Here is a 72,089-nt window from a genome sequence, read left to right on the forward strand (position 1 = left end):
AGGTAATGTAAGTGAAGAACTTCAGGATATAGTCATTGCTGCTCTATGGCAAAGCATAATGACAATTTGTGCAAAACCAACCTGTTAATATGCACTGAGTTAATTCTGGCAAGTCTTCATTTGTTGCATGCACCTTCTTTTCTAGCTAACTTTATTTTACTTAAGGCAATTCGCTTTTCTTTTGCATGGCACCTTCCTTTATATCCCAAAGCACCATACAGAGTTCATTAACATTTACAGTCAAATACAGGTGGGAGACTTAAAAATGGAAAAAGAAAATGGAGGAAACAGAGTCCCTGTTTAGGAGGAAGTCAAAGGAGGAGAGACCAGTCCAGGAGAGGAAGTAGATGTCAGATTGAGGAGATGGCAACAAACCAAATATGGTTCAGATTAGAGGGGAGAAGGAGATGAAGGGAGAGATGTTTGAAGGAGATGAAGGGCATAATAGAGACAATGGAGAATTTGAAGTAGGCCTTGGATGTGATTGCGACGCCATATCTTGAGTGAACAGTACCTTCACACAGATACATGAGGTATCATGGGACCGAGGGGTAATTTCCACAAGCAGAAAGACTTCAAATGTGCTATCTGGTCCCATCATGTCAGGATGTTACTGCAGTGTTTCTCAAACTGGGGTTGCCACTTGTGTAGGGAAAGTCGCTGGTGGGCTGGGCTGGTTTGTTTACTGCCTCGTCCGCAGGTCTGACCGATTGCGGCTCCCACTGGCCACGAATTGCTGCTGCAGGCCAATGGGAGCTGCTGGAAGTGGCGGCCAGTAAGTTCCTTGGCCCGTGCCGCTTCCAGCAGCTCCCATTGGCCTGGAGCAGCGAACCGCAGCCAGTGGGAGCTGCAGTCGGCCGGACCCGCGGACGGGGCAGGTAAACAAACCAGCCCATCCCATCAGGGGCTTTCCCTATGCAAGCGGCGACCCTAGTTTGAAAAACACTGTGTTACTGGCTTATGATGCCACCGAAGGAACAAATGCTGAAAATTATATTGGATTCATGCTGACATGTATTGGTTTGTTTAATTCTTATTATATGACTAGCTTGGATTGTTGAATTTAGGAAGACAGTCTTTTGCACTGTAAATTTCCACACATGCTTCAGTGTTTGCAGGACTAGGGCCTAAATCATGACACTCATAATGGTAAAACAACAATGATATTGCTGTACATTTTTTTTAGTTTACAAACATCCATATGTTGATTTACAAGCTTCTGCTTTACAGAAAGGTCTAATTAAATCCATTTCAAAAGATTAATTTTTCTTTTCTAATTCTTGAAATAACTACTTTTCATCCACACTTACAGCAATGTGCTTTCCCCTTGTTTCAACTTGCAGATGGGAAGATATACGATGCATATGTTATCTATCCCAAAAATCGCACTAATGAAGCTAATTTTGTGGAATATTTTGTTCACCAGATTTTGCCAGATGTTCTAGAAAATAAACACGGATATAAACTATGTATTTATGGGCGAGACATGTTGCCTGGGGAAGGTAAGGATCAAAAGCTATTTTGCAGTGATTGACTTGTGGTTTGGGGGCAGTTTGTGATCCTAGCTATTAGCCCATGCTGGGGATAAGGAATCTCTTTATGCTCTTGTGCGGGTTACTCACATTGTGGGCAGCAGTGTGTGAGAGTAGCCTCTGTGGAGCTGCTACTCTCCCTCTGCACAGGTGGGTGAGGAGCACATGGGCAAAGCCAGAGGATGTGGCTTTTGCTGGCTAGTGTGCCAGGGACAGTAATCTGCAGATTAGAGGCACAAATTATTTACCATCTTTCTGAAGAAATAGGGAACCATGAATTAGATTTTGACTCCTTTAGGTGTATCTACATTGGAGCTAGAGGTATAATTCCAGTTTGGGCAGACATATTCATACTAGTTCTGATTGAGCTATCGTGCTAAAAATAGCAGTGTAGCCATGGCTGAACAGGTGGCAGGATGAGCTGCCTGGAGTGCATATCTGGGATCTCGGATGGGATTGTACTTGTGTTGGCTAACCTGTCCTGTGCTCATGCCACAACAGCTACACTTCTATTTTTAGCACTCTAGCTCAATCAAAGCTTGTGTGGGTTTGTCAACCAAACCAGAAATTATACTACCAGCGGTAGTGTAGACGTACTCAAAGGCGCAATCTGGTTCACGGTCTGCTTGTGGGACAGTGCCTCAGAAGCAGGACTTGTGGCAAAGCCACAGCTAAATCCAATGTGAGCAGCTTTTCAAGAAACAGAAAAGGGAAAAATCACAGACTAACAGTTTAGGATTCAATCCTGCTGCTCTTTCTCATAATTGTATGCACACTGATGTTTCCTGAAAGATAACTTGCATAATTGAGAATTATATCAGAAGTTCTCAAACTGATTCCCATGGAGAACTGGCTGGGTAGCAGGATTTGGCTATAAATCACTAATCAAATACTCATTGGCCATGTAATAAATGACTGATGTAATCACTAGTCTTTGGAAAACTTTGAGGTAAGACTCTAGTTGATTTCAGTCGCTTCCTCATTGGCACCTTCTATCACTGGAATACAGTTGCATAAGAAAAGTCAAATGCCATGACTAGATTTAAAAGAAGGATTGGATAATTGTTGGCGGTAATCATAGATAGATATGATTGATAAAATAAGGGCAATAAAATCTCATTCTATAAGGCATTTTCTGTAGGGATGGAGAAGAAATTATTTATCCAAATACAGTATACTTTTGCATAATTGGTCAAATGCATAGGGAGTGCCACAGAGTGTCTGGCCCCTTTTAAAAGGCTGTATGGAAAGATGAACTCCAAGAAGAGGCCAGAAAAAGAACAGAAATGGGAGGGGGGGAAAGAGTACACCTCTCCTGTGGTTGGAGAATATTATTTCCAGTTGACTGTTGGGAAGGAGACTGAGGACTGCATCCCAGAAAAGGTAACTGAATGGCTGAAGAACCAGGTGTGGAGAAGAAGGAGATGACAAAGGTCTGCTTTAAAGATGATGGATTGAGTTATCTCTAATGCTAATAAATAAACCATCAGTGGGATTATTTAGCAGAAAAAGGGTTTCTGTGCAGTAATTGAAGAGAACTTGAAGAGAAGTATAGTTGTGACTGGACCAATAAATAGGGCCATTTTTGGCCAGCTGAGGGCACACTTGAATGACCCCCGCTGATGATAGGGGAATATTGTCTTCCTGTGAAATGTCAAATATTGATCTCTGATAACAGCAGGATCCTGGACTTTGTGAATCAATGGTCAAATCTGGTTTGACAAATGCTATGTTCCAAAATGAAATTTCAGCTCTCAGATCTACAGTAGTTTAGCTGTGATTTTGTTAATAAAAACACTGCTATTGCATGTCTCCTTAGGATTTGCATATGTTTGCAGACTAGACAGCATGTTTCTTGCACTCATATGGATTTGTCTGTGTTCATTTTGTCAACCCAATTCTGATAATAGTCATAAAAACCCACACCATGTTCTTGAACTCTGTACACAACTTCTACTGAAATTACACACTGTGGCAAACTCAGGACAATTAGCTACCAGGAGAGGGGTAGTAATTGGTCCCGGAAGGCTTAGCCCTGGAGGAATAAGGTTCAGCTGGGACAGGGGTTAGCAGGGAACTAATTAGGTTCAGCTGGCCCCAGTTGCTGGAGACCTTTTTAAAACCTCCCTGGCAGGGAAGCAAGGGTGGGGGGGGAGCACGCACGCACGCACGCACGCACGCACGCACGCACGCACGCACGCACGCACGCACGCACGCAGAGTAGAGTAGAGTAGAGTAGAGTAGAGTAGAGTAGAGTAGAGTAGAGTAGAGTAGAGTAGAGTAGCTGCCAGCAAGTAGGGGCAGCTGAACTCTGAGACTCTTCTTGCAAGGCAGATTGCATCCTCCCCAGAAGTAGAGGAAACTAGAGCAAGGGGCTGGCTGAGAAAGGATCAGCCAGACCCTGTGAGATTGGGAAGGGGGTTTTTTCTTTTACTTTGCCCAAGCCTGTGTCTCCGAGGCTAATAAGGACTGAGCTAACAAAAGGAGAGGCAGGTACTTTGCCACAACACACAGATTAGGAGGAAAATATGGCTCTGTGTGTGTGTGTACTGGATCATTTACCAATTTTTTTTCCTTTCTTCATAAAACTGGATCATATTGTTCCATCTATTTTTAAAGAGAATTTTCCATAGATTGTGGAGAGTTGTGAATAGAAACAACTGGTATGATATGGATCACATATCCAATGCCGCAACATCCTTGTATCATTCCCAGAATCCCAGGAGTGAGTAGCAAAGGAGCGAGAGCCTATTAATCTGACTGTACCATACGTCTGCATTCCTGAGAAGAAATATGTGAGAAGCTGATTATGCAGTTCAGAGCTGTATATAGCCAGCCAGTTCTCCATGGGAATCAGTTTGAGAACTTCTGATATAATTCTCAATTATCCATTGGATTTTACCTTAGGTTTTCAAAACTATGTAAAGCACCAAAATTAGAAATGCCCTCTAAATAGTGGGCACCAGTAGTTAAGAATCCTCAGTGTACAAAGGTTTCAAAAAGAGAGCATTTGCAATAAACCCTTGATTACTGTATGCTTTTCAGCTTCTATTCATAATGAGAGACTAATTCAGATTAAAGTGAGACAGAGGTTATTTTCAATGAAAATATATATAGAGAGAGGAGTCTGTAAATGTCTCACAATCTTGTGATTTTTTTTTGCACATTATTAGATGCAGCCAATGCATTAGAAATCAGAATACAGAAGAGCAGGAGACTGATAATCATTCTAACGCCACAGCTAATTCAGTGTGAGGAATTTGGTTATGAACATCAGATTGCCTTATACAATGCCCTCATTCAGAACAACATAAAGGTGATCCTCCTTGAAATGGAGACAATTGGGAACTATGAGGGCTTGCAAGAATCCCTCAGGTACATCATCAAGCAGCAAGGTACCATAAAATGGAAAGAGAAGTACAAAGAATGCCCACATGCATCCAATTCTAAATTCTGGAAACTTGTGAGGTATCATATGCCACTGAGACACAAGCCTTTGCAACTCAACTATGCAGTGTAAATAGGTAGTTTTCTTAAATACTGTTACTTTGTCTGTTTGAATTGTCTGCTCCGGTTTGCTTTCTGTAAATATCAGGATATAGATCCTTCTTACTCTACATAAAATTTAAAAGAATGGCAACAAACTAAAATCCTCTTCCTTACTCCATCATTTTTGTGAAGTAATCATATTGTCTAACTGGTGGTCCCTCTAGTCTTCGTCCCCTAAATTCTTCTTCTTGTCTTATCATCTCACTATATCATATCTAATACTGGTTCTAATTCTGGGTTCTACTATCTTTGTGGTGCTACATTGACATGTATCTGATAGCAGGATCAGAGGGGGGAGGGATAGCTCAGTGCAGGGCCGGCGCTACCATTTAGGTGACCTAGGCAATGGCCTAGGGCGCCAGAATTTTTTGGGGAGCGCTATTTTGCTGGGGGGGTGGCACGCGGGTCCGGTGGAGCTGCCGCAGTCATTTTGGCGGACGGTGCGCTGGTCTAAAGGCTCCGGCGGACCTACCGCAGTCATGCCGGCGGCAGGTCCACCAGAGCCTGTAGACCAGCGGACCGTCCGCCGAAATGACTGCGGCAGCTCCACCGGAGCCTTTCCCGCAGCGGACCGTCCACCGGCTTGACTGCGGTAGGTCCACCGGACCCACGGGGGGCGGCGAAATGGCTGTCTGCCTATGGCATCAGAAACTCTGGCTCAGTGGTTTGAGCACTGGCCTACTAAACCTAGAGTTGTGAGGTCAATCCTTGAGGGGCCATTTAGGGATGTGGGGCAAAATCTGTCTGGGGATTTGTCCTGCTTTGAGCAGGGGGTTGGACTAGATGACCTCCTGAGGTCCCTTCCAACCCTGACATTCTATGATTCTAAGCTCTTCAGCTCAGGAACTGGGACTCTTCTGGTTTTGGGAGGCTCCTATAACATAATGAGATGTCATTATAAATAAAATTATAACAACATACTAGTAATAATTAAGAAATGCTTTAGATGCTGCTGCTTATGTATTTTTGGATGCCTGGAATAAAAAATTTGAAATGTGAATAATAATACATTCTTTATATAGGTAGTGAATTTATTATCTCTGTAATGTCAAAAAAAGAAATGAAAAAATCACTCCAGTGTACTTTCATTGCACTGTAAACATTTTCTTAAAATTAAAATTTTAAAGCTAAATTTACAGAAAGATGATTTTAATTAAAATTGCTACATATTCAAAATAATCTACAAAATTCATTGCGAATAGTTAAATATTGTGGCTGTGCTTGATATTGGATTCTGAAGTAAAATAGGATATTTTGTATGCTTGATTGTTTCAGGTATCTTTTTCTCTTAATTCATGAGAGTTTGCAAGAATAATTCCAGATTCTGGTCCAGTAAGATCTTGTAAAACTCAGAGAAGAATCTGTGGGTTTGCTTAATTGAAAATCAAGCAGTGACTTCTATCAGCTCTTGCAAGAAGATAGGGGCCTCTTATGTGTGTCTTTGCATGTGAACATGGGAAAGAACAAGCTATGCAGAAAATAAAGAGAGAAATTCTTACAAGCTATTGAAAAAGCATGTGTGTTATAAGGTTCCTCATAGAAGAGCCTGAAAGTCCAGATTTTTTTTTTCTGTATTGATCAGAAGGGTTTCCTTGTGTGAACAGATTTTCTTGAATGGTCAGAATGTTGCAAAGACAGCACACTTGTTTCTATCTATAAATAATAGTTTACTTGCTTTTTCAAGGAGAGAGAGTTGAAAATTCACCATGGGTTTTCAGGTTTTTTTGTTTTGTTTGTTTGTTTGACAAATTGTCTAAATTTTCAGCTATTTTGGTGAAATTTATTGGTGGAATATTTTTCCCCTGGCCAGCTATATTTGACAATATGTTTGACATTAATTTGTCTTAGCTGAAAATGTACAAATTCAGCCTGGTTGTAGATCAGATTTCCTCTGAGTTTGTGACTGTTTGATTGGATTCCTGGCAAATTTACCCTTCCCTTTACTTTAATATCTATTTCCAAATAGAGAATCCAGCCCTAGATATCTGTCATATATGTATCCCAAAGTATGTGTTTCATTAGAATATTCAGAAAGCTGTGTTGGAATAGAATAGAAACATTCAACTCTGAGAACTGATCAGTTTTTCTGTTTGTAATGAAGAGGAGTCAGATCACCCTCTAGTGGGTGAATGGAATTATTAAATAGAGGTCAGTGTTAGATTGCAGTCAGTTTAAAACACTTTTAATATAATTAAATACAGCAGCCCAGTTTCTCAGCTTGTGTAAACTGGAATGGTATATTGAAGTCAATGGAGCTACACTGATTTACATGTCCTGAGGATCTGAGAGAGCAGACAGGGCTTTTGAGGTACTTGGTCCACTAGTAAAGAATAAAATACCCCTTGCAAAAGAAAAGTTGTTTGCCTCCAAGGCGTGGAAGTTATACGGATATGATGCAACTAGTTGTGCCTTCTCATCTTTTGATACAATACATCTCACAGTGGTGTGCTCCACCTGAAGCAGCAACAGAAGGTAGAGATGGAGAAATGAGGAGTGACCCTGTTGAGGTCAATGGTAAAATTCCCATTCATTTCAAAGGAGCCAGAGTTTCACTGGGGATACCTGCTAACATGAACCGAGGTGGTTTCGTAACCTGCGTACAACTTACGCTGCGTATCCCTTACATGTATTTAATGTGTATAAACCCTTTGTTCAAACATGTTAAACACCTGAGGCCTGATTTACCATTGCAGTACTCCAGCTCTATACAGTTGTAACTCCACTGAGCCAGATTCACTGGTATGATTGCGATGCTTGCATTGCCGAGCGGCACAAAGCAGTCAGAGCATATCAATGGCTCTGGCCACTGATTTCACTTGAATTATGTCAGTAAAACTGCAGTAATGCAATGGTAAATCAGGCACATTTTCCGATGTGTATTTTTCTATATACCACATATTTGTCATGATGTAAAAACTATAAATTTGGTACCATAAAATTACAGCTTACTTTAATTCACATCACTGTGGACTCTGTTGTGCAGTAATTGACCATCATAGGAACTGTTTTCTATGCTGAAGGTAAGTGTAACAGGGGTAAATATCATTTGTCTGGTAATAGCATCTCTAATTCTCAGCCTTGGAAAAATTTTCATTTTGAAGATAATGTAGTCATCTGACCAGAGACTTTTTATAGCAGAGTTAATATAGAAAGGGAAGTATGTCCCTCATCCATTCATATGTTGAAAAAGTTAAACTCTTGTTATAGGCTCATTCAAACAAAATGTTACCAACCCGCATAATATTTGCTGGCTTTCTTAAAGCCTAGACCTTGGGGAATCATTTTCTTATGTGATAATCTCAGTATTTATTTATTAATTTTTAAAAAGTAAGTTTCTAGCCCATCTGGTTATGGAGAAAAGCTCAAAAAAGATGAATCTTAAAGGGTCAGAAAGCAGAAGGCAAATAAAAACACCCCATAATTTATTTGTTTAAAATCTCATGATTATTAAGCCACTGTCATGAGTTGGGGGCCTGGTTTTAGAACACCCGGGGCTGGCAATATTGCAACGGACCTTTAACATGAGTTAATGCCTACTTGAGAAATGACTGGATGCAGAGATGGGAGGATAGACTAATCGAATATCACAAGCTAAAGGCAAAGTACTGTTTTTTCCTGTGGTCATGAGTCTAAGCTGTGTTGCTATTTAAGACGGAAGTTGTTTTGCAACTAAGTTCTCATGTTCCAGCTTTAAAAGTTAGCCCTTCTGCTTAGACAGAAAGAATCTTGAATAGAAAAAAAAAGATTGTGTGAAAACTCATTTAAAGCAAATAACATTCACAGGACATTTAATCAGGTGACCATGGCTGTCTCAGTGTGTGGCACATTTTTCAATCATGTTGCAGTCCTGAAGTGTGGATATTTGCTTTTCTGTTATAAGGCAGTTATGTTCTCTGTGTACGCAGAACATTGGACTTGATTCTCCTCTGACACCAGTGTAAATGAGAACTCACTGTGAGATCAAAATCAGGACTATTAATACAGCCAAGGGTAAGATCTGTGATAAGCTGTGTGGGGTGTGACAAGCCATTACTGCTATGCATAAGAAGTAGGAGAGCCAGACTGAGGTTCTGGATGGCATCACAGACCCAGTCACGCTACTAACCACCTTGTACCTATTGTCGTGTGTTGTTCCTGATGGTACACCCATCCGTGCATAGATTCAGCATCAAGCACATGCTCCTGCTTTGACCCATTCTTCCCCCAACACAGTCCACCAGTGAACCAGCCTGTCACCACTGCTCAGCGTCTCCCGCAGACTAAGGATTTGTTTATAGGTAGAGTTAGAGCACAGCAAGCTGGGTTGTAAATCTACAGCACTCGAGCAGGCTGTGTAGTAACTGTCCCTGTGGACCCAGATACTGCACACTAAAAATTCTCTAGTGCGTGTTGAGCTACTCTAATTTGAAACAGCAGTATGCAAATCACGCTAGGGAGCTTTTAGTGCTCAGCAGCAAGGTCTACATGGGCAGTTAGTGTGTGGCACCTTGGAGCGCTGTAGATTTACACCCCAGGATGCCGTGTGCTAACTTGCTGTATGGACATGCTCTAAGCCAATCCTGGCCTACCATGTACCATAGCCTGGTAACCCACCAAGAACCTATATCTATGCCTTTCCTCAGCCCCCATGTACCTCTGTTTCTCAGGCCATGTCAATGCATCTGATCCCTTCTCTTTTACCAGTCCTTACCCACCATCCTAGCACCCTCATGTGTCTATTCCCTCCCCCCGGAACACAATCACCGTTGTAAACAGCTCTGTAACCCTGATCTCCATCCCAGCAGCCTACTCAGGGTCAATTGAACCAATCTAGCTCTGGCAGTCCTGCTCCTATATGGTAATGACCCAGTTGTAAATGCAAGGTCAGAGCAGGGTTGGGTGACCCCGTCCCAGCCCATCTTTCCAAGCAGGCCCCGCACTGTGGCACAGGGCTCCAAACATGCTGCAATTGCTGTCACCAGCAACAATAATAAGCAGTGGTTTGCAGAGAACATCCCTAATACACTCCCTTTCTGCCCACATTATAGATAGAGGATGTGGCTTTCCTCTCTACACAACATTAAGTCTACGACAAAACCACATAGGCACAGTTGTGTTCCAAATAAATGTTTTTAACACATATATACATTGTTGCTCCATACCATAAGCACTTAGTAGCTTCTGCAACAGAAGACAGGGAAGCCCACTACATAACTCCCCAACTATTTAAAGGGGTACTTCCCAGTTCCTCTACATTGCAGGTATTCTGCGTTGCACTACTATATTATGCAAGATGCAGCATGCCAGGAATATTCCATTGACTCATCTGGGCCTATACTGCAGTGTGCCACCAGACAGATGGAGACACCTCCACTGAATCCTTAGGATGCTGAAGGATCTCTCACTATTACTGGCCGAGTGGTTTAGTGGGCATGATGACAATGGGTTTCGGTTTCAGTCCGAGGGTTGATAATGGCATCATGAACCATGTTGTCTGGGCTATTGTCCACAGGTGCCAAATTTCAGCTTTCCCTGGAGGTGCTTCACCCGTGCTCCACCCTAGGCCCTACCCCTACTCTACCCAAGGCCCCACCCTTGCTCTGTCTCTTCCTGCCTCCCCCTTTCCTCCCCACCCCCCTTGCCTCCAGCCTGCCACCGAACAGCTAATTGGCGGTGGACAGTAGGCGCTGAGGGGGAAGAGGGAGGAGCTGATTGATGGAGCCCACTGAACAGCTGATTGGTGGGTGGCTGGTGGGTGCTGAGCACCCACTGTTTTTTTCCGTGGGTGCTCCAGCCCCAGAGCTCACATGGAGTTGGCACCCATGATATTGTCTCTCTCCTGGGAAGGAAACGTGAAGCAAGGGGAAAGAACCCATACCATTATGCATGTCTTGCATTGTAGTATTGGCAGTGGGCTGGAATGGCTGTGGCAGGCATTGTTTAAGCTGGGGTGAGGGATGCCCATACAAGCTGTGCTTGGTCACGGAAGGAAGGGGTGGGGATGCACTGTGTGTGGGGGGAGGGGGGCGAGGGTGTGTGTGTGTGAATTTCCTATTTAGCAGGCACCCTGCTGGGAACTCCTCTTTGATGAAGTGCCTTGAGAGTCCTGCCATTGCCCAGATGTGCGAGTCATGACAGGATCCAAGATGAAATCCATGAACAGGAGTTGTGCATTGCAGGCAGCCATCATGTGAGAGGGTATGTTGTATATCTATTAATGTAAGGTATGCATCTATACTCAGCTTACTTGTGGTGAGATAAGTGCCATCCTCAACTCTGAGTACAGATGGGAAATGCAGTAACAAACACCCACATATTGATCAGTTTGTCTACGCATTGAAAAACCAGCGTAGTCAAGGGTGTAGTTCAGCAGAACCTCAGGAATTGGTGCACTATGTAGGAGGCAGTGGACTGGGTTATTCCTGTGGTCTGGCCTATGAGTCTCTGGAGTGGTCCAGTAGCCAGAATACCCAAGGCAGGTGTGACCCTGATGGGCTCTAGGAGTGCCTGGCATCACTGTATGATGGTGTAGAGATTATCACTGGGCAATTTACAGAGGTCATGGATGAACTTGGGTCAGCCTATATCTCTGTATGCAGACTTGCTCAGGTAGCCCAAGGAAGCTGCTGGGAGGCTGGTAGATGTGAGGGTGTGGGTATCTTCGTGCCCTCTCCAGCTCAGCACTGGTCTCCATTTGCACTGTCTCCTTCATCTCTATTAGGAATGGTACTATGGAGCTGTTCCAAATGATTTTCTGCTCTCTGGCCTCCCCACCTCAACCCAGCAGCTCAGTCCCCTTCTTACTCCCTCTTCCATCCACTGGTGACCCTCCTCACTAGTTCTGACCCAGCCATTTCCCCACTTCCTGAGGATGCCCGTGCAGCTTCCTGGCCCTACCTGGCTAGGTTCCACCTGCCCCACCTTATCTGACTACCTGAACTTTCTTTACACTCTTCTCTTCCCCTGCTGTGTCCCATTACCACCCCGCCCACCCCGATCACCTAACCCAATCCTCATCCCTGAACAACTAAACTCTGTCAAACTCAAAAATGTCTCCTCCCACACATCTGTTTCTCTGGCTCCCGCCAATAACTCTCACATTCACCCTGAAGTTCCTTCCCACCTTGTGTCTTTTGAATGAGCATATTGCTGTCATTCACTTATTAGTGGCCCACATGTGACTCTTCTGATGCAGGCCATGGCAGGTGACAGGTGTCAGGTTTAATCCCTCTATGCCCATAGTGAAAAGTCCAAATAGGCACTCAGGGGATTTTCTTTCAGGAAGGGGACTGAAAGCTGGCAGGTGCATCTGTGCACATGTTCTGATGGTTCAGGCTGGGACTGCATCTAGGTATGAGCCCCAGATCCTATGGCTGTGGCCCTTTGCCATGGGGTACTGGTTGTCTTTTGAAATGTCAATAGGTGGGAAAATAGGTGCTATGGGGACTTTGGTGTGGCTCTGAAAATGTCAGTAGTGCTTAAGCAGTTGACTTGGGCACCTATCTGCATCTTCAGGTGCCTAAATACCTTTACACATCTGGCTCTGTGCCTACATGGTAACATTTTACCAGTTAAACCAATATAGTTATACGGGTATGGTTATACTAGTCTAACCCTCTGTGGGGAAATTCTTATTCTGATATATGGGTAGCTTTTTTTTTATTTAGCTTAAACTGCTTCCCAAATGCTGTAAGCTAAAACTGGCCATCTTATACTGGAATGTGTCCATACTGGGAGTTATGCTGGTATAATTATATTGGTTTAATTTCATATCTTAGCTTATACTAGTATAACTTTCCTGTGTAGACAAGCCCTGAGTAAGTCACTTACACTGATGCCATGTCTACACTACAAAATTATGTCAACCTCAGTTACATTGGCATACAGCCGCTACAGTTATTACATCACTTGTACATTTGAACACTTTGCACCTTGTGTCAGCAATGCATGTCCTCACTAGGTGTTCTTATATCAATGCAGAGAGCAGTGCACTGTGGGCAGGTATTCCACTGTGAAACTTACCGCCATCCAGTTGGTGTTTTGGAAAGTTTTTGCAATGCCTGATGGGGGGCTGAAACAAGTTGTGCAGGGGTAATTGAAAGCATGCTATCAATTTCCCATAATGCAGTGTTCTCCATCCCATAATTTCATCTGCATACCATAGTATATTACACCTTCGTTTCAAAATCTGCACAAACCTGCATGTCCCTTCCCACTGCTTGCCATTTCTGACAGAATCAAGGAGACTGCATAGCTCTGCACTATTGTCAGGAACATTGCAGGCACAGGGTGCATGATCCTTCAGTATTTGCAGAGCCACAAGAGGAGCCATGGGGAACACGATGATTCCTTGGAGGCTAGGTTGCTGTGGCACATAGAAAGAAACAATTTCAAGGTTGTTAGTGGCACTCATGAAGCAGCTGGAGATTGAGTGCCGGTTTTGGGCCCAAGAAACAAGCACTGACTGATGGGATTGCATTGTCATGCAGGTGTGGGATAATGAGCAGAGGCTGCAGAACTTTTGGCTGTGCAAGGCCACATTCCTGCCAAACTTGCCCCAGCAAAGGGACACCAAAATGAGGGCCGCATTAACAATTGAGAAGCGAGTGGCAATTGCACAATGGAAACTCACAATGCCAGATTGCTACCGATCAGTCAGGAATCAATTTGAAGTCAGGAAATCCACTGCAAGGGACATTGTCATGCAAGTGTACAGGACCATTAATCACCTTCTGTTATGCGGAACTGTGACTCTAGGCTATGTGCAGGACATGGTGGATGATTATGCAGCAATGGGGTTCCTGTCGAGGGATGATAGATGGCACACATATCCCTATTTTAGCACCAGACCACCTCATCACAGAAAGGGTTACTTTTCTATGGTAATGCAGGCACTGGTGGATCACCAGGGACACTTTACCAACATCAATGTGGGCTGATCAGGGAAAGTATATGGTGTGTGCATCTTTAAGAACATAGGACTATAAAGAAGCTGCAAGCAGGGACTTTTTTTCACAACCGTCAGATTACCATTGGGAATGTTGAAATGCCAATAGTGATCCTGGAGACCCTTGTTTCCATGCTTTATGAAGCCATATATTGGCCACCTCAACAGCACCAAGGAATACTTCAATTATACAGGCTCAGCAGGTGCAGGATGACAGTTGAATGTGCCTTTGGTCATATGAAAGGTCACTGGCATTGTTTTCTTACAAGGTTGGGCCTCAGTGAGAAAAATATCCCAATGATTATAGCTGCATGCTGTGTCCTGGATAATATATGTGAAGCAAAGGATGAAAAGTTTCTGCTGGGGTGGAGGACAGAGGTGGAACAGCTGTCTGCTGAATTTGAACAGCCAGATATAGGGCTGTTAGAAGAGCTCAATGCGGAGCTACCTGGCTCAGGCAGGCTTTGAAAGACCATTTTAATAGTGAGCCAGAGTAGTGTGTGTTGCTGTTGTGTGCTGTACCTGACCTTGCTCTTTTGCAACCTGGTATGAATCTTGCAGTGGCTGCTCTGTATGTAGGAATATAACATTGTCACTGCACCTATTAATATTGTCTCTGAATGATGTAATGGGTTCTGTGTCAAAATGAAGTAATAGGATATTGGTGGGTGTCAGACCAGCTCAGCACCAGATAGCATATAAAGATTAAATAATATTATTTAATAATAAAGATCTATTTTTGGAAAAAATTAAATGTTATTCTGTAACATGAACCAGGCAATTAAAAAAAAACATTTTAAACTTGATAAATTAAGGGAACAGAACTTATGAAGGGGAAAGAAAAACTCCATTTCAGGTACACATACATCAACAATGGCTTTCACAGGTCACGATATGTGAAGCTGTGATTGTCTTTAAAATCCCTCTGGGTGGAGTGGTAAGCATGGTGCTCTGACCGCTGAGGTTACATGGAATGTAGACGGGGGTATAGGAAGGTCCTAATATTGAGATTTCTACAGGCTGAAGGAGGCAAACACAGGATTGTTGAACCTGCAGAACCACCAAAATCTGCAGCATCTCTGTTCTCTGTCTGAAAAGTGCAAGCATGTCCTGCTACACATCCCTCTCCTTTTTCTGCTCCTTTCTCCTCCGCACTTTATCCTTCTCCAGGCTGTCTCCAAGGGTGATCCTCCAAGCTCTGGTCTCGTTCTCTGATGCAGGACTGGCTTGTAGGATCTCCTGGAACATGTCATCCCAAGTCCTCTTCTTTTTCCCTCTGTATCTGGATGCCATGCTTCAAGAAAGAGGAACAAATTGGAGCGTCCCAGAAGAGAACAGCAAAAATGATAAAAGGTTTAGAAAATATGACCTATGAGGAAAGAATAAAAAAATCTGGGCATGTTTAGTCTTGAGAAAAGAAGCCTGAAGGGGGCCCTGATAACAGTCTTCACATATATTCAGGGCTGTTATAAAGAGGATGATGATCAATAGTTCTCCATGTCCACTGAAGTAATGGGATTAATTTGCAGCAAGGGTTTAGGAAAAACTTTCTAAAACACTAAGGATAGTTAAGCATTGGAATAGGCTTCCATGGGAGGTTGTGAAACCTGTCCGTGGAGGGTTTTAAGAATGTTAGCAAAACACGTATCAGGGATGGTGTGAATTTACTTGGTCCAGCCTCAGCACTGGGGTCGGGTCTTGAGAGGGTTGCCCAGTGTCCAGTTTTTGACAGGTAAGTCCGGTTTTAAGGGGACCCATACAGTCTCTGGTCAGAAGTATTGACTGGACACCAAAAGTCCAGTTACTGCATATCTGTCATGCCCCTGCTCCCACAAGCCCAAGACCCCTTTAGCCCCCAAGCGCTGGCCCCAGGACCAGGGAGGGGCAGAGATGGAGACACCTCAGCCACTAGTCCCCTCCCAGAGGGGCTGAGGAGGACACTTCTGCACAGGCTGCTCCCCGGGGCCTGGTCAGACATACCTCCAGGAACCTCCCACGGCTACAGGAAGCTCCCTGAGAACTCTTTGCCTTGAGCTGCTGCTGGCCCGAGCAGGAGAGCCATGGTCCCTCTTCAGCATCCCTCTTCTCTTTAGGGTGAGTTGAGCCTTTGAGTGGGGGTGCTGGGCTCTGAGATTTTGGAAAGTTGGCAGCCAGAGGCCTGGATGAGCCCTCAGCGTCGCTTCCAGCCCTCCAGCTCCAGGAGTCTGAGGTCAGGGAGGCAGGTCAGTGGCACTGGCGCTGGTCTCCGTTAGAATAGCTGCTGGGGCTGATACCTAAGCCTGCACTGCCATGGCCAGTCAAGTCAGGGGGCAGCCAGCTTGCCAGGGAGCGCCTGACTGGCCCGTACTCGGAGTGGAGTCCGTGCCTCAGTTTCCCAGCTGGACGTGGGGCAATGACAGCGCTCTCCCGCGCAGCCCGTCATGTTACTCGGGGAGCGTCTGTAAAGCAAGTGGGGCCGGGCCCCCGTCCGCTGAGAGCAGCCGCAGGGGCCAGGGCTCCGCGCAGCAGAGGGCTGCTGGTCCCGGCTGCCCGCGGACTGCAGCTCCCGCCTTAGGGGCAGCCCGGCGCGGCGCAGGCGCAATGCCCTGGGCAGGCAGCAGCGCTCCGGCGGGGACCCTGCCCGGTAACGCCGGGAGCGAGACAGCGGAGCTTGGCGGGCGGCTGCTTCCTAGCTAGCAGCCCCGGAGGGAGACTGCTCCTCTGCCGGCACCTGCTGACCGGCCCCGGGGCGCGCTCCCTGCCCGGGCGCCTCTGCGGTTCCCGGGGCGCTCGGCGCTTCCCCTCGCTGCCCAGGGCGCTTCTCCTCTCGCCCGCCGCGCCCCGGACCGCAAGTGCAGCGCGTCCCTGGCAGGCCGGGTTTCTGCCCCGCTCCGAGGCGCTGCCGCCCCAGGAGCCGTAAGAGAGCTGGTCCCTGGGCTGGGTGAAGCACGTGGCTGCTGACTGGACTCCTCTGAGCCTACAATGAGGCTCTGTCGCTAGGGAATCCCCCCCGGCAGGTCCCAGGCCGGGCTGGCCCAAACCACCCCAACCTCTCCAGCGAGACGGTAGCCAGAGCTAGCCCGTCTCCCAGCCCCCCGCCCCCGCCAGGAAGGCGGAACCCTGCGGGGCCCCGCCAAGGGGAGGATGTGCAGGAGGGGGATCGTTCGCTGTGGAGCGGAGAGGCCCGGTGCGAGCTCACACATGCGGAGACGTATTCGCTCGTAAAATCAGCTGTGTGGGGGCCTCCTCACTGATCTGAGACAATATGTTACTCACGGTGAGCAAGGTATTCGCTGTATGTGAGCCTGGGGAATCCCCTCCCCCCATCTCACTGGGAGTTTCCTAACTGCTCATTCAGTAATTTAGCAGGCGCAGATTATTCATTTTTTTCTCCTTTTAAATATTTGTCTGCCACTTACATGATCGCTTACCTACATACATACTGTGATGCACTACTGAGCCAGCTGATAGCTCTGAGACCTCATTGTGACTGTCTTTGCTGATCCTTGGCACCAAAGGAATGTCACAGAATCAAACTGGCTTACAGAAGGGCTAGTTCAGGGGTGGGCAAACTTTTTGGCCTGAGGGCCACATCTGGGTATGGAAATCATATGGTGGACCATGAATACTCACGAAATTGGGGGTTGTGGTGTGGGCTGCGGCTGGGGGTGTGGGTTTTGAGGTGGGGCCAGAAATGAGAAATTCAGGGTGTGGGAGGGGGCTCTGGGCTGGGGCAGGAGGTTGGGATATGGGGGTGGTGGTGCGGGCTCTGGGGTGGGGCTGGGAATGACGGGTTGGGGTGCAGGAGGGTGCTCCGGGCTGGGACTGAGGGGTTCAGAGGGTGGGAGGGGCATCAGGGCTGAGGCAAGGGGTTGGGGCGTTGGAGGGGATCAGGAGTGGAGGCTCTGAGCAGCGCTTACCTCAAGCAGCTCCCAGAAGGAGCAGCATGTCCCCCCTCCAGCTCCTACAGAGGCAGAGCCAGGCGGCTCTGCGCACTGCCCCGTCCACAGGAACTTGGACTGTTGCTTCTGGGAGCCACGCGGAATGGGCAGGGCCAGCTCTAGCCATTTCACTGCCCCAAGCATGGTGGCACGCCGCGGGGGGTGCTCTGCCGCTCGCCGGTCCTGCAGCTCCCGTGGACCTCCTGCGGCATCTGGAGGGCTGGATGCGACCCTGGGGCTGTAGTTTGCCCACTCCTGAACTAGTTTAATCAGGCCAGCTAATACCATGCAACAAGGAATATAACATACCGCAGGACGCCAGTATGTTATATTCTCCTTAAAAGCATTGTAACGGCAGCAAGAATGGTTGCTTATTAAGAAATTTGGATTGCAGGTCCCTTATTCACCAATTCAGAAATGCTAACATTCTTGACTGCATATCATCCATTGGGCATTGAATTGGTGTTGATAAAGAGATTTAAACTCCCTTGCCTCTTCTAGTGTTCCCTGCAAGTCAGCAGTTCACACAGAACCGCTGAGCATTCTTCCCTCTTCAGTCTTTCAAGTCTCAATTCAGCAAAATACTCATGAATATGCATAATTTTAAGCATATGTTTAAATGCTTTGCTGGATTGAGGCTTAATATAAAGTAATGATAATTGTTTTTTCCTAGTTTCCTCTGGAAACCTGTCATTCCCTATTATTAACATGTCACTTAGCCTGGTGAGTTTTCCTGTATTCTTCAGATATCGGACCTGATGTTTTATTGATAGGAATAGTTCCCTTGGTTTGTTCTAGTACCATTTTTAAAAATAGTTTTTCATTCCTTTCTGAACATCACAACTTCTTTCTCTTTTTTGAAAGAATCTCTTTTTATAAGACAAATTTCAGTGGAAACAATTCCCTCCCACATTTTTCCTGATCGTGACACGAAGATGGTTTCAGATAATGTGGCTCAGGTGCTACAGTTTGCTAGCATGAGTGGGAGAAACCCAAGAGAAGCATTTAGATCTAGCAAGCTGAGATTAAGAGTGTGTGTCTTGCCTATGAGTAGCAACTACTAGTCACAAATCCAGATATTATGAAGTATTTTGCATACCACTCTGTACCTTAACCTCTTAAAATATGCAGCTAAGAAGGAAAAAACAACAGCAGCAACAAAACTGTGCTACTAAAGGAATGGATGAAAAAGTGAGGTTTAAATAGAGTAGAAATTAAATGGTGTTCCTGAGTCTATACCAGAAGTTTGACTCATCGTACTGGTGTGATCTGCCAAAAAAGAATAGTATTTAAGAACCATAAATTGTCAGATTTCAGTTTCAAACCTTAGGTAGCTGTCCACATTTTCACTACATTTTTCAAAGGCTGTCTATGATTTTTGTATCTCACTTAGTCAGGCTGCCTGCCTCTAGAAAAAAAAAGTTCAACTAGAAGATATGAAACTCAATATAAACTCAAAGAATTAAACAACAAACCAACCTTCCATTAGTTTTTATGCATAATCCCTGAGTCTTTATATTCTGTTCAGGATAGATTTATTATTATTCATGTAACTTTTGTTTTTTAGCTCAGTGGTTCTCAACCAGGTGTACGTGTACCCCTGGCGGTATGCGTAGGTCTTCCAGAGGGTACCTCAACTCATCTAGATATTTACTTAGTTTTACAACAGGCTACATAAAAAGCACTAGCAAAGTCAATACAAACTTAAATTTCATACAGACAATGACTTGTTCTATATATCAGTGGTTCTCAAAGCCGGTCTGCCGCTTATTCAGGGAAAGCCCCTGGCGGGCCGGGCTGGTTTGTTTGCCTGCTGCATCTGCAGGTTTGGCCAATCGTGGCTCCCACTGGCTGCAGTTTGCCACTCCAGGCCCATGAGGGCTGCAGGAAGGGCGGCCAGCACATCCCTTGGCCCGCGCCACTTCCTGCAGCCCCATTGACCTGAAACGGTGAACTGCAGCCAGTGGGAGCTGCGATTGGCCGAACCTGTGGACGCAGCAGGCAAACAAACCAGCCTGGCCCGCCGGAGGCTTTCCCTGAACAGGGTGGCGGACTGGCTTTGAGAACCACTGCTATATACTATTCACTGAGATGTAAGAGCAATATTTGTATTCCAATTGTTTTATTTTATAATTATGTAATAAAAAGGAAAATAAACACATTTTCAGTAATAGTGTGCTGTGACACTTTTGTATTTTTATGTCTGATTTTGTAGGCAAGTAGTTTTTAAGTGAGCTGAAACTTGGGGTACACAAGACAAATCAGACTCCTGAAATTGGTACAGTAGTCTGGAAAGGTGAGAGCCACTTTTTTAGCTAATTACTGGTTTGAGTGTAGGCAACTGTCAATTTTCTTCTCTAGCTAACTGGACATGAATCAATCAAGGAAGAACAAGTGCTCCCAGCACTTCAGGAAATTAGCTGCTTCAATGCAAACACTGTGATTTCGCTCAAGGGAATAGGACATTTATGTAAGGCTAAAAAGTGGAGGTACCACCTTGGAATAGGTAGCAGACTTTGGGCCTGCTCCTGATGAATGTAATAGAAGTTTTCCATTGAATTTCAATGGGTGGGATCAAGCTCTCCATGACTAGTAGCTCAGGAGCTGAAGAAGTCACAATAGCCCAGCTGCTGTGGAGATGAATTTGGGCTCGGTATTGTCCTATGGAAATAGGTTTTGCCTTCTTACCAGTTCAGTATTTCATTATTACTGGAATATTTTAAAAGAAAATAAGCTCATGCCGTCCTCCTGAAGAAGAATCCAGTCTAAGCAGTAGGTAATACTGGCTCTCAAAGATTGGAAAATAAACTTATTTCTTCTTTGTAAGTATGTGTCTGAGGCAGGTGGTGGAGGAGGGGAAGGGACAGGGAGGAGACAGTGAATCTTCGTAATGGATCAGAGAGACCAAGTGAAAGAGGAGGAGAACAATTACATCTATTTGTATTATTTTATTTTTAAGTGCTATTTTAATGATACAAGAGCTTGCAGTTTTAATTCAAAATTGCGTACAGTTGTAAATCTCAGTGGCAAGCTTTACAACAAGCTTATGCAAAATTGCAAAAGGTTTAGTTAAAATACCCCCAAACAAACCTGAAATCAGAAATCTGAAATCTGCTTCTGTCAGAGCTGTCCACAGAGTCCTAAATTATACCATGTTCGTTGGACATGTGGCCCATATGTCTCAAATTCAGGCATGTGTGTACATGTGGGTTAGGGAGAGGGACTGGGTAAAGTTGCTTCACCTGGCTGTGGAGGTATGTATTAGTTGGTCTTAGTTTATTATTCTGAATACACATAATGTTTATATTAGTAAAGCACAACAGTACAATATTAGAACTGATCCTGTTATTAGGTGCTGTGCTGACTACCCTGTGCTCTCTCACTGAAGAGTCTCCACTCCAGTCTTATTTACTAATGTTTTACGCTTGCTTTTACTGGTGGTAATGTCAATGCATGATGAAAAGCAGTGAACTCATGCCTCCTCTGCCCTCAAGTAGTGCATAAGGCAGTTAAAATAATATGGTACCTCTGTCTAAGTGGCATGTTAAAATAAAATCTAATATGAAGAAAACTGAAGACAGCTGGCATGCTTCCTGGTTTGCCAACAGATTTTTGTATTTTTAGCTTTAACTACAGATGTGTCCAAACTATGGGCTTGATCTTATGTTCATTGAAGTCATTCACAAAATTTCCATTGACTTTAATGGTCCAATCCTGCAAACACCATAGTCATGATGGAAAGCCCTAGCACACAGTAATTAAGGTTTGCAATATCAGGTCTTTAGTTTGGATGCATCTATAGCTAGAATGAGCAGCATTTTATAATGTACAGTACTTAATCAGATATGAGTAAAAAAGAAATGATATAGAACATCTAACATGAAATATTAATAGTGGAAGGAAAAACAACCGTTCTCTCCAACTGATATGGATCTTGCCAGTAAAACTCCTGGATTATAGCCTTATACATGTAAATACACTTTGATGATAAAAAAAATTCTGGTGGAAATCCCATCTTCACTACATATTTGTTATATTACTCATGAACTTCGTTTTAGACAAATTTGTTGTATATGTGATGGATCACATATATTTGTTTTTCTTCCAAAACTCTGTCAGTTAAACAAAGAACACTTCCCTTTTTTCCAGAGAAGAAGCTACAAGTAAGTCAAGAAAATGGCTTTTGAAAGTCTGATTATTCCATTTTTAGTGTTCCTCAGCAAAGCTACAACTGGTAAGCATAAATCACTTTGACAGTAAGACATGGAATAATTTGGTGAATATTTGGTATATTCTAGCTGGGTGAATTTTTTTTGAATGAATAGTTTATTTGCTGAAAAATGCAGTTTTGGGTTGACTGATATTATTTGTGAATTTGGGTCAAATTTGGCAGATAGTTTGGGCCAACACAATTTTTTTTATTGAAAATGTCTAAATGTTTCATTTCAAAAATGTCAAAATGAAACATTGCAACTTTTTGTTTAAATGACATTTTATTTAGAAATTTAGTTAAAGAAACAAAGGGTAACAAATACTGGAAAACAAAATGAAATGAAAAAAAAAGTTGTTTGTTTCAGTCAAAGAAAACATTTTGTTCAACCCAAAGTGAAATTTTGTTGGATTTTCATTTCAGCAAGAAAAACTGAAGAATTTTTCATTTTGGGTTGATTCGTTTGGCCACTGAACTGAAAAATCAGTTATTTTCTCAGTTCTAGTGTTGCAATGATATTTTGCTCCTTCTCTCCATTGCAGTACTGGAATTTACAGTACATATCAGGAATTAAGTAGAACAATAGATAGTTATTCTAATTAAGTTAGTAAGGGGTCTGACCCAAACCCTAGACCAAACACTTCCAACGTTTGGTAAAGTTCAAATTCAGTTCCAGACTTTGCAGTTTAGATGGACCCATCTTTAAATAGCAAAATTGTGAAAGGAGAGGAAAAAATATTCTGCCATGTTTCCTCACTAAAAGTAGTACCTTAGGTCCTGATCCAGAGTAATTACAGTCAGCAAACAATTCCAATTGACTAAATGGGATTTGGAGCAGGGCCTTACTCTGCAAGTAGCCCCACTGAAATCAAGTAAGGAAGGTACTATCCCACCTGAATAAGGATTGCAGAATTGGGCTATGACAGAAAACTGGGAACCAACAGCTGAGCCAGCACTCTGATCACTTGAACACCAATTAAATCCATCACCGCCAGGCTGGACCTGAGTATACCTAATTAGTGGATTAGAATGGGCCGGACTAAGAAGGTAATTAACCCATTAACACAGAGGGTAGAAGAAGGAAAATGCTGTGGTAGGGCAAATTGGTGGAGTCAGAAACAAAACAGGGTCTGTGGATGGAGAGATTTCTTCCCTGTACTTGGCAGAGGAGAAATTGATGCTGTAAATGATGTGGTCAGTAAAAGAGTGTGGGGGAGAGAGTAATGTAAAAAATTATAGGGTGGTGTTTAACAATAGAAATTCTCTGACTGATTTGTGTAGAAAGAGTAGAAGACAGAGCATGGTCCTACTCCTATCTCACAGGCCCTTATAGAAGTTTCCTGAAGTCCATGGGAAAAACTCCCATTTTCCACCTTCCTCTAGGCATGAAAACGTTTTGCCTGAGTAAGGGCAGAATAAAGACTTGAAAACTGGGTCCTCAGGTTGGGATAAATATTGATTCCCTGATTATGGCCACACTCTTCAGCAGTTAGTAGGTCTGCTGAAAGAAAATCTGTTTAGAAAGAAACCAGATAGACAGCAAGTGTTATTAGAATCAGTCCAGTCTCATTATCTGAAAACAGTGTTTTGCTTCTTAACCATTCTTTTTTCTGCAAAGGAGAGCTGTGCCCCTTGCGTCGCTCCATTGATGTACTCGAAGGGGAATATTTTTCCCTTTGCTTCCCTGGATCAATAAGAGATAATCTTCGCAGTAAATCATACACAGTGACCTGGTTGAAAGAAAGCGAAGGAAAGGTGAATTTGATCCAAAAAACACACAGACTTGTTTTAAATGGGAGATTTCTGGAGTTTTGGCCAGCTGAACTCAGTGACATGGGGAATTACACATACACATTCAGGTGAGTACACGTACCTAGTGGATAATGTAGAGTCTCTGCAACTGTATAAAAATAGGACCTGATCCTCTATTACCAGAACCTGGTGTAGTTATTAGCACTTATAAAAAGAGGTACAGAAAGCTATACTTACCCAAGTAGTATCATGTTACATTCATGTGCACAACTCTAAATAACTACACAGAATGCAAGGCAGTGGAGAACTGAGCTCATAAAATTTACAATTAATTGCAGGTAGACAGAACCTCTAAACATTTAAGCAAACCTTTTGTTAAAGAAGACCGGTGATTGTTTTTGTTCCTCCTAGACACAAGACATTGTCTATGCTTAGAAACTGATTAATAACATACTTCTTTCAACTGATATGGAGAGGCTTACTTGTGTTGAGTAAGTAACTGAGTGTGTGTGAGTGTTCCCGCTGAAATCAATGGGACTAATTGTATGTTAAAGTAATACACAAGATGAGTAAGAATGGCATAATTAGGCTCTGGCTTTTATACAGAACTTTACATCATTGGAAGAACTAAAAGCACAAATGGAATGGTTATATTTGATTTCTAGATGAGTATGCTCTTTCACCTCAGAATAGCTTTTACAAAGCAGTGACTCAAATGGAGCTGTAAGACTAGTGCACTCTGAGTTGTTGTATTGTTCAGTAGGGCAGGAGGAAAGTGTGGTTTAAGAATGGTTAAATCAAGTTTTGAAAAGGTGAAGATGTTTGTGTTAGAACTGACTTCTACTGAAACTGCAGTACATTTCAAGACAAAGGTTAAAAGAATAATTCCTTTCTCATAGTGTATTATGTAAGCAACGGTTTGTGCTTATATTACTGGAAAATTTTAAAGGTCCTTTCCTGTTTATAAAATACAGGGTAGATGTGTGACTGCAGATATATAGCACTGAAAAATACAAAACTCAGTTCTCCAGTAATAAAAAGGGTTAGAATTTCATGAACTACAACTTTATATTAGACTTAATTTATTAACAGCCTCCATTATTTTTTGAAATGTCCAAGAGTTGTAATTAGTTTAGAATATGATTTTATTTGATTTTCAAATTAAATTTATTTAAATATAAACTTAAAAATTATAGGAACAATTTTCAGAAATTTTTTTTGATATCAAAATGGTTATCAGTTAAAATGTTGATTAAAAGTATTGACATTTTTCATGAAAGTTCATTATAGAAAAAAGTCATTTTTGGTTGAAAATTTGCAACTGGCTCTATTGGACAATGTGCTAAAAGAAATAGGTGAAACTGATTGAATTATTTGTTCATGTTATATTCTTTATTCAGCCCTTTTGACTCGGAAGAAAAATAAAGGTTCCTAGATAAAACAGAAATGCACCAGTGAAACATTTTCACAACAAATCACAGAGTTCTGATGGGAAAAACAAACAAACAATAAAAACAAAATCAAACAAGCCAAGCCCCCTCCCTCAATAAATAAATAAATAAATGAAATGAGTGCAGATTTGTTTATTGAGTCAGTTTAACAGTTTAGCACATTTGACCACAGTTAGCCCCGTTTCTTGTCATGAAGGTTCCTGCTACATTTGACACGTGGAGTTGACTGACAATCTTTGCGACGCATCTGTGTTGTTGTTTGTATGGTTTTGTGCAGCACATATCTTAAATTCCTGTGGCTATTGGAAATCAGGTCAAATAAGCTCTTCCACAGTAGTGACCTTGTAACTAGGTAAATTGTAAGTACCTGGAAAAAAAATAAAAATTAAAGGTAGACATCAGTGACAAGCAAATGACACACTTTTTAAGGCTCTGATCCTGCAAAGACATACTCCTGTATTTAGCTTTATGCGTGTATGGCCCTGTTGAAGTCAATGGGACTATACCCATGCTTGAAGCTGAACACATGCTTAGGGAACAGAACACTCAGCACTCAAGTGTAAAGTGGTAATACTATGTCAAAATCTGACCTTGATAGTGAAATGGCTGAGGGGTGATTTGTAATCTAATATTCACTGTATTCTAGTATTCAGTGGGTTTTTTGGGTAAAATCTTAATTGCTACTTTATGAATTTTCACTCTCCAATGTGCTTTGCTGAGCCAGGCTATATGTTTTGAGTTTTAGCCAAGTAGTGATTTTTGTAATACCATATTCCCCTCAAAGTACAACCAAAGAACTAAAATGAAAGCCAAGACAGAAAGATAAAACCTCAAAGAGTGTAAGAGACCAGGATGTCTCTTAGTGCATGTTGATTAAAATCTTATGAGGTAGGCTGGATTGGAGATGCTCCAAGCCAAATTCATACCTCGTGTGAGGTCCATTTTCTGTAGAGTTACACCTGTTTATACCAGGTCTGAATTTGGCCCAACATCTTTAGTGTGTTGTACAACTAACTGTGAAGTCATTTCACAGAATGTGTTACCACAGAGGCCTCTCATTATGCTGAGGGACTGTCTAACAGGAGGAAGTACGGCCTTGCGGTTGAGAGCTATGCTAGGATTAAAAAAAAAAAGTGGGTTCAGTTCCTCAGTCTACCATAGGCTTCCCATGTGATTTTGGGCAAGTCAGTTAGTTTGTCCATCTCTAGTCCCTATCTGCAAATTCTAGATGATAATACTTGCCTACCTCACAGGATTGTTGTAAGGATAAATCTATTATTCTCAGCTGGTGCTCAGACAAAGGTCATGTTGAGCATATAAATGTATAGGTTAAGTGTTCCTGCTTTCTTAGTTTTCCCTTTGTGATACACTACTAATGTTTAGACTGTGCCAAGCCAGTTTTTTTGGACTGGTTTACTCTGACCTCAAGTACATTTATTAATCAGAACATGAGGTCAATGTTTAATCCACTACCTTCTTCTGAAATGACTGTTATGATATATATCATATATTTGAAAACAGTATCAGTGGGTATTTCCTCTAAGAGAACTATCTTCAACTCAGTTCAGACTAGATAAAACAAAAGTAGCATATTATTTATTTTAGGATTCAACAGAGAAATTTATATGTAAAATAAAGGACGTTTAACATTAACAGTGTTGTGGAGGGTCATATAGAAGGCTGATAAAACTACAAAACATATTTGGCACACTAGAATTGGGAAAATGTTAAAATATTTGGGAACATTTTATTGAGTAAAAACTGAATTTGCTTTGATGGTTTTCATGACTTTTTTTATTGCAAATATTTTTATTTGTGATTTTATTTTTTTTTTGTTATCAAGTATGTTAACATAAAACAAAAGTCTGTGAGTACTCTTGCAAATCAAACTACGTGTTTAGATACCTTAATGTGTAATTAGAGCTTCACTTTAGGCACTTTTTTGAAATGTTGATTATTGCCTTTCAGTAACATTCATCTTTCTCCAGTAATTTAATTACCCCAAGACTCCTCCAGCTCCGTTTGGCCCACACTTATGTATATGGGAATATTGAACAATGAAAGTATTTAAATATTTTATCAAAGTAATTAACTCTGCCTTTTGGGTGATATGTAACTATGAAACAAAGTGCCTTTGCTCAGTAGTAATTTGTGCTTCTCCATGAAACCCTCAGGATTTGTGAATGTTTTCACAAATACTTTGGTGGCTGTCTGTATGGCAACAAACAATGAATAATGTGACCACATGAACAACAAGAGAGTGAGCTTGCCAAGTTTATTTGTTCATAAATATTCACAAATCACTTTTTAAATTATTATCTCTACATCAAATCTTAATGAATTAGATGAATAAGTCTCTAAACCCACTAACTGATCATTTTAAACTACTTGAGCTCATTATGCTAATTTGTTTGTATACTTGCTACCATATATTGTTATATTATTATAAATACGAAACTGAATGGTTTCATGACTCTGTTTTGATATGCTTATCTGTTACTTAAGCTGGAGTGTTACTGAAAATAACACCTAGTTTATGTGGGGAAGTAAAGAAAAGGAAGTAAAAAAAAAAACAGGGTAATATAGGTATCCTTTTTTTTTTCTTCTAATGATTGTATTTTAGGTATATATTTTTTATTTTGTTGTAAAATTACCCTATCTACATGACTTTAAAGAACACCCAAAACTCTTTGTTTTATTTCATAGCAATGGAACGTACTTCACGTCACAAAAGTGGTTCCTCAATGTACTTAAAAGAAGTAAAGACAGTTGTTTTAACACAAATCATTTATCCAGGCAAGTTAAAGAGGCTGGAAGAGTTCATACATTGAAATGCAATGCTGTGCCCCACCAAAAAAATATCACCATAATGTGGTACAAGGTAAGTACGAAAAACATCACCACCCAAATTAGAAGTTAAAAAAAAAAAAAAAATGTTAGACCTGAGGAAAGGTAGATTACAAACTTACAGACATCTAAAAATCTCTCTACAATCATGTAAAAATCTTTAGTAATTCTGGTAAGTGACACAGTTCTTAACACAGGCACACAAAAGAAAACCAATTTGTCTACTTGCACAGATTTGCAAGATAAAGTATACTAGCAATCAGGAATTGCTTGTGATCTCAGGGTTTGGGAATGGTAAAAGATTTGATGCTTGAACCTACCTGATAAATTACTCAGCCTCAACTCTCTTTATGGGATCCTGACATTAAAAGGCATGCAAAGGGACTTATTGAGTGTTGGGATTTGCTTAAACAGTAGTTGGCAGCTTGGAAGTTTTGGTGTTTCAGATTATTTTACATCTCTTAATGCTATAAATAAATTCCATTGTTTAAAGTGAACCATAAATCTCTTCTGTACTTCACATACACCAAATCAGGGGACCTGGTTACAACAGTTGCAGTTGTAGTGAACTGTGTTCCATAACTGGGCTAAAGCCTTAGACACATTCCTTTAGTTTTCCTATCTCTTCACCATGTTGGGTAGCCCTCTCCATTCCTCCATGGATTTAGATGGATGATGTTTGTCAGCTCCCAACAGTTGGGATTAGAGATGTCTCATGCTCATTTTGGAGCATAGGAGCTGTCATACTAGATCAGATCAGTGGTCAGTCTGTCCTGTCTCTTGACAGTGGTAAATTATCGTTTGTTTCAAAGGAAAGTGCAAGAAATCCTGAAGTAGTCAGTTATTAATTAACCTGCTCTAGGAAAAGTTTCCTCCTGTCCCACACTGGTTAGAGTTGGTGTGTGCCCTGAAGCATGAGGGTTTATATCTCTTATTTACTTTTTAATTTTTATTTTATAACTCTGGAAATATTTATTACCCATATAAATGTCCCATCCTCCTTTGAACCCAGCTAAGTTCTTGACCTCAGTGGTAACTTGTGACAATGAGTCCAGTGGGCTGAGTGTACATTGTATGAAAAAGTATTTTCTTTTATCTGCTTTATATGTGCTGCCTTCAGCATTCATTGTGTCCCTTTCTTTTTGTATAATGGGAAAGGTAGATAAGGCACTGCTATTCACCCTGCTTTGTACCATTCATTTGTAAAGCACTGGTCTAATTTGGGAATAGTGTTCTACCAAACAGAATTTTTTGTGAAATTCTTCACAACAATTTAAATCTTTTTTATCAAAATCATTATTGAAATGGTTAAAACTTTTGAAAAAAATAACAAAAGGGTTGTTTTAAACCCTAGAAACAGTTTTTTGAAATGTTGATTCCCCTCACCTTGCCCCTCATTTTTTTTGACAAGTTCTATTTCCATGTGTACGTAAATCATTAATCTTTTAACAAATTCCAACTGAGGCAAGGCTGAGATACACACATGGCACACTAGAGAACAACTTCTTTGAGTAATGAATTGGCGAAGCTTGCAGAGCCTAGCCAAATTTTTGAAAAATGGATACTTAAAATTCCATTCCTAAATCTATTTTTAGACCCCTTGAGTAAATGTCCTGATTTTCAGAAGTACTGAGCAACCATAGGGAGAAGGAGAGAAGGGGGATTTGAAAATGAGATGATGATTTTTTTAAAATCTTGTCCCCAGTTTTCAACATGGGACTCTGTCTGGTGCCCAAATCATGTGATTTGAGTACTCAGTTGGGTACTTAATCTCCATGATTATTTTAGATTACTCTGATTTCTTACGTTGTGTGCTATATTGTCATTTGGATGTCCCAATGTTGTATTTGGGTGCCCATGTTTGAAAATTGGACCTCAGCCTCTCTTAGCATTTTCCCCCCAAAGGTTTCATTTTAAAATATTTAATTTCTCATTTGAAGTTTCAGAATGTATCCATAGCATGAAAATTATTTAAATTTTCTTTATTGAAACAGAACTGTAACGTCCGTAACTCTGCAAATGAGGAGGAACTGCATTTTCCTAGTTTAACAATTGAAGACTCTGGGAATTACACATGTGTTGTTTCGATTAGTCATGCTGGAAAGGCATTCAACACCACAAGTACAATAGAGCTGATGGTGAAAGATGGTAAGATTGTTTTCTTAGGAGTCTGAAGACCATATCATTACATGTTTAATGAAGGCTTCCTATGCAAAGTTCATTTTCTCAGGCTTTGTGAAGAGGAAAGGATGTAGGTCATTATCTCTAACTGTAGATATCATTAGGTCATGTAGTTAATTGCATATTGTGATCAGTTAAAATTGGACAATGTTGTTCAGTACAATTGTTGAACAGGCACCATTTACCAGTATAGGCATGCTGAATATTTTAGAATTCAACAAAAAAAAAAAAATGAAGATGGGCTGTGGAATAGAGAGAAGCTCTTCGAAATGAAGTAAAATCCTCTGAAATATGCATCATCTCAGAAAAGAGTGAACTTGAAAAATGTTCCAATCTATTGTAGTTCTTGTTATGTACTGTACACTATACCTCTCTTCCCCCAGGGAAAGCAAAACTCTTCGACTTTGCACTTATTTTATAAGTAAGCTTCTTAATTTAAAAAGCAAAAAGAGACAAGCAAAAAAAAATCTGATTTTATTTAGTCTTACGTGAATGTTCTGATTTCTTCTCCCACTTCCACCTCTTCAGTTCTATTAAATTTAGCCACAGTAATTAATGCAACAATTTCAGAAGTGGTCTTGGAGGTGAATCTTTGAGGACCTCGTAAACTGAACACTTTGAGTTCATGAAAAAAATTCAACAGGACATACCATTTTGCTGTTTTAAACTACTTGGTAATGCCAGAGCATCAGCCTACTGTTATTGTCATGCTGTTGTTAGTCGGATGAAATTATACTGCTGATTCATCAATGTTCATAAATATATTAGTAATAGGCTGAAATCTATATGATAAGCTTAAGCATGAGTTTTTGAAATAGAGCCAAGGTATCATTTTACAGAGGTGAGATGTTAGAAAATTAGTATTTTAAAGTATTGCTTTTTTTCCCTTAGGTGCAGCTGAAGTTGTTAAATTGCAGATAATTGAACCTGGAGAAATTTATGTTGAAACACAAATAGGTATCTAATTATATGAGTAATCTTTGTGAATGTATATTGTTTTTTCTGATCTCTATATGGTGTATGTTCTGGTTGAGTTTAGTGAAACTCAGAACTGTCTGCAAGTTTTCTTTGCTCAGATCCATAGCTCCCTACTGGGCCAAGTGTTAATATGTGGCTTCCCTATTTCAGATGAGCCATCACTGTTAGTAACGGGCATAAACATTCACTGAGTTCAGCTACCCGGTTCAAGAGATGCTCACTGTGGCCAGAAAAAGGAAGTTCTAGTTGTGTTTCCTGGTTCTGTAGATCTCTAAGCTCCATGGAATGGCTGACACAAGAGGAATATGTTGTCAAGTGGATAGTAAGACAGAGCAATCCCTTTAACATGTGGTTCAGTGTGTTTTAGGGTATTTTTCTGTACAGAGACATGAGAAGTAGGAAGGTTGGCAAACCTGTCAACACAGACAGGCAGATCTGTCTGAACTGCACAAGGACTACTGTAGTACACGGGGTTAGCTTATTTAAAAACGTGTTAGAGCTACACTGTAGGTGAGCAGTGGATATACTTTTCAGTCCTAGCAAACTGTGATTCAGTATTTAATGTGTGTAGCTGAGTTAGACAGATTTTAATATGGATCCTATAATGAGGATTCTAAGAAAAATTCCATTTGAACTGTGTGCTGTGACAATGGTTCTCAATCTAGGTCAACTGCCTGTAGCCATTTATTTAAAATGTGCTGCACAAATCTTAGACTACCTTATGAAACATGCAGAGATATTTTATATGAAGCTACTTTGTGGCTTATGAGGACACAGTACCTTGGACTTGTGGATGAGTACTGACACTATTGCATTCTTGGAATGATGATTTAAGTTAAAAAATAGCTGCAGATCAGGCTTCATGTGACAAATTCCTTAGAAAATTGGGTTTCTAGTAATACCTGAATCTCAGTGGGTTAGAAAATGATCTCCCTGAATTCTTTGAGAACAGCATACCCTGTCCTGTTCTATATGATGTCCTTAATCATCTACAGATGGGGGGAAAATACTGAGTTGTCTTGGTACAAGAACTGGCCCAGGGACACAATTAACTTTTAGCACAACTGGTCCTTTGATTGCAGTTTAGTCCAGACTCAGTTTAGCCTCATGTACATTGATGCAGAACTTGGTTCATTCTTATTGGCTGCAAAGCTTGGAGGAGGTCAGCAACACATACTTCCTGATCCTGGAGTCTGAGGCCTGGATCCAGAAAAGGATTTAAGTGTGCAACACTGAGCATCACGATGCCTAACTTTTCAGTGCCTAGAAAATTACAGGAACACTACTGCAATCCACAAACCCTGAGTTAGGTTCCTAGGCTCCCTGTGCAATGAATGGGGAGATATAGGCAGCTTACAATGTGATCCACAAAAGCCAGCACACTAGGTGGGTACTACCTAAACTATCCAATAGGAGATGCTGATGAGAGGGTGTATTCTAGGACAGGGAGGCACCAGTCTCTGCTTAATGATCCATGAATGGGAACTCACTACTTGGAGTCAGACAGCTTAGGTACCTAAGGCATTTATTGAGGTAGGTACCTGCCTTCACACCAGATGGCTGAAGGAGGTTAGAACACTTGCCTGGGATGTGGGAGTCGAAGGTTCAAATACCCCCATCTCTGCCAGAGGGGAAGAAAAGGTTTTAACAGGGGGTCTCCCACCTCTCAGGCAAGTGCTCTAGCCATTGGGATATTCTTGTCTGGCTTCTCTGTCTCTCCTATTGAAGCTCTTCCACTGTGTTTAAATGATGATCTTTCTCTCTCGCCCAATGACTGTTTAAGTATCTACCCACAATGGAACTGCCACTGGGTGAGAGCGAGCAAGAAAGTGAGCAGAACTCTGTAGTTTGGTGGATAAGGCACCCACGTGGGAGACCCAGGTTCCAGTCCCCTGCTCCAGTTGTTCCTTCATTATTTATCCATAGTGCAACAGGAGAGACTGAGAGAACCCCACATCAGCCTGTCTCATAGCTTGGTGGTTAGAGCACGCTTCTATGTGATGGGAGACGTGTTTTCAATCCATTCCCCCCTTCTGGCAAAAGGGGGAATTGAATTCTGGTCTCCCATGTCCTAAGTGAGTGTGCTAATCACTGGGCTAAAAGTTACAAAAACCATAGCCGCCTCTGTTCAGATTTTGAATGGGCCAGTTTCGTAGATGGCCACTAGGCAAGCCTACTGGGTTCAGCCCCACACACGACTTGGGTGGATGAACATCTGTCTTTCTCAAGTTTGTGAATCGCTCTGTGGCTTAGGTGGGAGATAGGTGTCTGGGTGCCTAGAGAGATGCAGTATGCTCAAAGGCAGAAACTTAGGCACCATGGGAACTTTTACTCTGACATAGGCGCCAAGTGAGTTTAGGCACCTATCAAGTTTGGCAGGAGTTTTGAGGATCACAGTGTTGCCCAAACTGGAACTTAGGCACCTAAACCCCAAGCCTGTGTGGATCTGGGCCAGAGCCACCAAACAATGCCCTCGGAGTTCTAAAATCAGGCAGCTACTTGACCTCTAGGTTTACGTTGCATACAGTGCACTGCAATAGCAAAGCCAAGAATGTTTCTCTGAAAATGAAATGCCTGTGCTATTAAATTAACCTTACGGTATTTGAGAATCTCTAAGCTGATTGCTTTCACAACACATGGGCAAACATAGTTGCAAAATGTCAGCACCTGGAGCTGACACAGCTACAGCGCTTCATCATTGCACAGAAAATAGCTGTGATGTAGGGATATAAAAATGGGGGAATATTTCTTCTAGTATGGAAGAATTGTGTGGCGATGTGAGAGTAGGCTTTTGTAATCTGGTGGGCCACCTACTCATCACACACCTGGCTTGAATATTAGTTACAGAACAGGGGCATATTCGTGTTAAGAAGGAAATTGCTCATCACCCCTCAACTATAGGACATGTGAATGTCTATCAGTTGAAAATTAGCATCAATTGCAGCCATCCAAATTCATTGCTAGTATCTCAGCTGTTAAGGGCTGAAAATGTTTTAAAGAGGACAGTTCAGTCAATTTGCAGTGCACTTGCATGGATACTGTAATGCCTAGAAAGGTTGGCTGTATTTCTCGATATGCTGAGAGCACACTGAAGGTTGTCCTATGACATCCAGATTGTATCTCTGGCACTCAGACTCTCCATTGCCTTGTGAAGGTATATGCTAGTCATATGAGTGGATGTTAATTTTTATATTGTTTTGCCTAGGTAAAGAGGTGATACTCAACTGCACAGTTTTCTTGGGTTACTCAAATGCTGCCAAGCCAGTATACCTCCTGCACTGGATAGACAAAAGTTTAAATTCATGTTCAGAGAACACTAAGGAGGAACAATCAATATGTGAAAAGGAATATAATTTGTAAGTATGTTTACTGCAAAATATTTTTCTTCAGTGTTTATGCAATATAACATACTGCATTTTGTGGACTGCTAGTTAAGTATAACATCTGAGTTTCCTTCAGTCCTGTCTCTTACAATCTACCGATCAGCTGGCCATAGATTTCCAAGAAGAATGTCTGTGATCATGACTTTTAATGTAGCTTAACATTTTTTTAAGAATGTCTGTCTACCATGTTTTCATTGTATTTACATGTGCAATGCCCTAGGCATAACCCAATCCTCCACTTTGTCTAGGTCACTCTGGACTCTGTCCCTACCCTCCAGCATATCTACCTCTCCCCCCAGCTTAGTGTCACCCATGAACTTGTTGAGGCTGCAATCAATTAAGATGTTGAACAAAACAGGCCCCAGGGCTGATCCCTGGATCATTGCACTTGATACCAGTTGCCAATTAGACATTGAGCTGTGGATCACTGCCCGCTGAGCCCAATGATCTAGCCAGCTTTCCACCTTATAGTCCATTCATCCAATCCATACTTTTTAAACTTGCTGGCAAGAATACTGTGGGGAACGTATCAAAACCTTTGCTAAAATCAAGATATATCACGTCCACAGCTTTCCCCATATCCACAGAGCCAGTTATCTCATCACAGAAGGTAATATAGGTTGGTCAGGCATGACTTGCCCTTGGTGAATCCATATTGACTGTTCCTGATCACCTTCCTGTCCTCCAAGTGCTTCAAAATGGATTCCTTGAGGGCCTACTCCATGATTTTTCCGGGGACTGAGTTGAGGCTGTAGTTCCCCAGATTCTCCTTCTTCCCTTTTTTAAGGATGGGCACTATATTTGCCTTTTTCCAATTGGCCAGGACCTCCCCGATCACCATGAGTTTTCAAAGATAATGGCCAATGGCTCTGCGATCACATCAGCCAATTGTGCTTTGGCCTTCCTGATTACACCCCTGCACACTCAAGCAATATTTTATACTCCTCCCTAGTCATCTGTCCAAGTTTCCATTTCTTGTGAGCTTTCTTTATGTGTTTAAGGTCACCGAAGATTTCTCTGTTAAGCCAAGCTGGTCTCCCACTATATTTGCTATTCTTTTTGCACATTGGGATGGTTTGTTCCTGTGCCCTCAGTAAGGCTTTTTTAATATATAGCCTGCTCTCCTGGACAACTTTCCTCCTCATATTAGCCTTCCAGGGGATTCTGCCCATCAGTTCCCTCAGGGAGTCAAAGTGTGCTTTTCTGAAGCTCAGGGTCTGTGTTCTGCTCTCCTTTTTTCCTTTTTCAGGATCCTGAACTCAACCATCTCATGGTCACTGCTGCCCACGTTGCCACACACTTCTACTTCCCATACCAATTCTTCCCTGTTTGTGAGCAGCAGGTCAAGCGGAGCATGACCCCTAGTCGGTTTCTCCAGCACTTGCCCCAGGAAGTTGTCCCTAACACCCTCCAAAAACTTTCTGGATTGTCTGTGCACTGCTGTGTTGCTCTCCTAGCAGAGGTCGGGGTGATTGAAGTCCCCCATGAGAAGCAGGGCCTGTGATCTGGTTGTCCGAAGAAAGCCTCATCCTCTTGGTCTGGTGGTCTATAGCAGATGCTCACTATGACATCATTCTTGTTGCTCTCTCCCAGGGCTGGTGCAAGGAACTTTCGCAACCTAGGCGAAACTTCCACCTTGCACCCCCCACCCAGCTAACCCCCCCCGCCCCCATGGCAGCTAACTCAGCCCCTCACCCGGGGAGCCCACCCTGCAGCAGCTACCCCCCCACCATGACAGCTAACCTCTCTCCCTTCCATCCCCCCACGATAGCTAACCCTGCCTGGGTAGCCTGCCCCAGCTCACCTCGGCTCTGCTTCCTCCACCGAGCATGCCGGCGCTGCTCTAATTCTGCTCCCTGCCCAGGCTTGTGACGCTGATTGGAGGAGACTTAGAGCTGGGCTGTGTGCTCAGCGGAGGAGGCAGAGTGGAGGTGAACTGGGGCAGGGAGCTGTTCCCCTGTGTGCCCCCTCCGTTACTGTGGGCAGCCCTCCCCGTGCGCCCCCTCACCCAGCTCACCTCCTCGCCTGAGGGGACTTTTAGGCACCCCCAATCACTAGGTGCCCTAGGCGGCCGCCTAGTTTGCCTAAATGGTTGCACCGGCCCTGCGCTCTCCTCTAAAATTAACCCAAAGACTCTCAACAGGCTTTTCTTCTGTTTCATACTGGAGTTCTGAGCAATCATACTACTCTCTTACATACAGTGCAACTCCTCCACTTTTTCTCCCCCACCTGTTCTTCCTGAACAGTTTATACCCATCCATGACTGTGCTCCAGTCATGTGAGTTACTCCACCATGTCTCTGTTATTTCAATCACATCATCGTTGCTAGACTGTGCCAGGACTTCCAGTTCTTCCTGCTTGTTTCCAAGGCTGCTTGCATTCGTGTACAGGCACCTAAGATAACTAGCTGATTGCCCTACCTTCTCAGTGTGAATCAGGAGGCCTCCCCTCTTGCACCATCCTCCTTGTGCTTCCTCCTGGTATCCCACTTACTTCAGGGCTTAGGTCTCCATTCCCCAGCAAACCTAGTTTAAAGCCCTCCTCATTAGGTTAGCAAGCCTGCCTGTGAAGATGCTCTTCCCTCTCTTTGTTAGGTGGATCCTATCTCTTCCTAGCAATCCTTTTCCTGGACCAATATCTCATGGTAGAAGAATCTAAAGCTCTTTCTGCGACACCACCTACACAAGCATGCATTTACCTCCACAATTTGATGGTCCCTATCTGGGCCTTTTCCTTCAACAGGAAGGATGGGCGAGAACACGACTTGCACCTCAAACTCCTTTATCCTTCTTCCCAGAGCCACGTAGTCTGCAGTGACCAGCTCAAGGTCATTCTTGGCAGTATCATTGGTGCCCACATGGAGAAGTAGAAAGGGGTAGCAGGCCAAGGGCTTGATCAGTCTCCACAGACACTCCTTCACATCCTGAATTCTAGCTCCAGGCGGGTAGCACACTTCTCAAGTTTCCCAGTTTGAACGGCAGATGGATGACTCTGTCTCTTTTAGGAGGAAGTCCCTGACCACCACCACCCATCCCTTCCTCTTCATAGTGGTGGTCTTGGAACCTTCATCCCCTAGGACAATGCATCCCATGCCTTCTGGCCAGTGGGGTCTCTTTCTGATTCTTCTCCTCAGATGACTCTTCCAAACCATTCTCCACCATAGCACCTATTCAGAGAGCTTTAAAATGGTTTCTTACCTCTATCAGCACTGGGGGTACATGGGTTCTCCTCTTTCTTCTTCTGGAGGTCACATGCTACCAGTTTTCTTCCTCATTCTGCACTGCCCTCTCTGATTCTTCAGCATGCTGTGCCTGCAGTATCAAATGCTGACTTCTATCCAGAAAGTTTTCATTTTCTCTGATGCAACACTGGGTTGATACTTGGGTCTCTAGTCCTTTAAACTTCTCTTCCAATATGGAGATCAGCTTGTACTTCGTATACACAAAGTCACTTCTGTCCTCTGGGAGAAAGACAGACAAATATGGCACGTCCTGTGCAGGTCACAATGGCTGATCACTCACTATGCATATTGTCTTCTTTCTAAGAGCCCGTTCAGATATTGTATTTACTACTCACAGAAGCCTGAAAGGCGCGAAAAAAAAAAATCACAGTAACACTGGATCACTGTAGCAGTCTTACCATGGAGTCACAGCCCTTAGACCAGAGGTGGGAAAACTATGGCCCACAGGCAACATCCGGCCTGCAGGACCATCCTGCCCGGCCCCTGAGCTCCCGGCTGGGTGGTGTGGCAGCCAGACATGCTGCTCTGAGTGGCATGGTAAGTGGGCCTGGGCCGTGGCCGGGGCAGGAGGGTTGGATATGGGGCGGGAGATCGCAGGGGGCAGTCAGGAGACAGGGAGAAGAGGGCAGTTGGATGGGGTGGAGGCTCTTGGGAGGGTGGTCAGGGAGCAGGGGGGTTGGATAGGGGTAGGGTCCCTGGGGGGGCGGTTAGGGGCGGGGGGTCCTGGGAGGGGTTGGGTATGGGACAAGGAGCAGGTGTGTGCGTGTGGATGGGTCAAGGGTTCAAAGGGGGGCAGTCAGGGAGTGGGAAGTGGGAGGGGGCAGATAGGGGGTGGGGACCAGGCTGTTTGGGGAGGCAGAGCCTTCTCTACCTAGCCCTGCATATAGTTTTGTAACCCCAGTGTGGCCCTCAGGCCAAAAAGTTTACCCAGCCCGGCCTTAGACTCTGCAGTCTAGCTTGTCATCCAGGCAAACTAGACTTAGTGATCAATGGTCACTTACACCAAAGATCACAAAATATTCAGGTTGCTTCCAGTCCCAAGAGGCCAGTCACTTACCCCAGATCAGTTGGTACCCTAGATCTTACACAAAGACAACGCCTGTAGCCAATTCTGTAATAAACTAACTAAAAGTTTATTAACTAGGAAAAAGAAATAGTTATTTACAAGTTAAAGCAAGCCAACATATACACACAAATGAGTTGCAATTTAAATTCTAAAAGTGGCAGAGATCTGTGCATTCAAAATGCCTTTCAGGCAGACCCAGGGGTAACCTCTGGGGATCTCTGGCTTCAGTTTAGTGTCTCTAGCTCTGTGAGTTCAAACAGCGAAGAGATAAAATATTTTCCTATGTCTTTGTTTTATTTCCTTCATTCAGCCTCCAAGTCCATAGGATGAGTTTTCTTGCACATAGCATTTCCAAGGTGCCATCGGGCCATTAACCAATCCTTTGTATTGTGATGTTCCTTGATGACTTATCTGATTTTAATAGTCCTGGACGGACAGGAAGAAACACTCCTTCCCATCTGAGTTAACAAGTTTAGAGCAAACATTTTCCAAGTGATACAGCAAAACGTACATATTTCCTTATAGCATGAAACATTATATTAATACACGCAGCAACTTAAAAACAGTCGATAGACTCTAAACACTAAATGCATTCTTATAAGACTAATATCTATTTTGAGCAACACTAATACATAAGTGAACTGGTCTGGTCTCCAGCTATGAGTTTGTCAGCTCTTAGCTAATGCCTGCTACCTTGGCAAGAGCTGGCACTTGGCCTGGCAGCATCACACCATCTAATAACTTTTTGGCACGATCAGCTCTGGTAGCCTCCATTCCCTGTTCCCTTCCAGATTGGTCGGCAGGATCCAGTGAGGAAGTTGACTTTTTAATTGATCAATAATGCTGTAATAAAGCACCTGTAGAAGTATTTAAGGAAAACATTGACTAGTGGGCACCTGTTTTGGCTAAACTTTTCCTCTAATATAAACAATACAAGGATGTTCTCCTTAGGTTGGGCTATCAACATTATTATTGCACTTTATAAACAAGGAGGATAGAAAAGACTCTGGGAATTGCCACCTAGTTAATTTATTGGACTTACACTAGGTCTCTCTTAATGAGAGTAGAGAACTGGGCACGAAAATGTAATTAATTTGCTGAGGCACAAGCTGGTTTCCAAAAGGGCCGCTCCACTACAGATAATTGTTTTTTCTTATTTGATTCACAAATATGTGCCTCCTTCAGGGGAGGAAATTGTATGCAGCTTTTTTGGTCTATAATTGACCTTTGATTGTATTGATGGGGATTGTCTTTATGGCAAATTGGAGATTGCTGGAATAAACCCTGGTTACTTTTTTCTTTTAAGAGCACTTCGCAGACACAGTGACCAAGATTGGCATAGGCCTGTGGATAATTAATTGAAGAATCCAGTTATGAAGGGGTTCAACAGGGCTTTTAGCCCCTTTTCTTTGTAATTTTTATATTGATGATTTTGTTCTAGCATTAAAAGGGGCTCAGTATTTTCCCCCATAAAATCATAAATCACACTGTAACTATCTTTTTATATGCAAATATGGTTTTACTGTCAGACACCTTTGTGACTGAAATGTTTTTTAAATGTTTGGGTTATACTTGCAATGGGAAAGTCTCTTGATAAATTATGCCAAAGCTAAAGTAATTGTCTTTAGTCAGAGACGGGGGTTGCATAAATGGAAGTTTGATGGCATTATATTGAACAAGTTAACCCTTTTGGCTATCTGGGTATCTGGTTCTCACAAAATGGCTTGTGGGATAAGCATATTCGGGTAATGAAAGAGAAGGTCTCAGATTCAGTGTTAACGTTTTATTCAGACTCCTGGGGTCAATTTAAGTGCAGTAGTCCTTAAACTGTTTGAGGCTAACGTATGAGCTCAAATTTTCTATGGCACAGAAATGTGGGAGTAGAATGAGCCCTGGGAAGTGATTCCATACAAATTTCTTAGGAAGATTTTTGGTCTGCCAAATAATGGTGCAATCATCCTTCTTAAAGCTGAGACAAGTATGAACTCTATGCTGTCCAAAGTCCTAAATTGTAGTATTAATTTTTGGATATGAACTGGATGCACCCACAGCGTTTGCGAAGGTTATGCTGAGAGGAACAGCTCCTCAGGACTCTCTCACTTAAATTTCCTTGGTTAGAGCATTTTCAAAATTCTTTGCATTCTCTAGGTTTCACAGAATGGAAATGATTAGATTTAAGTTTAAAAAGGTGAAGTCCCTGATCAAATTGAAAATAGAGGATATTAATAACCAATTGGATATGGCAGTTCTCTATTTCAGATGTCACATGGTTTTCCTTTGTTAAAAAAAGACTTATGGGTATGCCAGATATTTAGACAGTCTGTGTAATAACACACTGCCTTCACAGCTCTCCATTACCTATTCATGCAGACAGCTTATTTAGAAGGCTGATATGCTGGCATTGAGAAGTGTAACCGTCTTTGTCCATGCAGTTTAGGGCAGGTGGAAGATTTAGTCCATCGTTTATTACACTGTAATTTGAATTGCCACTTGAGATCAAAAAGGTTTCTGTATTTTTGTTCTGGATGCCTTGTTCTATGACCTCTCAAAAAATAGAATATTTGTTAGGAACTGATGGTGTGCCTGTGATTCAAGTGGTTACCCTATTTGCATGGTTAGCCACTAAAATAAAGCAAAAGCAAGTGGGATGGTGATCATGTACTCACTAATGATGTATGTCCTTTTTAAATCTGCATTTATGAATATTGTAATATTTTATAATTTTGGATTTAGTTTTAAGTTTTGTTGTACTACTATTTTTTTTCTGCATTGGCCCAAGGCCAAGGTGCTGTTAATAAACTACTATGGGTTTTAATTTCTAATAAATCTTGGATTTTCTCATGCATAGGGGCCTATGGAGAACAGGACCATGCTGACTCTCCTCCACATCTTACTGATAGAGTATATTGTCCTCACTGAAAAGATTAATTTAAGTTTGACAATGAGAAGGAAAAGGGAAGCAATGTAGTTATAGATGTCTAATGTATGAGTTGGCTTATTCATTAACCATTTTTTTAAGTACAGAACAGCTAGTTTATTCTGATCTGCAGTCATAAAGAATCATAAAAACTTAGTTTCTTATTGTAATGATCTGTTAAACATCAGGTCTTATATCTTAATTGGGAAAGTGAAGAAGACTGTCTTGAAAGGGTTATTTGAAAGCTTCGTTAGCCTATTTTTAGACTTATAAAATCCATATGGGTGTGAATACTAAGTAGGCTATTGGAAACAGCCATCCCTTTAAGACCACATTACATATATTTGTTCCTTTAAATGACTTTATTAAAATGAATCCTTTGGATATAGTAATGAGGAAAGACTGTTCATTAACTCTGCACCTCTGTTGTAGTGATTCAGGAAACAAGAAGTATGTCTCAAAACTATTGTGGATTAAAACAGTTAAAGAGGAGGACCTGAACTGTAATTATACCTGCTTCTTGCAAACTACACATAAGCCACAATTAAAAGTATTTAAACTGAAGAAAGGTACAGTATGATATAATACTCTTACTTCTGCTATTTAATAACTTACAAATACTATCTGTAGGCTTGGAAGGATTCGATTTTTTTTGGTAAATGTCAATTTCACTGTACACACAAATTGATGAAAATATATTTCCATCGATGATGATCAAAATGTACGGATAGGCAAAGTAAGAAGAATGCTGCTTGAAAACTTATTAAAGTTTGATTTAAGGATATGTACTATGTCTATTTTGACATGTGATGTTGACAATTTTTATTTTAATGGTTATAAAGCTTTGCCTTTTTGAATCTGTCTACTGTTATTAAAACTTGTCTGAACCCCTTCCAATAATTTCCCACAATTGTGAAAATTTAAATCCATAAAAATAAAAAAATGCTTAAAAATAACCATTGATATCATCCATTGAAATTATTCCCCCCCTCAAAATTATGCCAAGCCTACTTATATCCTTTAACAATCAGCACTTTTTAAGTTAAAGCCTGGGAGAGGGATATTTCTCTGCATTCCTATTAGTACCCCTAAAGATCCCATCTCTACCATTTCCTCCTGTGTATCTCCTTCCAGCAGAGGAAAACTGGTTTCAACACTACATGGCACACACATTGTCATGTTTACTGGGCTAACTATACCACTGTCCCTTCTCAGGGTCTCTCTGAGTGGGCCCCAACTTAGTAGTTACAGAAGTAGATTTAAAATAAGAGTCCTACAGGCATATTCCCTTACCTAAGCATAACCTCTTATCCATAGCTCATGCAGGCCTGACTTGTTCCCCACCTCTGAGTTCAGAGAAGTTGCCTACACTGCTTGCGATCTACTCCCTCTGTCTCTGTGGGTATGTCTGCACTACAATCGAAGAGTGTTATTGCAACTCAGGTAGACGTATCTGATCTAGCTTTAAGATAGCTAGTGAAGCTGCAGCAGCATGTGCTTCAGGACCATCTAGTTCCACAAGAAATTACCCAGGATCCCAGGTGGGTTTAGATCGCCTGTGCAGAAATGCATGCTGCCACAGCTTCACTGCTCTGGTACCCAAGCTATCTAGATTACAGCTAAATTGGGTATGTCTACTCGAACTGCAGTTCCACCTTGTGACTACAGTACAGACATACCCACTGTCTCTCTCATATTGAGAAGGTGGGTGCGCTAATATCTTTTATTGAGCCAACTTCTGTTGGTGAGAGAGACAAGAATTCAAGATTACACAGAGATCTTCTTCAAGCTTGTCCCTCTAACCAGCATAAGCTGGTCCAATAAAAGACGTTACTATCCAGTTGTGTAGCCGGGTGAAGGGTAGAGGGGGAGTGATTTAAAAAAAAAAAAAAAAAGCACCACCTGCTGAGGCACTTTTACTGACAGGGCGGTGCTTTTACTCACCCAGCGGTGCTCCAGGTCTTCGGCAGCACCTCAGCGGCAGGACCTTCACTTGCTCCATGAGTCTTCTGCAGCATTTTGGCGGCAGGTCCTTCAGTGCCACCATAGACACCCGGAGCAAGTGAGGGCCTGCCGCCGAAGTGCCACCGAAGACCCGGAGCGCCAGCTGCGTGAGTGTAAATTAAAAAGGTGCCAAGAAATTGATAAGGCACCACTTGTGCTCCATGGGGGAGCGGCTGGTGCCCTGCTCCCCAGCTAGCTACGCTACTGTTACCTCACTCACCTAGTCTCTCTAATATCCTGGGACCAATACAACTCAAACAACACTGTATAAAGATATCTGTCAGACTGTCAGCCTTTTCACTGACATATCCTGGCTATCAAAACACCTGCCCTGGATAGAGCTAACTAGGTCAGTTCTCCCACCAGCTGATGGGCCAGCCATTGTTCTCTTCTAACTCTTTTAAATCTGTGTATGTGAGGCTCACTTATCTCTGTCATCATCTTACCTTTCCTCCCAGGTTCTGTAATAACCCCTTTACAACCTCCTGTGGTTTAGCTCTATTCAGTCAAGCAGCATTACAAAGCTGAATGGGGAAACTAAGACACACAATGTTCTAGATTGGAATATCCACTATGCTGAAAAATAGAAAGTGAGACATTTTGGGGTTCTCCTAGACCAGTTGGGGGTTCTGTCACTGTCTTCCTTGTGCTGTGTAGCAAGGATTTAATGTCCTGACATCAGTAGCCTGCCCACAAGCATAAGGACTCACTCTAGCTCTTACCAGCCTAGTTTCTCTCTGCAGGGTGACACCAACAACCCTTTCAGTTCTGGGTGTCCCTGCATACATCTTCCCTGCATTCTTAATTAGTAGACAGTTGGACCATTCCCCTCTGGCTTGTCACTCATGAAGATGTGAAACAGCCTCGCAGTTATCAGGTCACTTTGGCATATACATTCCACATAGTTTGCACAACAGAGTCCTGCTTGGGATTAAAATACAAAGTTTATTTCATAGAAAAACAAATTCAAAGTTGAAATCAGAAGGGAAAGCAAACATAAAACAGCTCCACAGTCTACCCCCCGGGATCCAATGTTCATGAACAGCCTCCTGCCTCCAGACTGTCCTTCCAGTTCTGGATGCTCTTCAGTTCAAACCCTTTCCATTTTAAAGGGGTTTTCAGTGTTTTTTCCTTCAGTCACTATAGATATTTGAAGTGGGGGGAAAACTCCCTCCTTTTTTTTAGGCTATGTCTACACCGGTGTTTCTCAAACTGGGGCTACCGCTTCTGTAGGAAAAGCCCCTGGTGGGCTGGGTCGGTTTGTTTACCTGCCCTGTCCACAGGTCCGGCCAATCTCAGCTCCCACTGGCCGCGGTTTGCTGCTCCAGGCCAATGGGGGCTGCTGGAAGTGGCGTGGGCTGAGCAATTTACTGGCCGCTGCTTCCCACAGCCCCCATTGGCCTGCATCAGCGAACCACGGCCAGTGGCAGCCGCAGTTGGCCGGACCTGCAGATGGGGCAGGTGAACAAACTAGCCCGGCCCACCAGGAGCTTGCCCTACACAAGCTATGACCCCAGTCTGAGAAACACTGGTGTACACAGTGTGCACATCCGTGCTATTCTAAGGCACACAGTGTAGCTGCTCTTTGTTGGCAGGAGAGAGCTCCCAACCAGGGGCGATAGATTTCTCAGTGAGAGAGCATCTCCTGCCAACACAGCGCTGTCCACACTGGCGCTTTTTGTTGATAACACTTTTGTGTAGACCAGGGGTAGGCAACCTATGGCATGCATGCCAAAGATGGCACACGAGCTGATTTTCAACAGCACTCACACTGCCCGGGTCCTGGCCACCGGCCTGGGGGGCTCTGCATTTTAATTTAATTTTAAATGAAGCTTCTTAAACATTTTAAAAACCTTATTTACTTTACATACAACAATAGTTTAGTTATATATTATAGGCTTACAGAAAGAGACCTTCTACAAACATTAAAATGTATCGCAGGCATGCAAAACCTTAAATTAGAGTGAATAAATGAAGACTCGGCACACCACTTCTGAAAGGTTGCCAACCCCTGGTGTAGACATAGCCTTCATTTCTGAAGACTAGAGTTTTTCTTTCAGTTTCAAGCTCTTACCATTTGTTCTGATGATTCCTCAATGTTTTTTCCTGAGCTGGACAATGGCTAGGTCCTTGAAATCAGTTTTATCTCACTGGGGAGGAACCTCCTCCCTGCCTGTTTTTTTCACTGTCCTGTTGGGAGGTGATGCTGAAGTTACTTCACAGTTACAATGACAGTTTTCAATGTGTGTGCGTGTGTGTGTGTATAATATAATGGAAATACGTATCTTCATAACCATAATCTGGAGATAGATATATATATAGATATATATATGTCATGATGACTGTTAAGTTCAGTGCATTACAAGCTTCCATAAAAGATCTTTCTTGATATACTCTTCCAGTACAATAACATAATATGAAATCAGTTGGTCTAACTGCTTATTTTAGTGGGTTTAAACCTATTGTTCTCCTTTGGAAACCTGAAAATCCACAAGAGTAGAAGAAGGGTGTGGAGTCCTAAAAGGCACTTTATAATAAAGGCATAATAGATGGAATATCTGCTATGATGAAAAATAGAATACAAGGAAAATGAAGTGACCAGCTAGCTTCCCAAATAACTGCTGAAAGATATGTGGGTTTAAAATCTGTACTTGGAATGGAAAAAGGGAGGGGAATAACCAAACTAACTATAAAGTCAGGTACTGTAAGGCTTATATAAGAAAAAGACAATGGCAGCTTCCCCCCCGCCTCAAAAAAAAAGAAAAGAAAAGGGCAGAATGAGTTAATGCTAGCCAAAGAGATTAAAGGGAATAAGGTGGGCTTTTATACACACCTTGAGGGGGACTAGGGAGAAAAGTAGAGAGAAAATCACCTATTAGAGTTCGAAATCAGTGCCAGTTCAGAAGTGGCTGTTGCTCAATTGCTTAGTTAAAATCTGCCTTTAATTGACACACATGCACACAAAAGTGATGTGAATAGCTAGAAAGAAATAAAGAATATGCATAAATACCTATTGATAAAAACAGGTGAGAGGAAACTTGGGAACACAGCCATATTGGCAATTTAGGATGATATGCATCCTAGAGTACTGTGATGGGGCAAGGCCAGATGGCTACAGTAAAGTACTGAGGAACAGGTATGTTAGCCCTAGGCTAAACAAATCCCTAGGACTGTGGTAACCAAATGGCAGTTGCTCCAGGTTAATCAAGGCACCTGGGCCAATTAAGATCTTTCTAGAAGGCAGTGGAGATAGCTACTTTGATTAGAACACCTGCAGCCAATCAAGGCAGGCTAATCAGGGCACCTGGGTTTAAAAAGGAGCTCACTCCAGTCAAGCAGGGAGGAGCTGAGACTGAGACGGTGTGCTACTGGAGGATTGAGGAAATTATCAGACAGTCAAGCATTATCAGACACCAGGAGAAAGGTCCTGTGATGAGGATAAAGAAGGTGTTTGGAGGAGGCTATGGGAAAGTAGCCTAGGGAGTTGTAGTTGATGTGCAGCTGTTACAGGAGGCACTATAGACAGCTGCAATCCCCAGGGCCCTGTGCTGGAACCTGGAGTAGAGGGTGGGCCTAGGTTCCCCCCAAACCTCACAACTCCTGATCAGACACAGGAGGAGGTGACCCAGACTGTGGGTTCTACCAGAGGGGAAGATTGCTGAGGTGAGCAAATCTGCCAATAAGCGCAGGACCCACCAAGGTAGAGGAGGAGCTTCGTCACAATACTTGGAGTGAAATTCATTTACCCAGCTATTGGGCTTTATGTGGGTGAAGTGTGGGGCTGAGGGGGTAAAATACATCTCCTAATTTGGGGCCAAGGGCAAGGTGGTAGCCTACAGAGTAAACCTTAAAAGCTTTGTCCCATATTGCATTCCCCATTTCAGTAAAAACTGATAGATTGCCACATGAGACACTACCAGGAAAGGATTCACACTAGAAGTAGAATTCTCTAATTCTTGCTGTCAGATGATAATGACTTTTACTAAGAAAAATCATGTCATGAGCCACTTGTCACAAAGTTGTAATTTCTTGGGATTTTGTTTTACAGGGAACCCTCCAGATCTCCACCCACATGTATTTACTACTGGAATAATCATGGCTGTATTCTTTTCACTTGTTCCTGTGCTCCTGGTGGTTCTCTCTGTGATATTCAGAGTTGACTTAGTTTTATTTTACAGAGACATCACTGGAAAAGATGACACAATAGGAGGTAGGATTTGGCAAATGCTGCCACTGAAACAAGTTCATTTAGTGATATAGAACTACTAATAAAATAGTGTGTTCTGGCTTCAGGTAGGTCCTATAAGATAATGAGATGGAAACAAAAGAAAATCCAAGAGAGGAGGATATTGCGTAGGAACAGCTGGAGAGGGGTAAACAAGGCAAGATTTGGCTAGGAGAGAAGTGTCTGGGAGTGGGAGAAAATAGCAAGGTAACGGATAGCATGCATCATCGTATAATGCTAACAGTATGTAATGTGTCCTGATTTTTTTGTTCTGAAAGTCAGAGGTTGGTTAGTGGAGGAGAGAAAGAAGAGGCAATTCTGAGAAGACAAGTACCCTGGAGCTGCCAAATTCCTTCTGTGCTCACCTGACTTGTGCTCTAGATTCAGGGGCGGCTCCAGGCCCCAGCACGCCAAGTGCGTGCTTGGGGTGGCAAGCCGTGGGGCGCACTCTGCTGGCGACGTGAGGGCGGCAGGCAGGCTGCCTCCAGTGGTTTGCCTGCAGAGGGTCCGCTGGTCCTGCGGCTTCGGTGGACCTCCTGCAGGCCTGCGGAAGGTCCGCGGGACCAGCGGACTCTCTGCAGGCAAACTGCTGGAGGCAGCCTGCCTGCCGTGCTTGGGGCGGCAAAATCCCTAGAGCCCCCCTTGTCTAGATTCATGTTCTTTCTGGAGATCACTGGAGAGATGCTGATCCAGCTTTAATAAGGGTTATCAATGTCAACCTTAAGGAGGGCAGGCAGTCAAAAAAAACAAAACAAAACCCGAACCATCACTTGATGTTGGCAATTGGCCAACTTGTTTTGGGTCTGATCTTTCCTTTGTGGTTTAGTTTCTGAGAAGGTTTTGGTGAGACAACCCTCATAGTATCTGGATGCCTCAGATTTCCTTAACCCTTGTCAGTCTGTATATACAGTACCTAGACTGCACTAGTTGCATTGGTTGGTAATCTCTTAATGCATGAAGATGCATTGTTTACTCACTTGAGGACCTCCAAGTGCATGGTTGGGAATGAGGTTACTCAAGTGTAGCCCCATCTCTTGAGGAGATCCTAAAGAGCCCTTAGGGCCTCTCTCATGTGGAGTTTTACACTGGTTTTCACTACATGTTCCCTCCTGTTAAACATGTATAGGAGGACATTAGGAGGCTTAGTAACAAAACTTGGGTTGTTATGTTGACAACCAGCTTGGTGTCTGTGTCCTTTGACTCGGATGTCACAGTGCAAAGCTTTTCCCGGTGTCTGGTTGAGATCAAAACATGGTAGAGAGTGAGGTGACTGACCTTTAATCCAGATAAATGAAAATTGATGTTAGTAGGTTGGGGAGAAACAGTGGAAACTAGGAAGAGGATTATGTCCATTCCTGTGATTGCAGATGTGTCCTTGACTTGTTTCTTGTCTCCAGAACTTGGGAGTTTGGTTAGATTCCCACTTTTCCCTGGATGATCAGATTTCATTGGGACTTTCTTTTACCTCTGGCTAGGAGGTTGAAGCTTTTACTTTTGGATACAGACCATGCTAGTGTTATTTCATGCTTGGGTTACCTAATTGGTAGATTACTACAGTGTGCTTTAATTAAGTCTTGATCTTAAAGTCTACTTGTTAAGTGGGAGAATCTCACCAGAAACATGTTACACTGGTGCTTCATAACTGATAAAGGTGGCTTATTGGTTTCTGCATGTACGTAAAGTTTTTGTTCTATAAGGTCCTAAATAGCCTAGGACCCACCTACTTGAGAGAGCCCCTCTTTCCCCATATCATAGTGCCCCAGCTGAGATCAGTTAGAAGTGTTCAGGATGGAATTATCTCAATAGAAATGAGGTGGACCACTTTTCTGTGAGTGCCCCTGAACTTTGGGACTTGCTTCATGGCCCTTGGTCTGAGGTAGCCTCAATTTGTTGAGCTATCCTTTTTACAATGGATTTTGGGAGGTGCTGCTTGAGGAAACTATATTTTAGCAGGACAGGATGCTATTTTTCATTGTTCAGTTATAAAGTTTAATTAGTTTCTATATATGGTGGCAGTTGCTGCTGAATTTGTCTTTATGTTTTGGGGTGGTGTGTGTGTGTGTGTGTGTGAGAGAGAGACTTACTGCCAACACCACTTACGTCCTGGGAAGGTGCCTTTTTTGTTATGCTATTATAAATCTAAATAGATAAAATAAAATATCCTGATTTTTTTTTTTGTTCCTTTTTGACAATCTCCACACTGCAACGCTACCCAATAGTGGAATAATAATAATAATAATACCTAGCTCTTATATAGTGCTTTTTATCAGCAAATCTCAAAGTGGTTGACAGTCTTTAAGTAGGAGAAGAACTGAAAGAAACCTAGAATCCCACAATGGTATTTTTACAGACTCGCTTTTCAGGGTAAAACAACATTTTAATGATGCAAGTTTCTATCAATAAGTTCAGTTTAACTAGGTATGATTAGTGCTGGTCAAGAAATTTCACATTTCAATAATTTTCAACAAAAAAGGGACACAGCTTTTGCAACCTTTGGGAAAATAAAGTGGGTAGATCTGTTTGTGTCAGATTGAAATTGATCCTGGGTATTTTGTATGAAAGGTGACTGGACAGATGGATAAGAGAAATCTCTTATCTCAAAATCATTGCCAGTGGGGCAGTATTATAAGGGTCAGGGTGAAAGGTCAGCTATCGTGTGGAATGGCTCAGTCTGTTCAGTCACCAACAGGACAAAAATTGGTCACTTTTTTCCCAGATGGAAAAGAATATGATGCTTTTGTGTCTTATCTGAAAGACTCCATATCTACCGATGTAGAAGAGAGAAAATTTGCTCTGGAGATATTGCCCAGGACATTAGAAGACCATTTTGGTTACAAATTGTGTATATTTGAGCGGGATGTGTCTCCTGGAGGAGGTAAGCAAATGGAATGTCCTGGATATTAAACTGGTACAAAATTCTCACACAGATGCCAGGATCTGTAATTAGAAACATCTCTGTAAATGTGGGAGTTTTGCTTAAGTGTCACATTTTCAAAGGGGATTCTATTTTGGGGTGCAAATGACATGATATACACATCAAATGACATGCATGCAAAATCAGAGGCTGTTTAGAAAGTTTAGACTTATTCTGTCCTTCATTTCAGTGTGTGGAGGTGATCAAAACTTCTTTTGATTCAAAGGATATGGAAATTAATGGTCTTTGGATCATCCATTAGGTGCATCTTAGCCACAGTGCATAGAGGAGGATGTGGGAGTACTAGCTCTATGACATGCTCTTTCCCTTCCTAGATCCTGAAAGGCCTGCAGGATTGGGCATCCATAGCTTTCAGAGACAAGAATGAGAGGGTGGAGCATGGTAGCAGCAGCTCTCTGTGCCCATGTTCTTTTCTGCTCTCAGGAATACAGACTGTGACTTAATGCTTCTTCAAGCATCAGTAACACCCATAGACTCTCTACTGTGGCTGCTACTGTGCAGCTTGAGGGCAGGTCAACCATTGACAAAACAGTCATCAGATTTCTCAGGATTTGCACAGATTTTTATAAGACCCACTAGCTTTAGAGGGCTAACACCTTTTCTCTTTCCAGCAGTGTATGAAATTGGAGCAGATTTTGAGCCCAGATGGAACAAAGACCATAAAATTCTATCAGCTAAACTGTCACTCTGCATCCCAAACAAGAATAATCTGGGCAGGGTAGAACATTGCCCTTTATCTAGTTAAATGCTGAGATTAATTAAGAGGAGAAAAACAATTTAGCTTTGGTGTTACCACAGAATAAGTGTGAAAGTTCTGCTTTCAGCTTTCTTCCTTTCCAGAAAGCTTTCTGCTTACAGCTTCTCAGAAACCTAAGAGATCTTAATGATTTGAAAGTTAAGTTTGGCTTTACAATACAACTGCTTTTGCTGTATCTGTGCTATGAAACACATTTTCCCCATGGCACACTATATTAATTATTACTGTAATCTTTAAAATGTAGAAGATGAAGCAGCTTTTATTAAAACTGACTCAGAGTTATAACTATGTGATGGGTGCTGCAGAAATATTTAAAATAGATGCAATAAACATGGAATTTTGGATATACAAAGTCTATAAACAGATGACCCTTTACAAAGGCTGCACTTCTCAGACAGTACAGTGGGATTCCATGTAGTTCTGAGGTCTATAGGGAAAAAAATCTTAGGTAAAGCGATGGCCCTGCATGAGCATATTGTTACATAGTGCTTGCAGGATGTAGGGCTTCTCCATTTAATTTCATTCACTGTTTTTAATAATAAAATTATTCTGCAATCCCTGTTTTAAGAAAGCACTGTTTTTGAAAACCTGTGAAATAACGGTTTGCTAGATGTCATTCTATAGTAATCTATACTGTTACATGTGATAGAAGGTGCAAGTATTAACCAAACTTGGTTATCTGTGGTACTGGTATTACTGAATAAGAAGGTATCTGGTGGTTCAAAAGGTAGTAAAGTGAGGGTTAAAAGTTTAGTGACTGTTACAGGAGGTGGTTAGCTGTGCCTGGCTGATGACTTAATTTGGAGGTACTCTGATGCTCAGGATGGACCTTTGTGGATGACCTTACCTGTTAAATAAGGAATAGTCAGAGTTGATATGTTGGTTTGTAATTGCTTTCCAACAGGAAAGAAATGTATGCTGACTATGCAAATCCTAATTTGCCTGTAAATTGATAAGAATTAAACATCTGAGATTTTTTTTCCACATTACTTAGTAGTGAGAGAGATTCGGAAGAAACAAAACATACAGTAATTGAGTCACTTTGAAATGTGTACAATATTATTACTACTGCTAAAAGATGTGCTGAGTCAATGCCTGTACTTTCAACTGATTTTAATGGCTGTCTCTCTTTCAATTTACAGCTGTTGTTGATGATGTCCAGTCATTTATTGACAAAAGCCGAAGATTAATCATTATACTGAGCCGGAACTACATTTCTGACAGAGTCATGTATGAACTTGAAACTGGACTCCATAAGGCACTGGTTGAAAGGAAGATTAAAATAATATTAATTGAATACATGCGTATAAGTGATTATAATATGTTGCCAAAATCACTAGAGCTTCTACCATCCAGGAGAGTTGTGAAGTGGAAAGAGGATAAGTCTCTTCCTTCGAATTCCAGATTTTGGAAGAACCTTCGATACCTGATGCCAGTGAAAGCTTCCAAGTCAAACATCAGATGTCACAATAATTCTGTAAGCCCTATCTCAGAAGAAGGAACCCAACAGTGTGCTGGGAGTCTAAAACATTCTTATAACCAAAAATTGGAAAAGAAACATGCTGTGGAAATGAGCACATGCTGTTACTTACTTAGAAGATATTAAGTGCATGTGTTTTAGGGAGGCAACGTGGTCCAGTAAATAGAGCAGCGGCTGGGACTTGAGAGATGAAACAAATCCTCAGCTTGTATAACTTGTCATAGCTAAGAGCTAGGTTAACCCTGCCCCTCACCCTTGGGGCTCAGAGAGTTTACACAAACTGAGGAACTTCCCCAGGGAATCTAACCTGACTCTGCCTTGGATTCATTGTTTGACATGGAGCAGATCAAAAACTTTCTGTGTCACAGTTTCTTCATTTCTCATAGAAAATATTAATTCTACTTGCACACTTTTTTTGTAAAGCAATATGAGCCCTGTGAATAGTCTATATTAGAAATGTGATTACTATTGTTATTTATGATTTCTATTGTGATAGCATGTAAGGACTCCAATCAGGATCAGAGCCACATTGTACTAGGCACAATACAACCATATAACACAAAGACAGTTTCTGACCCTAGGGAGCTCAACATCTGGGATTTAGACAATAGAACACAAGTAAATAAAGTGACAAATGGGAGGAGGAGAGTGATGGGATGGAGAGGACAAGGTAATAGTAGAAATGTGGTGTATCTGTATATATCAATCCTAATAGTAGTCTCAATAGTTATAGGTGGTCACTGCCATGACCAATGCCAGATTGTGGGGTTTTTTAGGCATCATGGCAAAGCAATATTTTAGTCCCTGGATTAGTGTTGTTCAGCTCAGAGTACTCTAAATACCTGTTTAGGTGAAGGGAGTGGGGAATAATGCTTCTCCAGAGAGGCCAGTAGGTACAACTTGTATCTGAGCTGCTTCAGGCAAGGGGCCTGAGGCAGTAGAGTTGAGGATCTAAGGTACATTGATAAACAGAGGGGAAAAATAGTTGCCAATATCTAAGATACCAGCCTTGGTTTGCCAGTGCCTCAGCATTGTGAGTAGCTATTTACACCAAGTCAGACTGGTAGCATTTTTATACAGATTTTAAATGGTGACATAAGTGTGGTGTTGCACTCCATAATTCTTTATAGAAATATACTTATGAGTGTAAATATGTCATAACTGGAATATTTTATGCTAGATATGCCATGTAACATATCTTTGCAAAGGTTATGGTCTACTGAATATATTCATCCTGTTTGTATGCATGTGTCATTTTTATATCTGAAGTTATGAGCATTGGTTCTATGCTTGTATTTAAAGTGTTTGCTGTAGGAAGAACATAAGGCAGGTTTGGTCAACATAGTGTGAAGGAGTTATTCAAGTAATTGTGAGTACTTAACTAGCAATGGACTTTGGGAGACCTCCGTCCACATCTGAGCTTTCCTGGGAACATTCAAACTAACATGTAAACAATGGTATCTGCCTGTGAAAAGCTGAATCATTTATAAACATGTGACTTGCCCAGGTGGCTAGAGACTCCATCTTATATTCTCTCTCATGCAACATCACAACCACAAAAGGCCCTGGAAACCCCTCCATTTTGTCTTCAGCTGGCTCAAAAGATGGCCTCTCCACCCCAAAGAGATGCTGAAGGAAACTGGAACAAAGGACAGTAACTACTGGGGTGTGAATGATTGCTGGACCCAGACTAGGAAGGAGTTTAGTCTGTGAAAGAAGCTTATTGGAACATCTCTGAGGGTAAAATTTACTTGCATTTAGTTCCTACTGTGTTAGGATTAGACTTTGGTGGTGGTGGTTTATTTTGCTTGGTAATTTACTTTGTTCTGTCTTTACTTGGAACCACTTAAATCCTCCTCTTTATATTTAATAACTTTTTGCTTATTAATTGACCCAGAGCAAGTATTAACACCTGGTGGAGCAAACAGCTGTGTGTGTTATAGAGGGTGAACAACTTATGAGTTTACCCTGTATAAGCTTTGTACAGAGTAAAATGGATTTATTTGGATCCCATTGGGAACTGGATATTTGGCTTCTAGAGACAGGAGCACTTTCTAAGCTGCTTTCAGTTGAATCCCCAGCTTTTGGGGGATGTGGTCCAGACCTGGGTCTGTGTTTGTAGCAGGCTAGTGTGTCTGGCTCAACAAGACAAGGTACTGAAATCCCAAGCTGCCAGGGAAAATGGGCTCAGGTGGGCTCAGCCCATCAGGTGGCAGTCCCAAGGGGGTCTTTGTGACCCAACCCATCACAATAAGATGCAAGACAGTGGTGAATCTAGGCCTCTATTTTGGCTTCTACAGTAGCAGATCTTCCAAGCTTATTCAGTATTTACAAGATCCAAAGTACAAAGTTATGCAGTTGCACTTGGTCAGGGTTTCTATGATTGTGTTTTTGAACATGGCTTTCAGATATGTACATAATTATTTCTTCTTTAAGCACATGAGAACTTTTAGGTAAGTCTTTAAACTGATGCTGAATATTATGAAGAGCCCAAATGAAGTGCATAGTTCATAGTAACTCACAACAGCTGGTTTCATGGCATAAGGTGAATTTCTTTTACTTTGTTCAACCTGATGCTCCTAAATCCTGCTGCTACTAGAATGTTCTTGGCCAGGCCTGGTCTACACTATGCGTTTAAACTGAATTTAGCAGTGTTAAACTGATTTAACCCTGCACCCGCTCACGCAACGTGGCCCTTTATATCGATATAAAGGGCTCTTTAAACTGGTTTCTGTACTCCTCCCTGATGAGAGGAGTAGCGCTGACATTGGTATTGCCATGTCGGATTAGGGTTAGTGTGGCCGCAAATCGACGGTATTGGCCTCCGGGCAGTATCCCACAGTGCACTATTGTGACCACTCTGGAAAGCCATCTGAACTCGGATGCACTGGCCAGGTAGACAGGAAAAGCCCTGCGAACTTTTGAATTTCATTTCCTGTTTGGCCAGCGTGGAGAGCTCACCAGCACAGGTGACTACGCAGAGCTCATCAGCACAGGTAACAATGCAGTCTCCTGAGAATCGAAAAAGAGCTCCAGCATGGACCACACGAGAGGTACTAGATCTGATCTCTATATGGGGAGAGGATTCCATGCTAACAGAACTCATTTCCAAAAGACGAAATGAAAAAACATTTGAAAAAATTTCCAAGGCCATGATGTAGAGGAGCTACACCAGGGACTCAATACAGTGCTGTGTGAAAGTTAAGAAGCTCAGACAAGCCTACCAGAAAACCAAAGAAGCAAACGGAAGGTCCGAGGCAGGACCGAAAACATGCAGCTTCTACGCTGAGCTGCATGCAATTCTAGGGGGGTCCGCCACCACTACCCCACCCTTGTCCATGGATACCAAGGTGGGGATGGTAATCTCAGCCATGCCTGAGGATGCTGCGGACGGTGAAGATGAGGAAGAGGAGGACGAGCTTGCAGAGAGCACACAGCACTCCGTTCTCCCCAACAGCCAGGAGCTTCTTCTCACTCAGAGGAACCTCAAGCCACTAGCCAGACAGTGAAAGCCATGGGAGGCACCTCTGAGTGGTACTTTGTAAATATAAAACATGGTTGAAAGCAAAGTGGTGTGTTTTTTGTGTTTTTTTTTTGTTTTTTTGTTTGTTTTTTTAAAATGCGATTGATTTGCCCTGAGGACTTGGGATGCATTTGCGCCAGTACAGTATTGGAATAGTCTGTAACATGTCTGGGAGTGGAGCAGAAATCCTCCAGGGACATCTCAGAAGCTCTCCGTGGATACTTCAAAGCCTTTGCAGAAGGTTCTGGCGAGGCAGTCTTATTCTCGTCTCCGAGGATCGGACTGTCACGCATGCATTGTAGCAGTAATCTGTATCATTGCATGACAAAGTCTGGCTGCATATGTCCCAGGTGATTGTTGCATTCGGCAACATCCCGTTCTTATCTTCTGTGTTATCCTCAGGAGGTGATATCGTTCATGGTAACCAGCGAAATTCAGCCTAATTGAATGAGACAATGCATTCCTTTGGGGCTGTTTGCCTGTGCTTAAAAGAAATCCTTCCTTGCAGGTAGCCAGGCGGGGGGGATGGGGGGGGGATGTGTGAGCTTTTTCGCGTTTGGCTAGCAGTGATCTTCCATGATACCAGCCATGAGGTGGGGGGAGAGGTAAAGTGATCATCCCAGAGAATTGGATGGGGGGGCAGGTTTCTGCTGCTGCATGTTAACTGGAAAGAAGCATCACTGAACGGGATTTGCTTGGTATGTGGGAAAGGAGGGCACTGTGTATATGAAGGCTGCAGAAGTCGAAAGGCAATGGCTTACCATGGACACATGCAAGCTGAATTCTGCATCTGAGATCTCTAACACCAGAACCACAGGCACTCAATATTAAGATGCAAAATGCAACCTTGTAGTGAAATCACATGTGCTATGTAAGGTGAATAGTGTTGTTCACCGTGAAAGAGTATAACCATTGTTCTGTAAAATGTGTCTTCTCTCCCTTTTTTCCCTCCCTCATGCAGCTGCAAATTTTTCAAGCCTCCCTACTCCCTCCCAAAGGCTATCTCAGATAAGGCGGTGGGGGAAAAATAAAAGCAAGACGAAATGTTCTCAGAAATCATGGAAGTAACCCGCAATGAAAGAGCTCATCGGAATGAGTGGAAGGACGCGGTATTAAATTACAGGAAAGATGCCAGTGAACGCGAGGACAGGAGGGACCAATGTGAGGAGAGGAGGGATGCTCGAGATCAGAGGTGGCGGCAAGAAGATCGGAGGTGTAGGCAGGAAGATCAGCGGTGGCGGGATGCAACACTGGGGCTGCTGACATGCAAAACTGACATCAGGTGGAGCTTCAGGAACAGCAGCATGACCAAAGAGTGCCGCTGCAGCCCCTGTGTAACCATCCTCACTCCTCGCCATGTTCCATATCCTTCTTACCCAGACGTGTAAGAATGCATGGGGGAAGGCTTTGTTTACCTGCCCACTCCACCCCCGTGGACAGCCCAACCAAAAGGCTGTCATTACTTTGAAATTTTTTTAGTGGCCTTTTCCTTCCCTCCTATCCTCCTCCCAAACCACACCCGGGCTACCTTGTCAGTTCTCTCCCTTTTTTTATAATGAATTAGTAAAGAATACATGATTTTTAAACAATAGTGACTTTATATTCTTAGAAAGCAAGTTGGAATTGAAGCGGGAAGGTGGGTTGCTTACAGGGAATGAGTCAATCAAGGGGCGGGGGGGGGGTGCATTCATTAAGGGAAAACAAACACAGCAGTCACACTGTACCCTGGCCCCTGATGAAACTCGTTTTCAAAGCTTCTCTGATGCGCACTGCTTCCTAGTGTGCGCTTCTAATGGCTCTTGTGTTTGGCTGCACAAAATCAGCGGCCAGGTGATTTGCCTCAGCCTCCCACCCTGCCATAAAGGTTTCCCCCTTACTCTCTCAGAGATTGTGGAGCACACAGCAAGCAGCAATAACAATGGGGACACTGATCTGGCTGAGGTCAGAGCGAGTCAGTAATGTGCGCCAGCGTGCCTTTAAATGGCCAAATGCACAGTCTACCACCATTCTGCACTTGCTCAGCCTGTAGTTGAACAACTCCTGACTACTGTCCCGCCTGCCTGTGTATGGCTTCATGAGCCATGGCATCAAGGGGTAGGCTGGGTCCCCCAGGATAATGACAGGCATTTCAACATCCCCAACTTTGTTTTCTGGTCTAGGAAGTAATTCACTTGCTGGAGCCATTTAAACAGAGTAGCATTCCTGAAGACACGAGCGTCATGAACCCTTCCTGGCCATCCCACGTGGATGTTGGTGAAACATCCCTTGTGATCCACCAGTGCTTGCAGCACCATGGAAAACTACCCCTGGTGGTTAACGTACTGGGTGCCCTGGTGCTCCGGTGCCAACATAGGGTTATGGGTTCCATCTATCACCCCACCACAGTTAGGGAATCCAATTGCAGCAAGGCCATCCACTATCACCTGCACATTTCCCAGAGTCACAACCTTTCAGAGTAGCAGCTTAATGATTGCTTTGGCTACTTGCATCACAGCAGCCCGCACAGTAGATTTTCCCACTCCAAACTGATTCCCGACTGACTGGTAGCTGTCTGGCGTTGCAAGCTTCCAGAGGGCTATCGCCACTCGCTTCTCAACTTGGTATACTGGCGTTTCAGGGCAGGGGAAAGCAAGTCACAAAGTTCCATGAAAGTGCCCTTATGCATGCGAATGTTTCGCAGCCACTGGGAATCGTCTCACATCTGCAAAACTATGCGGTCCCTCCAGTCTGTGCTTGTTTCCCAGGCCCAAAATCGGTGTTCAATGGCTAGAACCTGCCCCATTACCAGCAGGATCTCCAAAGCACAGGGGCCTGCGGTTTGAGAGAATTCTGTGTACATGTCCTCATCACTCTTGTCACCACTCTGCTGTAGCCGCAGCTTACTTGCCTGGCTTTGCAGGTTCCAGTTCAGCATAGACTGCACAAGAATGCCCGAGGTGTTTAGAACGTCCACGATTGCGGTCTTGAGCTGAGCAGGGTCCATACTTGCTGTGCTATGGCGTTTGCACAGTTCACCCAGGAAAAAAGGCGCGAAACTGTTGTCTGCTGCTTTCACGGAGGGAGGGGTGAGGCTGTACCCAGAACCACCCACGACAATGTTTTTTGCCCCATCAGGCACTGGGATCTCAACCCAGAATTCCAAAGGGCGGGGTAGGCTGCAGGAACTATGGGATAGCTATCCACAGTGCAATGCTCAGGAAATCGACACTAGCCTTGGTACATGGATGCACACTGCCAAATTAATGTGCTTAGTGTGGCCACGTGCACTCGACTTTATACAATCTGTTTTACAAAACCGGTTTATGTAAAAATCGGAATAATCCTGTAGTGTAGACATACCTCCTGTCTTAGGGCAAATGTTGAACTGGTTGGGAATTTTCAGTCAGTGTGATTTGTTTCTTGGCTACAGAGGAATCTGCAGGGCGAAAACAAAATTAACAGGAGGCTTCTAGGCAGGCAGCTAGCGAGACAAAAAAAGTCTTTTGGTCCTCTCAGTTTTCGATATTTTGTCCCAAATTGGAGTGAAATGTTTTAAAAAACATGATATTTTTTCATAGGAAGGGATTTCCATTTTCCAGACAGCTCTAGTCAGATATCCCACTGGATCTTCACAGACCAAGCTGAGGAAAAATAAATATGCCTTCAGAAATCCATGCAGGTGCTATGCTTCAAGATTACATCTATGGTACTGGCGTCTGAAAGGGGGTGGGATCATATTTTTTAAAAAGCATCCCCCAAAAAGAAACGGTACAAAATTAATTCCATCTGTAGCTATATTGACTCCATGGAATTACAAAAGGGTTAATTTAGCCCTTGGAATGCAATCTTGTACACCAGGGAACAAAGGGGGAAAAAAACCAACCAAAAGTGAAGTGCTGAATTCTCAACTGTACTTCCATTACGAATACTGCAGAAGTCCAATATAAACTAGTAAGTAAGAGAGGCCTCACTGATGATGAAATAAACCTTACTTATGCCCAAAAAGTGAGAGAAATTGTTCAAGAGTAGTACATTATAGGAAATGTTACCTCATTAATGCCCATTGCTGTTAATGAGACTCTGGATTGTTGGCTGAATGCAGCACTGTATAGAGAGTCTAAGAGCATATAGCCACAGCACAGTTTAAGGGATGAGACATAGTTTCCTCATCCCAGCAGGAATTCCAGGATTTTTTTTTTCTGTTTGTAAAATTCTTCCCAGGGCACAAAGGGAGCACAGTCTCTGCATTACCACTGGAGAAATTGCTCCATCTGCTTTTCTCTGTACCGAGCTATCTCTGCTGGCCTCATCTTCTCCCTGTTCATTGACCACCCCCTTTGAGGAAGCCAGTGTCAGGAACAACCTAACCAAATTGAATCCTTGTATTCTCTGGGAGGTGTGGGAGATTGCAGGGTTTGAAGAGTGAAGAGTTTGGGGACAGGGAGAGAGCAACACTTTGATGCCATTGGAGTTGTGTCACCTGCCCATGCTGTTTTGTATATGTTCAAACTTTCTGTTACATCCTCTTTATTTGTATCTGTGTTTGCAAGGCATTTCTTACTTCCTAAATGTCCAAACTACATCTGTTTAAAGGCAGATTTCTAAATGGAATTCAATCCCTCAGTCATATTGGAAACATCATTCATTTAATTCAATCCCTCATTTATTAATGACAGTACTTTCTCACTAGTCTTTTCCTTTCCCCCTTGATACCTTTGTAAAAGCCCTTCTTGTTTTTCCTACCACCAGACCTCTCAGATAGCAGAGATGGAAGCTGAAGTGTGGCTGTAGTGCAAGGGACTACATTTTGAAGTTACAATCACTTTTGATGAAAGGGAATATTCTGCTTGTTGTGTGTCAAAGTTAAGTGAAAATAAGATCTGCACTTCTTATGGATGGAATCTGTTCAAAATAAAGATTATTGTAACCTTCTGGGGCTTTTTAAATTTTGAATTACTTTTAAAAGTTTTAAATATGGATACATGATGTAATTCCTGATCCTGTTCATAATAACTTAATGTTAGCAGCATGGCAGAAGATATGGCATATGTTTTGGTGTTGTATAGTTATTTCCCTTTCTTTCTTTCCCGGTTATACTGAATTTATTAAGTAAATGACTGTTTCTTGCTATGAAATACATGTACGATTTAGATCCAAAGTTTATGTCTCTTTTACGCCTATATAAGTAGTTAACCTTTCAATGTACAGTGCCTGTTCTATTCTTTATTATAGCACCATAAATTTATGTAACACTTTAAAACCGTAGGGTCAAAATTCGTCTTGTCTTTAGTGGTGGCAACATTGGCATCTGTAGAGTAACATCCATTTCCTGCACCAAAGAGGTTACAGTATAGCACAGATTGTAAAAGAAGGAAAACTGAAAAATGAAATCTGATAATAAGAAAATTGAATTTGATGCACCAAAACAGAGAAGCCAGGGATAAGATCCAGGAGGGGAATGGTGGGGTCAGAGCATTTGGGAGCAGCATTTTGAACAGACTGGAAGGGATATAGATGGGAAGCTGGAGCAGGGAAAGGTACCAAGGAAAGATCAGACTAAAATGTGGACAAGGAATTGATCAGTGGGCAAAGTGATCAATTGGTGGATCTGGGTTATTTAAAGGATTTAGAGAGTTGGTGTAGAGGAGAAAAAGTGAGAAAATTCAGAGATGAACCTGAAGTTGTTAGCCTGCATCATGGGAAGGGTAATGAAACTGGCAATGGTAATACAAAAGGAAGTGGTGTTGAGAGATTAGAGAGAAAGATGGGATGTTTGCTTTCGGAAAGAATGACTTTCAGATGCCATTGAGTCATCTGAGAGGTGACATTTATAAAACAGTTGGAGATGTGAGAACAGGTAGCAGCTGGAGGTCTGGAGATGGGAGAGAGATTTGAAAGTAATTGGCATAGAAGTGGTAGCTGAATCAGCACAATCCTCTGCTGTTGGCTGTTTTTCAACCAGCTTGTAGAGTGATCACAATGTTTGGAAAATTTGAAATTGAAATGAAAAATTTTCAACATTTTTTTTTACAAAAATGTACCTGCATTTATTGACCAGCCCTAAAATTCAGTAGCTTTATACATGGCACCCCCTCAGAACAATGGTAAGCATAGGAGTGAAGCAGTGTGTAACTAGCATTATGATGACTACAAACAACAGGTAAGATACTGAGTTGCAAGAGTTCAAAACTAGAAATTCCAATTGTGACAAACTTAGCACAGCTGCCTGTGGGTCAGCCAGGGGAGCTGCTTCTTCAGCTTGACTGAAAGCGGCTGCAGATATACCATGAGGGTCCTATGTCTGCATTTCAGCTTCAATATAGGCTAGATACATGGATGAAGTCTTCAGCTAGGGAATTCCACTGGTTGCTCTAGTGTCTGGCATCTGGTGGGCAGAGAATATAAGCACCATTTGAAATGTAACTGCCATATTAATTAATGAAAAAGGATTCCCACCATAGCACAGAATATAATAGACTCATGGCTCAGTGTATTCTATAATTCTCGAGCCCACTGACATGCTTAAAACTTTGCGTCGCTCTTGTGGGGGAGACTTTGGCAGGTCTGTGGCAAAATTACAAAAGGTGGTTATAATAAGGTTCACTTTACTGTACCTTGCAAGACATCACTGTGCTTCAACTGCATTGAGAGACTCCCATGCTGTGAGAGGCTGGCTCAAAACAGTACTTGCCACCCTGTAGCTGGGACTTACGACTTTTAAAAACTGAGTGGCTGAATTTAGATCTGGTGTTAGCACGCATAATGCCATCCGAGGCAAAATATGGATGAACATTGGGGTTAAAGAAGTTGCTTCTGCTTAGAAAAGTGATTTTTGAAAAAGCTAGTATAAGTGACAAAATTAAAAATAGTAGAAGTAAATATTTTTAAAAAATTGATCTCTGAAATATCTTTCAAACACTCCAAGATGTAGGGGATATTAGCTTTGTTCTGTCCCCACCTACAGACTTTCTTTACATTACTATATCTAGGTACTTATGTGGCAATGATGGCCTTTTTTCTCAGTGCTTACAACACATGTAGCAAAGATGACTGGGAAATTCCCTAACTGCATGGCAGATTGTACTTTGCTGCAGCAAATTAGAACAATCTGCACTGAATAAAGTGCCTTCTACTATCGTACAAAGGGCATTTAGTTCACTGGGCTAAATTCTGCTCTGTTATGTGCATGTAACCTCCCTGACTTCACAGTCTGCTAGGTGTGACTTTTCCTCTCAGCTGCCTCAAGTTTTGGTGCCTACTGCTACCTCTGACTCATGCTAGGAAACAGAGTTAAGGGTTGGAAAATTCTTTACCTACTCTGTGAGTGTGTGGCATTAACCAGAGCCTAGGGTGGGAGTGATGTGCAACTACATCACCCCAGTGGGGCCTCACAAACCTATGGAGGCACAATCCCTCCCAGCGCTCTAGGCACTGCCTGGTAAGTGTGCACTGTTTTCCCCTCTCCTTGGTCATTCAACTTCATAAGCTAAGGTGGGGCAGAGGTGGTGGAGCCTGTTATTCATACAGGAAGCAATCACTGTGCTTTCCTGACCAGAGGGACTGTAATTACCTTTGGCCATGGCACTAGGTATGCAAGATGTGGTGGGCAGAAGGGGAGAGAGGGGAAAACTCCTTGAACTTGCCTTTTTCCCGCCTCCTTTATACTTGCTTTAGAGATGCAGCTAATCTGATCCTGTAAAATAGAGATGGGTGGAGACAGTGGTTTTACTATCCGGCTTACTTTTAAAACATTGATGGAAGCTAAGGCTTGGGTTTGGATTTGACATTATTGAAACCTGATAAGATTTTGAGGTAAAATGATGGAAATGTAATTAGATCAGCTGATATTGTGATAAGCTTTGCTCCAGAACCCTATGAGACCTGTCCTCCCAAGACTTCCATTGTGTCTGAACTGGTACCATACAAAAACAGGCCCTTTCCAGCTGGGGCCGAATTTCTAATTAGGCATAGTAGGCATGTGCCTAGGGGTGCCTAAAAGTTAAAAATTGGCTAAAAGTTCCATTTTTTATGGAAAACACAAAGGTTGGCTGTAGGCATGGGGGGCACTGAAGATGCTGTGCCAAGGGGCACCTAAGGTGTAAATCCAGCCCTGTTTCCAGCCTTAGATCTGTTGTAGAATCAAACCTCTAGGGCCTGGTGCAACTCAAATGTGACCTTCATGTCTGATATTCAAAGGGATCGGGTTTGAGTTTTGGACTGTTCTTTCCTATACATTGGAATGTAACAAATACATTATTTGGAGATTATTACACTTATTGTCTAAAAGTGTGTATTGGGAGTGGGGGGGATATCCACTGCATGCGACGGTATCAGCCATGGCTTAACTGCTCTTGTCCATGTTGTGCTCCATGAGTTCCTCAGGAATTCATGTCCCAAGGAGGGAGTGAGATATGGCTACGCTTTTAGATGGTGTTCGTTGACCTGACCTGTGTGTTGGTTGGTAAAAAGGAAGGTTTTGGGGGTCATCACAGAGAAGCGTTTCAATGTACACGTTTCTGACAAGTGTGAATGACCATAAAATAAAGGAATGAAAGAGCCCAGAGCTAGAGCCAAGTGCTAGAGAGGAAGAATGGCCTTGTGGTCAAGGTGCTGGCTTCAGGCTAATAATACCTGGTTTCAGTTCCTGTTCAGTGTTCTGTTGTGAGCTAGGGCAAGTCACTTGATCTTTCCATGCCTCAGTTCTCCATTTGTTAAAGGAGGATAACTATTACATTCCTGTCCCCCAACCTACATCTGTCATGTCTTTTTAGCACCTTACCATGGAGTCACAGACAGTCTAGCTTGCCACCCAGAAATGCCTGCCTTTGTGATTAGATGTTCCCTTACATGAAAAATACAATAGTCACATTACTCCCAGCACTGGCGCTGACTTTTATTTTTCCCCATGGGTGCTCCACCCTGCTGTGCCCCGAGGCCCCTCTCCTCCCCAAGGCTCACCCTCGCTCCACCTCTTCCCACCCCTACTCTGCCTTCTCCTCCGGAGGCCCTGTCCTCGCTTCGGCTCATTCTGCCCCTGCTCTGCCTCCTTCCCCGAGCGCCTCCCGCCAGCCACCAAATAGCAGATTGGCAGCTGATTGGTGGCCCTGACAAACAGCTGTGGCTGGTGGGTGCTGAGCACCTCCTATTTTTTTCCTGTGGGTGTTTGAACCCCAGAGCACCCATGGAGTTGGCGCCTGTGCTTCCCAGTGTCAAAGGACCAGTCATTTACCTGAGGTCAATTGTATTTTAAATCTCTCACCAAAGACAATGCTTGTAGCTCCTCCTGTAATAAACTAACTAAAGATTTATTAACTGGGAAAGAGTTATTTAGAAGGCTAAAACAGATAAACATGCAAACACAAATGAGTTAGTCTTAGGTTTCAAAAGTAATAGAAGTTACTGTGATATGCAAGCTCTGTATGGCCTTAAGGCTAACCCAAGCTAAGCAGCTTGAGGATTCCTTGCTTAAGGTTAGAAATATTGCCCACTCCAAATTCCAAGCAGCACAGTGAAACAGTTCCTTCTGGTCAGGGATTTTTATTCTCTTCCTCCGGAGTTCAAACGGTGATGGGATGAGTGTTTGTGCACTTCCCTTCTTCGTGGGTGTAGGAGGAGCAATCAACAAAGTGGCTCGACAACTTATGTGCCAAATAATTTACGTGATGTCTATGGGCTTTTTTTGTTGGTCAGGGGATGGCATCTCTTGTGGTAAACTAGTATTTCACACTTGTTAATGCTTCTCTCCTGCCTGGGCAGGGTGTGTGTGTCCAGTTTAATAGCAAACACTTTTAAAAAGACAGAACAAACATTTAAAATATTGGTTTAATATTCTATATCCCTTATAACATGGGATACAGATATTACATGAGATTAATGCATGTAGTAACTCACAAACATTTCATAAAGTCTAAACACTAAATGCTTTCTCATAAACTAACCACCTATTTTAATACACAAGTGAGCCACACTGGTTTCCAGCTATTCATTTGTCAATGTTCATTGAAGCATAGGGGTCTTGGCATGAGCTGGCACTTGATCTGCCAGAGTCACAATGGGATCCAGTAGTTTGAAGAGAGCACTGGTTAAAAAAATGTACCTATTTTGCTGACAGCTATGTTTAATCATACGAGCATGCTGATCTTTTATATATTGAAGAGATTTGGAACTTTAGAAACAGATAATTTTATAAAGTAAATTTTATGAAACATTATCAGCATTTTGGCAAACCTCATCCCCCCAAAAAACTTTGTTTGTTCTTCCTGCTGTGAAATGAAACAAAAAAGCCCATAAGCTTTTTGTGTGGCTAATGATAGATTTTAAAGAAATGACAGGCGGTTGTCTTTCATCAAAAGGTTACACAGTTTTTGTTCTGTTTTTACAAGAAAACTAGCCGGAAATTGAGTTTGAACATTTTACAACTAAGTTGAGAAAGGAAGGGATGATGACTTTGAGGTAAAGGAAATTCCTGTAAAGGAAACAGATTTACAGCTAGAGCTAACCACAATTTTTATCATGCATGGTAGGATGTGCAGGTAAGATTTTCAGATATTACTTCTTTCAAGTAAGGTTTTTAACTGCTATTTCCAAACACTGTCTTCCCTCCTGCTTTTGTCTACTTTATTGGCTGGTTGGTTTTATTTTAATTATATATATATATATCATCTTCAGTGCTTATGCAACCATGGAAGTAAGTATATTTTAGTAAGTTGTTTTGCAAGATTGTCTAGTTTTTGCTTCTTTCATTGATGTATCTGGCTTTTCTCTTCTCTATGTTGCTATCGTCAATCACCTTCTTGCGCTTCACATCTGATTCTGCTCTCCTTTACATCGATGTGCATCAGGAGTGACTCCGTTGAAATCAGTGGGACTACACTGATGTGAAGCTGCTGTAAATGACTGAGATCCTCAGGACAATAAACTCTCTGCACTAGATCTTCAAGGGCTATCCTGACACTGAATCTCTCATGAACTGGATTGTCATTTCTTTGGATCAAAGATGCTATATAAATAAACAATATGTAGTGTACGTAGGCTTGCTATTATACTGCAAGAAACCTTGAAGATCTGAAATACTGGTAGGGTAATACGGTTCATTCATTTTTTGCCTTCATTCCTTTACCACAGGAAATTAAGATAAGATTGTGATAATTATTATGTATCTGAAAGGCTCTCCTCAAATTGAATCGGTATCCTGGCTGGTGGGTAAGAAAGTTTGTTTTCTTCCCAGTGAACTGTAGTAGGGAAATTTTTCCACTTAAAGTGAATATTCACTACATATCCAGAGAACAATAGCTCTGCATAAAAAGGTTGGATTGATAAAAAGAGGTTGCTTACTTTGTCCCCTGCACTCAGATCCCCACCATGAGTCCATATGTACTGCCACGCAGGAACAGAACCCACTTCAAAATAGTTAGCCATTAGGGGAATGCATACAAGCCCATCTGTTCCAGTACCCTAGAATCTAGACTAGAAAAGCCTCACCTTCCTAATTGCCCCCTGGTTCCTCTCTCTCTCTGGCATCTCATTTAAACCACCCGAGTAGCTGGATCTTCACGGATCCACAGAGGCAATGCATTGGTAAGTGTTCTCTTTTTCTCCTCAGTTGTCCTGAAGAGTCTGGCTTTGAGAGACTAAGTAGCAATGATAATCCTCAGGAGTATTAATTGAGAAGTGGCTTAAATACTGCCTAAATGGACAGTTCTTTCTGAGCTGTGCTCCAGTAGTAAAAATGTAACATTTTGTAAAGGTATGAATCAAAGTTTCCAGGGACAACTGGAGCAGCTCACAGGGCAGCTGGTGGAGCGGAGCAGTTTGTGAAGACAGCTGGAGGAGCAGAGTAGAGCGGCTGGTAAAGCGGAGCAGTTCGTGGAGAAGGTGGAAGCAGAACCCATGGAGAGGCAGGGCAGTTGGCCCTGGATGCTGCTTGGCTCTGCTTGCTCTGTGGGCCGCTCCACCCGTCCCACAGCTACTCCGCTCTGCCAGCCACTCCGCTCCACCAGCTGTCCCATGATCCGCTGCAGCCATCCCCACAAACTGCTCCACTCCGCCAGCTGCTCTGTTCCGCAGTATAGTTTCAGGCTCCCCCACTAGTTAGCACAGTACTCAGTGCTCTCAGCTCAGTAATTTCAGCTCTTTTGTGATTTCAACCCTTAGCGAGCTCAGCACACAGTAGGGGAGCCCCAGTGCTAGTGCACCATTAGCCCAAAGTGAGTTCAGCTCAGTAACCTGTATGTAGATTCTTAAAGAAATAAAAAAAAATCAACTCTGACATTCCACAGTGGAGCGAGGAGCGGGTGGAACTGGTGCTTCTGGCTCCACAAGGAAACTGCATCACCAGGCACAGATACCTGTCCCCAGCCTCTCTCAATTCACTGGCTTTTGGAACCATGTCCCTTGTCTAGCAAGTGTCATTTAATTTATATTGAGACATTTCTGTTATAAAGCAGTCTTGTAGTTCCTCATTCACATAATCAGGTGGCAACACTTTATTTATCCTGCCCCAATAATGAAGAAATTGGGGATCCCAGAAATGTCAAAATAACCATCCCCAGGCTCCTTGCTGGGTGTGCCTATGCAAATATTTGAGACTTCACATTCCCGACATTCTTTTCACACTTCCCATAATTCACCACCAGATGTCAGGGTACAGCTCATCCTGACTCTGCTTACATCTGGAAAGAGAGGAACCAGATGCACAGTTTCAGGAGGTGGGAGGACAGGACTTGTGTGCTCTGGATTCTAGAATACTAGAACAAAGAGGAATGCAGCCCAATTGCTAACTGCTTTCAAATGCAATCCATAATTGTATGGCAGGGCATGCAGTCTCTGAAGGGGGCTCTCCAGAGGCAATGTTATAAAGGAGATGAAATTAATACATTTAGAGATGGTTGAAAAGTATAAGTATATTTCATGAAAATTTTCATGAGAAATGTCTTTTTTTTTGGTCTGTAGAATTTAAAAATACATATTTTTTCAACCAACTCTAAGTACGTTCCACCAAATTATCTCCATGAATGCTGAAACTTCAGCATTGCTTCATGCTTCTCTCCAAATTCTCATTCAAGTGATGGGATTATTCTTCTATAGGAAGTTTCACCTGCAAGCAACCTGTATTGCCAGAGTAATAGACAAGATAATGTATTAAGTTGTTTTAATCATGAATGGTCTATGATTTTCTTCATTAATTTAGATGCTTATGCTTCTCAGTCTAGTTATATAGCCCATTATTCTTGGAAAGCTTTATCAAGCCAGATGTGGCAAAAGCAGAATTAGCCTCTGGACCTCATGAAGACTTTGCTGATGGGCTCCTGTGATCTGGGGGAGCAGGCAAAGTGAAGAAGAATCTCAGCTTTTATTTATTTATTTTTAATAAAAGTAAGTCTCTGGCCCCTTCCCCTGTGAAGATAGCCTCAAATTAGAAATCCATGCAAACCAATAGGTAGTAGTGAAAGGAACAAACGGCTGGGCTGTACTTCAGCAGCAGGTGACTTCAGTCTCTTCCTGACACACTTCCAAAAGTTAACTGATTAATATTGTGTATCTCAAAGAATCATCCTGCTGACCCTTCCCCAAGCTCCTCAAACCAGCCTCCTGTCAAGTGGTGTGATTGTCGTGAAAATGCATCTGTTTTCTTTGCAGTGTGGAGGCTTTGTTAGCTGACTCCCAGGCCCACCTCCAAAATGCTAAATCTGGCTTTGGACAAAAGTGTGAGAGAGTGTATGATTTCTCCCTCGCTGCCTCCTCAGCAGGTCAGCAGGAGAGACTTTCCTCCCCATAAGAAGGGGGCTGGATATTGGCTGTTAGGAGGAGAAACCTGGTGGAACGAATGAGTGTCATTTGGTTACTGGAAATTTGGTGTGGGTGCATGTGTGTGTGTGATAGTTGAGATGCACATCAAAAGAGTGTCCTGGTTATGATTTTACCCAAAATACAGAAAAAGTACCATTGACTTAGAAATGACAAATACAGTATGGGATGTCGTCACATGAAGTTTTGACCTAACCATTGTCCAAATGCTTTTCTGCTGCACTTTCTGGCACTGGGATGGCTGTCTTTTGAATTAATACAGCATAAAACAGAGGCAGCCCTGCCTCCTGATTCAGAGTATCCCAAGACCCCCAGAATGGCAGCTTCATGATGATTTTAAAATCCTTGAGAAATGGGCAGGAAGAGCAGGTGCTAATTTAGTATCAAAAGACAGGAGGGAAATGAGAACCATATTTGTCAGGAATAAAGACAAATAGAAAGCCTTCTTCAGTTTCTGGCATGTGACTGCAGATCACCTCTCTGTGTAGAAAAGCTGCAAAATGGGAGTATGTTCATTAATGTCGCTGATATAAAATAAATTGGGTGACTGACGTACATCCCTCTGCTTGTGTGAGTGCGACCTGATTTGCATAATGTGCCCACAGTTCAAAAAACTCACCCAGGGATTTTTCTTGAGTGTGAGTCAGAGCCTGATACACAGCTTTGCAAGTGCAGTGTCACTCGGGTGGGCTGATGAAGGGGGTCAAAACCAGTTTATATAGCCAAAGTTCATCCAGTTCAAGAGTAGCTAATGCACAGTGTTTGATCAGTTTTACTGAGACGCTGAATAGTTCAGGCCAAGCCTTGTATGATGCCTAGACACCGCAGAGGTAGACACCGTATACATGCTAAAAATATTATTAATTATTATGCTAAATGTCACACTGAACAATTAACTTGCCTGGTAGAATTATAGCCGCAACTATGAGAACATGTTTGGGGTTTTTGTACATTATATCTGCAATGGCTATTGGAAACTCTGTTCCTGCTGCAAATCTGTGCTTCTTTGTTGGTGCAGATAACTCATACTGCTTGGAAGGCATTTAATTTACAAACCAAAAAGTCACTTTATCAGTCACCTAAATCATTTGATCAGATGGACGCAAAACAGTCATCTGGGACATATAAATGAGATGGGAATTTAATTTGCACATTCGTGCAATTCTAGCAAAACTGTGCTCTAAAGCCTCATAGGAGAGACTGGGTAAGAGGTGGGACTGAATGAAAACAGAGGTTGCTGTAAACTGACAACTCAATTGACTTCAATGGAGCTACAATGATTTACATCAGTTGAAGATCTGACCCACAAGTGTCTAATTAGTGCCTAATTCACCCTTTGGGGGGCTATCAGGCTAACTGCATGCACAAATGCTTTTGAAAATATGGCTCTACATCTACCACTCCCTATACAACTTGTTTTAACTAAA

General features: G+C 42.5%; 3 protein-coding genes across 4 annotated transcripts in view; all 3 read left to right on the forward strand.

The window, feature by feature from the left end:
- Positions 1 to 8,035, forward strand: part of IL1RL1 (interleukin 1 receptor like 1) — a 44,139-nt gene extending 36,104 nt beyond the window's left edge. The window contains exons 11-12 of one of the 2 annotated variants that reach the window (XM_032793951.2): positions 1,344 to 1,502; positions 4,706 to 8,035. In XM_032793951.2, the coding sequence (XP_032649842.1) occupies positions 1,344 to 1,502; positions 4,706 to 5,052 (506 nt within the window). In that variant the 3' untranslated portion in view covers positions 5,053 to 8,035. The remainder of the gene's footprint in view (positions 1 to 1,343; positions 1,503 to 4,705) is intronic. The other variant, XM_032793954.2, reaches the window with a different exon arrangement.
- Positions 8,036 to 16,030: 7,995 nt separating this feature from the next.
- IL18R1 (interleukin 18 receptor 1) lies at positions 16,031 to 54,413 on the forward strand. The gene is made up of 11 exons (XM_075062417.1): positions 16,031 to 16,101; positions 22,077 to 22,161; positions 23,756 to 23,996; positions 28,047 to 28,221; positions 30,182 to 30,335; positions 31,260 to 31,325; positions 34,552 to 34,702; positions 42,386 to 42,522; positions 48,006 to 48,167; positions 50,899 to 51,057; positions 53,017 to 54,413. The coding sequence occupies exons 2-11, from the start codon at positions 22,104 to 22,106 to the stop codon at positions 53,478 to 53,480; spliced, it is 1,767 nt and encodes a 588-aa protein (XP_074918518.1). The 5' UTR covers positions 16,031 to 16,101; positions 22,077 to 22,103; the 3' UTR covers positions 53,481 to 54,413.
- Positions 54,414 to 67,380: 12,967 nt separating this feature from the next.
- Positions 67,381 to 72,089, forward strand: part of IL18RAP (interleukin 18 receptor accessory protein) — a 41,077-nt gene continuing 36,368 nt past the window's right edge. Inside the window, 2 exon segments of the mRNA XM_075064460.1 lie at positions 67,381 to 67,388; positions 70,495 to 70,604. Of these exon segments, the coding sequence (XP_074920561.1) occupies positions 67,381 to 67,388; positions 70,495 to 70,604 (118 nt within the window).

This window comes from Chelonoidis abingdonii, chromosome 1 (genome assembly GCF_003597395.2).
Source record: "Chelonoidis abingdonii isolate Lonesome George chromosome 1, CheloAbing_2.0, whole genome shotgun sequence".
NCBI lineage: Eukaryota > Metazoa > Chordata > Testudines > Testudinidae > Chelonoidis > Chelonoidis abingdonii.

Coding starts and splice junctions, on each gene's coding strand:
- IL18R1 (XM_075062417.1), top strand. CDS start 22,104: ATGGCTTTTGAAAGTCTGATTATTCCATTTTTAGTGTTCCTCAGCAAA. Junction 42,523..48,005: donor AGTATTTAAACTGAAGAAAG/GTACAGTATGAT, acceptor TTTGTTTTACAG/GGAACCCTCCAGATCTCCAC. Junction 48,168..50,898: donor AAAAGATGACACAATAGGAG/GTAGGATTTGGC, acceptor CTTTTTTCCCAG/ATGGAAAAGAATATGATGCT.